At 50.4% G+C, this 69,629-nt stretch overlaps 1 protein-coding gene across 1 annotated transcript; it reads right to left on the bottom strand.

The window, feature by feature from the left end:
- Positions 1 to 5,656: 5,656 nt before the first annotated feature.
- CCSAP (centriole, cilia and spindle associated protein) lies at positions 5,657 to 35,102 on the bottom strand. The gene is made up of 5 exons (XM_071212474.1): positions 34,978 to 35,102; positions 34,136 to 34,433; positions 11,971 to 12,135; positions 10,277 to 10,569; positions 5,657 to 9,081 (listed from the first exon to the last, which is right to left on the bottom strand). The coding sequence occupies exons 2-5, from the start codon at positions 34,416 to 34,418 to the stop codon at positions 8,908 to 8,910; spliced, it is 915 nt and encodes a 304-aa protein (XP_071068575.1). The 5' UTR covers positions 34,419 to 34,433; positions 34,978 to 35,102; the 3' UTR covers positions 5,657 to 8,907.
- Between the last annotated feature and the right edge of the window lie 34,527 nt (positions 35,103 to 69,629).

Genomic DNA, 69,629 nt, shown 5'->3' on the forward strand with positions numbered 1-69,629 from the left:
CTTCACCCACATTCGCCTCCCCGCATCCGTCAGCTTGACCCCTTTTCAGTTTAGCTCGTTTGTACCGCTGATGAAAGGATCCGTTCACAAGTCACAGCATTCCTAAATGTGAAGGCACTCAACAACGGAGCTTCAAATACACGAAGCAGGGAAGCGGACTTGGCCCAGTGGTTGGGGCGTCCGTCTACCACATGGGAGGTCCACGGTTCAGACTCCGGACCTCCTTGACCCGTGTGGAGCTGGCCCATGCACAGTGCTGATGACAAGGAGTGCCCTGCCATGCAGGGGTGTCCCCCACGTAGGGGAGCCCCACGCGCAAGGAGTGCGCCCCGTAAGGAGAGCCGCCCAGCGCGAAAGAAAGTGCAGCCTGCCCAGGAATGGCGTCGCACACACGGAGAGCTGACACAACAAGATGACGCAGCAAAAAGAAACACAGATTCCCGGTGCCGTTGACAAGGATAGAAGCGGACACAGAAGAACACAGCGAATGGACACAGAGAGCAAACAATTAGGGGGGTGGGAAAGGGAGGGAAATAAAATAAAAAAATACATGAAGCACTACTTGCCTAACTAAAAAAAATACATGAAGCAAAATCTGACAGAATTAAAAGGAAAAGTAGATTTGTACTTATAGTTGGAGACTAAAGCATTCCTATCAGTAACAGAATCAGGAGATAGAAAGTCAGCAAGAGGCGGCGGACTTGGCCCAGTGGTTAGGGCGTCCGTCTACTACATGGGAGGTCCACGGTTCAAACCCCAGGCCTCCTTGACCCGTGTGGAGCTGGCCCATGCGCAGTGCTGATGCACGCAAGGAGTGCCATGCCACGCAGGGGTGTCCCCCGCGTAGGGAGCCCCATGTGCAAGGAGTGCGCCCCGTAAGGAGAGCTGCCCAGTGTGAAAGAAAGTGCAGCCTGCCCAGGAATGATGCCGCACACACGGAGAGCTGACACAACAAGATGACGCAACAAAAAGAAACACAGATTCCCGTGCCACCGACAACAACAGAAGTGGACAAACACGACGCAGCAAATAGACACAGAACAGACAACCGGGGTTGGGGGGGGAAGGGGAAATAAATAAATCTTTTAAAATTAAAAAAAAAAGTCAGCAAGAAATAAAGGAATTAAAAAAGACTAAAAAGTAATTTTTTTTAAGCCAGCAAAGCTATAAAAGCACTGAACCCCATCGATCTCGTGGCTCTGACTTCTGGAGAACACGCCACCCAGAAACAGCAGAGCGGACGTCCTGTCCTTAAAAGCCAGCAGCCCACGTCGGCCGCCATCCACTTCCAGCGACGGAGGCACGAGGTCCCGTGCGGAAAAGCGCGCCTGACGCGGAGGGGCCCCGCGTGGTGGTCGATGGAAGCGCCCGGGAGGCCCTGCCGCTTCCCGGGGCAGTCGGCCGCACCAGGTTCGGCTTTGTGACAGTGGTCTGGTGACAAGCCGCTGTCCTGCGGACCTGCTCCGGGAATCCCCGAGACCTGCAAGTTCCCACCGCGTGGCAGCTGGGACGGCCCTGCGCCTGTGTCAAGGCGGAGCGGGCGCCCCCGGAGCAGAGTCCCCCCTGGGTGGGAGCCGTGCGTGGAAACCGGGTCGGGGCCTAATTACTGAGGACAGCCGAGCCTGGGGAGCGGGGGGCGCCCCACGCAGCAGGCTCCCCCCAGGACTGCAGGAGGGCAGATCCCGAGGCGACCATGGGGTCTCATCCAGGGAAGGTTGGTGTGGCGTGAAAACTGCCGACTTAAAACGGGGTCACCGCGAGGACTCGGGGCTGCGGGGACAGGCCGGGTGGCTTCCCGTGACCGTGGAGGTGCCACGTGGGGTGGAGCTCGTCCACACTGCGGCCGCTCCGGGGCCAGCGCCGGCCGGGTCCTCATTATCCAGACACAGCTGGAAAGCGGCGTTTGCGCTTGCGACCCGGCAGAAGGCCGGGTCTGTGCTGACCCGGGGGCTCCTGTTCTGAGGCTCAGGTTCTCGGTCGTTGGAGCCAGGCGTGAGAATAGCTTATGTCATCTGTGCCAGCCTGTCGCGCTCGTGGTACGGCAGTGGATTTCCCGTTATGAGTTTGCCCTATCGAGACCTAGGCCGTATGTGGGATTTTATGGATGCTATTTCGCTAAGTAGCAAGAACAGTTTATTCTGTTTTTTCAGCATAGTAAGTGCCACGTGTTGCAGCAGGGGAAAGCCTGGATTCAAACTCAGTTCAGCCGTTTACTGTTTTATGGCCTGGGATGAATTGTTCAGTTTTTCTACTTCTGTGAAAAACAGCTTTTTGTCCACCTAAGAATGGTTTGGAGAACTAGAGATCCCTGATGGCAGAGCACCCAGCACAGAACCTGGTAAGTGACGGTGCTCAAGAAATGGGAGATGACTATTTTTATACTGTATATTCTGAGTAATTTCCATGACTAAGAACAGGGTCTTATAATTTGGTTACAAAGTCTTGGTTTTTATATGCTGTTTTCTTGATCTTTTTTCTTGTATGGTATGATCCCAGGTTGAATTTTTTTTCCCCATCATTTTCTCTTAATGAGCTTTAACTTACCTGGCAGGATTGGACACAAAATACTAGTCAGAGACCCTAAAATAATAATTCAGCTTCTTCCTTCACCATGCTTCCAAAATTTATTTTTAGAATTTTTAATTTGAAAATGCTTTATAGACAAAAACTCCCAAAATTGCCTGTATTGTAAAGCAAAACAATTTATTTGATAAATATACTCATTATTAGGAGGTACCAGGGATTGAACCTAGTATGTGGAAAGCAAGCTCTCAACCACTTAAGCTACATCCACTCCCCTACTGATTTTTTTTTTTTTAGGTTTATTTCTCATCCCTGCCCCCAGTCGTTTGCACTCACTGTCAGCTCTCTGTGTCTGTCCGTTGTGTGCTGTGTCTGATCGTCATCTTTTTAGGAGGCACCAGAAGCTGAACCCAGGACCATCCATGTAGGAGAGAGGTATCCAATCACTTGAGCTACCTCCACTCCCTGCTTTGTTGTATCTCTCATTGTGGTTCCTCAGTGTGTCTCCTTATTGCATCATCATGTTGCATCAGCTCGCCGCGCCAGCCCTTCCCCTCAGCTCGCTGTCTTGCTCATCGTCGTCAGAAGGCACTGGGAACTGAACCCAGGACCTCCTGTGTGGTGGGCACGCAATCCAACTCAAATCAATATTTTTGTGAATATGAAGTAGCAAACCAACCTGTTTTTAAAAAATCAAACAGACCTAATACCCTTTAGTGAAGTTATTAGTGAGATAAAATACCATTGTATTTTTTCATAAATTCCCATAGATACCTGAGGTTTCTAGCTGCTATTCTTTTATTATGCTCTTGTATCTTTTTTAAAAGCAGTTTTATTAAGATACATCCACATACCATACACTCTACCCAGAGTGTACAGTCAGTGGCTTTTAGCATAACCACACAGTGTTGTGCATTCATCACCACAGGTGCTGCTCTTCTATGTGTCAATTTGTCTACACCTAAATTCATAACAGTTTATTACAATTTTGCTGTCTTTTAATATCTGGTAGGGCAAATCTTCTGCACCCCACCTTGCTTGTTTTTTGCTTTTCTTGGCTATTTTCTTTTTATAGCAGGAACCAAAGAAGGAGCCTGCTAAATCCTATTTTTAAATTGTTTGAAATTTTTATTAAACTGCCTTGAATTTATTGACTAGTTTGTGCAGGAATGACATAATGTTGATTCTTTTTATCCACAGACCTAGTATATCTCCATTTAGGTTGGTCTTACCCGTAAAGTTTTAGTGTTTTCATCAAAAACGTATTACACGCTTCTGGTTGGTTTTCCTTTCCCCCCGTCACTGTCCAGGTGGCTTCCCTCTGGGATTTCTCTCCTGTGTGAAGGACCCTCTTTAACGTCTTTTCGAGCAGGTCTGCGGGTGCGAATTCCTGGTTTTCCTTCATCTGAGATGCCTAATTCACTGGCTAGAACTCCTGAGCTGAGAGGTGTTTTCTTTCGGCGCTTTAGGGAACGTGTCTCTCCTCTGGCCTCAGTGGTTTCTGACGAGGAGTCCCCCGTCATCGGGACTGGCCGCCCGAGCCCCTGCCCCCTTCCCCGCAGCTCCGGGGTGGCGTGGAGTTTGCAGCTGTCGACTGTGGGCCCTGCTCGGCTTCACGCAGCTCCTTGAGTCTCTAGGTTCATGACTTTCATCAAACTCGGGAGGTTTTTAGCCATTACTTCTTCAAATATCCCCTTTCTCGGTCATCTCCGCCCCGCTGCCGGGTCCAAGTGAGTTTTGTTCGTGTTTTCCGGCTGCTCTCCTCACAGCATCTATTTCTCTGCTGGTAAGTCTTATTAAGAGTGTGCTTGCGCGCTGGACATTTTTCCGAGAGCGTCCGTAAGGTCGCCAGGTGACCCGGCGCCTGTCCCCGCTGTGACCTCGCCGGCTCTCCCTTCCCTCGGGCCGTGGTTCTGCGTGTGCCGATTTGGATCGACTCCTAGACGCCTGCAGTGTCCCGAGACCCAGGCCTTGTCAAGTCCGGGGAGGCTGACGGCCTTGCTCGCGGGCGGCTGCTCCGGCGGGTCAAGGCCACGCGCTCCAGCCCGCCGCCGTCGTGGGCGCCAGTTCCGACGTCCGCTGCCGGCGGAGCCTCTGGGGTCCGACCTGCCCCGGGGGCCGTCTCGTGGTCAGCCCGGGCCCTGGCCGGGGTCACCCCCGGAGCTCAGGTCCTGTGGGCTGCGAGGCGCCTCGGGGTAGCCGGGGGTCCAGACAGCTCTGTGGGGGCCCTTCCCTTCTCCGTCCCCCCAGTAACCGAGCTACGTCCCGGCCAGGAGCAGAGGCCCGAGACGGACAGAACGAGGCACGCCGGCCCGGCTCCAGAGGCCGCAGCTCTTCCCAGCGGAGGTGCAGCCCTCGCGCGGGCGCTGGCTCCGGAGGCCCCGGGGGCTTTAGCACGAGAAGCGGAGCGAAAGGAGAGAGGGGGGCGTCCCCCCACCCTGGGCTGTGGGGACCCCATCCCTGCGGCGCGAGCCAGGCTGCGCTGGAGCTCTGCCCCCCGTGCCCTCTGCCCCCTGCCCCCTCCTCTACCCCCCGTGCTCCCCTCTTCTGCTCTGTGTGGAGTTCAGGTGAAGCCCCCACGTGAGCGGCGCCGTGGGTGCCCCGCCCAGAGCTGCAGGCCGCTGTTACTTTTCAGAGTCTGCGCCCCGCCCCCCCGGCCACGCCACGCATCGTCCAGGTCTCGTGTTGTGCTCGGGGGCAGCACGTGTGAACGCCATCCTGCCCACTAAGTGAAAAAAGTTACAGACTGCACAGCGCTGCCCCACGCTGGCGGACAACGCTCCGTGTATGCACCTCCATATTCAGATAACTTGGAAAAACAAAGTTACGTACAGAAGTTACCGCTGCTTTCCTCCTAAGAGTGGGGTTTTGGCGAGGAGGTGGTGTTGGAGGCGAACATCCACGGTTTACCCTATGCTTTTAAATTATTTTACCTTCGTAATTCGTAACACTAAGATGTGAGGGCAAAGACTAGGAAAAATTATAGTTCAACTCAAAGTAGCTTTTCTGGACGTTTCTAATGTACTTGGCTAAACATCTAGTGAAAAATCTGTATCAGAGTCCACATAATCATACATTTTCTACATACCACTCACATGCTGCTCAGAATTATTTCCCACAAAATAGAAGCCTCGGCCTTTAATATTAACTTTATTCACATTTTTTCAAGCAAATACAATATTAAATGTAAAAACAATCCATACTTGTTAGAAAATACAAGTCAAAATCCCTATTGCCTAGAGTCAGTCTTGCTGCTTCAGAATTAAAGTGGCTACAGTGCTCAGGAGAAACTTTTATTAGCGTGCGGAGATTTTTCTTTTTTTTTCCACTTGACACTAGCAGGTCTTCGAAGGGGCAAATCTGGGCCACAAATCCAGACCTAGCTCCTTGCGCAGGGTCTGGTATTAAGTAACTCCCTATCTGGAATTTTGTATAAAAATCCTTTTCAAATGTTGACCTTTGAAAGGACCAGGTCATATTGTCAGGATCAATCCTAACATTACTGAACTGGCCACGACACTGTAAGGCTCTCGCATGGTCGGGCGTTAGCAGTCGGATAACCGAGATCAGGCCACATAAATATTCTTAGCACCATTTTATAGCTGGTCCAATGAGATGCCAAACAGTCAACTGAACACGGAGGGGGCTTTACTTCCAACAGACACGCACTCTCAAGTGTGTGCCCAGAACGGCATTATCCACTTAAAGGGGGAGGAAAATAAAACCTGCAAATTGCACGGAATGCTTTTTTTGAAAGTTTTGAAATCCAGTAACTTAGTAACCACTTTGCTTGCTCTCTTGCTTTCCTGAAATTTAGTTCGATGAGGTAAGTAGGATGGCATTTTTAATACACTTTAAAAAATGTATAAATAAGGGGAACAGATGTAGCTCAGTGGTTGAGTGCCTGCTTCCCATGGACGAGGTCCCGGGTTCAATCCCCGGTGCCTCCTAAAAAAAAAAACTACTTAGAAATTTTATGGGGAATGAATGGATAGATATAATCAGAGATAGCAAGTATTTTGACACCTCCTAAATAAGCGCAGTCTTTTAAAAGACAGACTTCTGACTCCAGTCAACAGAATGCTAGAAGTTACTACTTCAAGTTTCTAATATTGCTCACCATGTAAAAAAGTAATACAAAAAGCATGATTATGGAAAGTGTTTTAATTAACTTAAAACTTTAAAGAGAGTCTTATATAACAATTACTTTGTTCTATATTTTAAATATCATGGGATTCTCAGTTTCAGACTTTTTCAACCCGAATGGTCATTTCAACTGTCTCACTGTCTTTCAGTTTGTCCCAAGAATTAAGAACATGATATAATCACATTAGTTTCCAGGATGAAAAGTAGGTCCATAGAATTGTTAAAACATAAAAAGTTTTGTAGGTTCAACAGGTGCAATAGCCACTGATAGAAAAAGGAACTAAAAGAAACCTGCCCAACTAAGGACTTGGCCCCTGGAGGGGACTCAAGGACTTCACTTGGCATCATCTGCTCGTGCTGCACCCAAGGACGTCAAATGTCTTGATCATTTGTCCTCCACTTGAAAAGAAGGGGGACTGGCCCGTGTTTGCCTTCTAGGTCTTTCTGCTATCCTAGAGAAAAACCGGCCCATCAAAGCCTGAGCGAAAGTCGGTTTCCTAAGATTGTCAGATGCCACGGGAACAGCTTGAGCTCGATGGCTAAAATCAAACATGCAAGACTTGAAGCAACAGTTTCCACAATGAGCTGCGCCGCCACACATTGCCACACATTGATCTTAGGAACCTGCAAAGTGTAAAGACCTTAATAACAGAAACAGCAAAATGTACCAGAATTACCGGCAAAGTTGTTTTGAACAACATGTAGAATCAAAATTTCCTTATAAATACACACCTCATTGGTTAGGAGAGCTCTCTGTAAAATAATTCACCTCGAAACTATGCAAATATAGTAAAAAGTTTCATTTAAAAAAGCTCACAATTGAGTATGAGTTTTCAAAGCTTAGTACAGTTATAAGATGATAGTTCTAAGAATTGAATAGAGTACTTTAAAGACCCATTATAAAAATATCAGGGAAATGCTCATCTAACACCAAATTTTCAATTCACACCACTGCTAACTGGCAGAAGCCAGGTACCTTCCTTATCTCTTTTAAAGAATTTGAATCCCCAGCCTTGTGGTAGATTCCTGTCTCCAGTAGACAGAGACCTTATTCTCTGATGGAAACCAGTATCTCTTAAAACCATTTTTCTATCCCTAAAGCAAACATACTACAGAGAGGGAGCACGCCATTTAACTTCTAACTTCTGTGCTTATACACACACCACGTTCTCACATTAAGTCCCACAGGGGGTGTACGCACCAGGAATCAAGCAGGAATGTATTTCAACCCAAGCGTGAGTATTTCACACCGTCAGGACTGTCACTGCTAAGCTCGGTAGAGGAAAGCCTAGAGCGGGGGTGGGCAGCATCTCCAGTACTTGATGGTCCTCCTGCATCCCCAGTGGCCAGATGGCCTTCCGACTGTGAATTCTGAATGTCCCTGCCAGTTACTGTGAAAGAGGCCAAAGTCCACAGTGGGTGGACACCGAGAGGCCGGCCTGCAGTAAGGGATGAGTTCCCCATGATGTAGGCTAAACACCCATGCAATATTTAGAGAATAATAATAACGGGCCAGTCTTTGGCTCAAAAGAAGCTTCTTCTCTAATCTATATAACACTGATGCTTTGCTCATTGGAATGTATTTGAACCATTAAATAATAAGTGCCTGGATGACCATTTAAACAGACAACATCACCCTTACCCAGCCCAGGTAAATCTTTAATATCAGGGTCTACGGCATGAAGTGCTGCTAAACTGAAATACCAACTTAAGTTTTTCAGGAATTAGCAAAGTTGATTATACATGGAGTCAGTGCTACTGTTCAAACTCATTTTTGACTTGATATTAATTCTTTCACTAAGAAAATGGCACGTAAGAAAAATGATCTGTTGCAAGACGCAATGAATGACCATATTAGCTATGGAGTTCAACTGGTTATTCAAAACAAGATGAAAATGGGCTCCACTTAAAATTATGACAGGGCACTGAATGTTAAGTATTATAGCCATTTAAAGGCATTTGGTGTCAGTATCTTAAAAGATTAAGATGCTTTAAAACCTTTATAAGAATAGCAAAGATTTAGAGAATCATCATCATATATAACTTCAAATGTCTATGGCTTCAACCGTCTCCCCTACTGCTGAGGTAGGTGGCCAAGATTCATCAAAACAACAACCCTTTGGAAATTGCCCAAGAAAAACCTTGCACAATCGGTTTCCTAAACCCGTGTCTGCTTTATGGTTTTTCTCTTCGTTTGCTCTTTGTAGATGAGGACGTCCAGCAGCTGTCTCTGTTTCCTTAAGCTCTAGCCGAGTAGCACCTCATGTACTCTGTCACCCATGGGTTATCCGGAGAAGACTGAACCTTTGTGTTTTTCTCCACGCTCACGGAGTTAGCACGTTGCCTCTGAGCAGCCAGTTTCCTCTTTTCCACCTGTCTTCTGCTCTTGGCTCGTAACGCCGACTCATGAATCTAGGAAGAGTTTAAAATAAAAGTATAATAAAGTAAATGGCTTTTGTACTGAGCCTCAAGGATCTTCACAATGAGGCTGGCCCCAGGGCTCCAGAAGCAGTCGGGCTGGCCTTTATATAAACACACACACACACACACCCGCCTTTATATATATAAACAGACACACACACACACGCCTTTATATATATAAACACACACACACACCCGCCTTTATATATATAAACACACACACACACACCTTTATATATATAAACACACACACACACACACCCACCTTTATATATATAAACACACACACACACACACCCGCCTTTATATATATAAACAGACACACACACACATGCCTTTATATATATAAATACACACACCCCACACACACGCCCCATTCTGCAGGACAGCCATCACCCCTGGATGCTGTGGCTTACTCAGGACGAGTGGTAAAGAAACTAAGCAACGGGAACTAGCACTGGACTAAATTCCAGATGTAAATTGTAAGCAGCCGATTTGCATGTTCTTGTAGAAACTGCCTCTGGAAAATTGTTGGAACTGCTTAGCATTAAGCATGGCTAGTATTCCATTAAAGAACTTTTAATGTTTTACAGCCGCGTACTAAAACCCCACGAGACTTTTCACGGTACAGATTAAGCCTGTTAAAACTGATCCCACACAAGCGTCAGGTCTTTTGTTAAACTACAGCTTTGTCGCCTCAAATTCCACTCAAAATAACACCATCTGCCAGGGTTCAGGATCAGGGGGCGCTTGGGCGGAACTCGGCTTGCACTTTGTCTGCTCCTTGCGACACGCGCTTTGCTTTGGCTGCAAACCCAGGACAGCCCCAGCTGAGCTGCCGGCAGGCCCGGCGCCGGGTGACAGACACGGGCCTGGGGAGGAAGGGGAGCTCCCGGGGGAGGACGCAGAGGTCAAGGGCAACGAGAGGGCACGTCAGCATCCGGATTTAATCAGATGAGCCGAGGGATTCTAGGCTGGACACCCAGAGCCACAGACGGGCCCCAGGCCAGGGTGCCACCCACGAGCACACGCCAGCCCTGTCCCGCGCCGTCCCCTGCGCAGCGTCTGGAACCCCCAGGACCCCTGCTGTCCAGGCAGCCCCCACCGGGACCAGGTGCCCGGCTCCGGCGCCCACCGCCACCCCCAGCGCCCCGGCCAGCGGGGCAGGCGAGGGGCAGCAGCGCACCTCCCGCGCCGAGGCCGAAGCGCAGACGTTGTGGGTCCTCTGGCCCCCCGTGGCCGCCTGCTTCTCCCCCCAGCCGTAGAGCGCAAACGGGTGCTTGTTTTCCCGGGTTTTAACGGTCGGCGTCTGGGGACCTCGCGCTGCTTTCCTGCCTCCTCTGGCAAATAAGGCACTTGGGCGCTGCGGTGGCTCCGCGCCGCGGGGGGCTCGGTCGGCAGTGCTCGGCTCCGCAGGTTGCTCAGGTTTTCCCTCTTCTTCCACTGCAGGCTTTTCTTCTACTTCTTTTGCTGACAATGCTTTTGAAAAAGATAAAATGATAGGAAAATTAAATTAGGTTGCTTAAATAGTTGAGTTGAAAATGTGTAATGCTTCATCTAGCAGGATCTTCATTCTTCACTTAAAGCCGAAGTTGGCCTAATAATTTTCAAGCAGCGTCTCCATTTTAAAATCAACAACAGGGAAGCAGACTTGGCCCAGTGGTTAGGGCGTCCGTCTACCACATGGGAGGTCCGTGGTTCAAACCCCGGGCCTCCTGACCCGTGTGGAGCTGGCCCACACGCAGTGCTGATGCGCTCAAGGAGTGCCGTGCCACGCAGGGGTGCCCCCAATAGGGGAGCCCCACGCGCAAGGAGTGCGCTCCATAAGGAGAACCACCCAGTGTGAAAGAAAGTGCAGCCTGCCCAGGAATGGCGCCGCACACACGGAGAGCTGACGCAGCAAGGTGATGCAACAAAAAGAGGCACAAATTCTCGGTGCTGCTGATAAGGATAGAAGCGGTCACAGAAGAACACACAGCGAACAGACACAGAGAGCAGACAACTGGGGGTGGGGAAGGGGAGAGAAATTTAAAAAATAAAAAAATAAAATCAACAACAACTACGCCTTGATGGAAGCAGCGCTCTGTGCAGCCGCGCAGTGGACTGAGGCACACGTAGGGCACCCCAGCTTCCTCCCGGCCCCGGGACAAGCTGGTCACCCCAGCCCAGCTGAGGAAGACCCAGTGTGCGCCTGCACCTGCAGGGCAGCAGGCCACCCGTGGCGCCCGGTGGCCCACGGTTGCTGAACACGGTCCTGCGGCCCCCGTGGGCCACTCACTTACTTACAAAAGCGCTCCCGGGCGACCTCAACTCTAGAGGCCCTTGTCACGAGGTTTCCATAGTTACCGGCCTAGAAGCACAGGTGTTCTCGCACAGCGCAGACGTGGAGGGGGGCTTCCCACGCTGCCCCGGGGGGGCCCGGGCCCCCGTTCCCTCAGCAGAGCCGGGGAAGCCGGCCTGGCAGCTGCCCTGCGCGGGGGGCGCATCCAGCGTTGGGGACAGACTCAAACACAGCACAGCCTGCAGCCACCTTAGGATTCTGCGTGCGTTATCTTTCCAGCACTGCGCGGCCTGTTTAATCTCAGGCCGAACTTTACCTTTGAGTAGGAGCTCCTTGGGCATCTGGGCTCGAGTTCAGCTGTGTCGGCTGTTTAGGCCTCAAGGAGTCCCCTTGCTTGAGATGCTCCCGAGTTTGGGCCCAGGTAGGGACCTTGTAGATGGCTCCCACAGCGCCTCGTCCCCTCCTGAGGACATGGCCCTTGCCCCTTACTCCTCCTCCTTTCTGTCTTTTCCTGTGTATTTCCCTGGTCCCTTTACCGTACAGTGGAAAACCGTGCAGACCACCTGTCATCTCTCCCGTCAGAAAGGACCGTCCCGTACTGGACGTCTTAAGGTGAACGAAACCCACAGCCACCCCCGAGGCCCAGTCCATACAGGCCTCCGAGCCCAGCCCCTCGGGTATCCGGGGACGAGCTGGGATTGTGGGGACCTGAACCCACTCGTCGCCCACGGCTCCTGAGTGGCGTCTGCGTTCCCCCCTCTTCCCTGGAGGGGGACAGGCAGGAGCAGGATCGGTGCCGGGACAAGACGGAGTGAAAAGACGGCGTCCTCTTCTCCCTCCCCAGGGCCGAGCCCACACCGTCCCAGGAAACCGTCCCGAGACGCGATGATGATTCAGTTTGAAGGACAAGCTGGAGATAGGAAGTGAACAGGAAAGAGAATTCCAGGAAGAGGGAATGGCCTGTTCAAGGGCCTGGAGGTGAGAAAGAAGAGGGAATTTGTGAATAGTTCAAAGCGAGGAATGCACGCAACGTGGGCAGGTAGGAGGGGGGGATAAAGACTTCCTACGCCACAAAGGAATTTTTTTTTCTCCTGAAAATAATGAACCATTGAAGGATTTTAAGCTGAAAAATGACGTGGTCCTGCTTGCCTTTTAGGAGTAAGGCCCCTGGTTCAATGTGAAAGACAAGTTGATGCAGAGGCCAGACAGCAACAAGTTTCAAGTGATCCCGGCACATAAGCCCTCATACAGTCTAGGCAGCGGCAGGAGAGTGGAGAGGCGGGACAGCGCCGCGCCCACGGGGCATGGAGGTAGTCAGGAGCACCGAGAGCGCCCGGCCCACACGCTGATCTGGGTGAATTCGTGGACTCCTCGCAGACGAACCGAGGCGGTACCTCAGACTCCTCACCAAGGCCCCTCGAGCGTGGACGGCCCAGCCACCTGGACTGGGCTGACGGAAGGCAGAGCTCACAGGGCTGCCATGGACGATCGTGCTCTCTTCTGATAAAAGGCCCACACGCTGACGCCTTGGGCTCGAGGATCCTGGGCAACCACGCGGGCCGGCAGCCGCACCCTTGATCTGGAGCTACTCGGCCCGAGAACACCGGTATTTAATGAGGGGGCAGAGAACCGAGGCCCCAAGAGGGGGACAGGATAGCAAGAGAGTGGGAACAATTGGTTCCGCAAAGATGGCATCAGAGTAGGCAGGCGGGGCTCAACTCTCACAAAAACAGTGAAGAAAAGGACAAAAGCTGCCCAGGGGACCCGCACTGGGAGTCAGCTGGCCAGAACAGTGCTGCGCAGCTCCCAGGAGGGCCAGAACACCAAGCGCGGGTGACCAGACCCCCGCAGCAGCCAGACGGGCCCCCATCCCCGTCCTCAAGCCATAAGGCCTGGAGAGACCCCTGGCTCACTGCAGCCGACGGAGAGGGGAACAGACGTTTTCCTCCCTGTCGGCTGTTACAAGGAAAGAGGGAGGGTGCGTTGGAGGGCTGAGACTAGTTTCTTTTGGGTGAATAAGGCCAGCAGAGCCTAGTTTGGATCTCAGCTCTAGCCAGACCAGAAACATGGGAAAGCAAAGGTTGAAAGAAACACCTTCAAGGAAAGGTTCACCAACGGGCGCCACCTGATGGCCAGCCAGGAAATTGCAAGGAGAAAATCCTGGGAGAAAATCTGTACCCTTACTGAGTGCCTGGCTCAATTTTGGTATATAAAGCTGGGCAATTTTAAAGACTCAGAATAAGTTGAACCAAAAAGCAAAGAAGAGCTGTGGAGGGGAAAAGAAAGTGCAAGAGAGAAATTGACCATCAGAGTAAATTCACTAACATATCCAAATGCCTAGACATCAGCAAAAAAAATCACAAACCATACTGGGAAACAGGAAGAGATGGCCCAGCCAAAGGAACAAACCAAATATCCTGACGATATACAAGATTTAAAACTAATCAATGATAATCACATAAATCTTCTAAATCAATTCAGAGAATTAAAGGAAGGATATGACTAAAGAGATAAAGGATATTGAGACAATACTGGATGAGCATAAAGAACAATTTGAAAGCCTGCAAATAAATTAACAGACTTTATGGGAATGAAATATATATGGATGAGGTTAAAAATATGAGAAAGAGCAGATGTAGCTCAGTGGTTGAGTGCCTGCTTCCCATGTACAGGTCCTGGGTTCATTCGCTGTTACCTGCTAAAACAAAAAAAAAACAACCCTATGGGACACCACAAAGGAAGTGCTGAGAGGGAAATTTATAGCCCTCAATGTTTATATTAAAAGGGGGGGGGCGAAAATTGAAGCTCTAACTGCATACCTGGAGGAACTAGAAAAAGAACAGCAAACTAATACCAAACCAAGCGAAAGGAAAGTCATGGTAAAGATCACAGCAAAATACATGAAATTGAGAACAAAAAAACCATAGCATCAACAAAGCCAAAAAAACAGAGAAGATGCAAATAAAATCAGAAATGGGAGAGGGAATATTACCACTGACCCTGCAGAAATGAGAGATCATGAGGATACTATGAACCGTAGGCCAAAAAACTAGACAATGTACACAAAATGGACAAACAACTAGAAACACGAGAACAACCTACACTGACCCTAGAAGAAACAGAAGACCTCAACAAACCAATCACAAGTGAAGAGATTGAAACAGTCACCAAAAACCTCCCAAAGGCATTTGCAGGACTTGGAGTTGTCCTGAATAATACTGCAGGGACAGATGCAGGACCTTATACATCCTCCCATAACCCACTGAATGGACTGGGAGAGAGTGTAAACTACAATGTAAACTATAGTCCATGCTGTGTAGCACTGCCCCAAAATGTATTCATCAAATGCAATGAATATACCACACTGATGAAAGAAGTTGATGATGTAGAAAAAGTGGGGGATGTGGGGGGTAGGGTATATGGGAGCCTCCTATATATATATATATATTTTTTTTTTTAGATTTATTTTTTATTTCTTTCTCTCACCCCCAACCCTGTTGTCTGCTCTCTGTGTCCATTCAATGTGTGTTCTTCTGTGTCCACTTGCATTCTTGTCAGCAGCACCAGGAATCTGTGTCTCTTTTTGTTGTGTCATCTTGCTGCGTCAGCTCTCCATGTGTGCAGCACCACTCCTGGGCAGGCTGTGCTTTTTTTTGCACAGGGCGGCTCCCCTACACGGGAGACACCCCTGCGTGGCACGGCACTCCTTTCACACATCAGCACTGCGCATGGGCCAGCTCACCAGACAGGTCAGGAGGCCCTGGGTTTGAGCCCTGGACCTTCCATATAGTAGGCAGATGCTCTATCAGTTGAGCCAAATCCACTTCCCTCCTATATTTTTCAATGTAACATTTTATGTGATCTATGTATCTTTTAAAAATAAATAAAAATATATATATATTTTAAAAACCCTCCCAAACATGAAAAGACCAGGACCAGTTCTTCACATGTGAATTCTACCAATCCTTCAAAGACGAGCTAACACAAATCTTGCTCAAGCTCTTACAAAAAATTGTACAGGAAAGAACGCTACCAAACTCATTCTATGAAGTCAACTTCACCCTAATGGCAAAACTTAGAAAAATCACATGTTCCTCTCAATCAATGCAGAAAAGGCATTATACAAAAATAATAGCATCCTTTCTTGATAAAAACCCTCCAACAGATAGGAATAGAAGGAAGCTTTCTGGGTATGGTAAGGTGCATATATGGGAAACCTCCAGCTAGCACTGTACTCAACGGTGAAAGACTGAGGGCTTTCCCACTGAGATCAGGAGCAGGATAAGGATGCCCACTGTCGCCAGTATTATTCAAGACTGTGCTGGAAAGTCTACCTAGAGCAATTAGGCTAGATAAAGAAATAAAAGGCACCCAAATAAGAAAGGAAGAAGTAAAACTTTCACTATTCATTGATGATATGCTCCTCTATCTAGGAAATCCTGAAAAAGCCACAGCAAAGCTCCTGGAACTAACAGATAAGTTCAGCAAAGTGGCAGGATACAGGATTAGCAAAAATCCATAGCGTTTCTGTACAGTACTGATGAGCAATCTCAGGAGGAAATCAGAAAAAAAAATCCATTTATAATAGCAACTAAAAGAATCAAATATTTAGGAATAAACTTAACCAAGGAAACAAATGACCTGTATTCATAAAACTACAAAACATTGCTAAAAGAAAGTAAAAAAGACTTAAATGGAAGGACATTCCATGATCATGGACTGGAAGACTAAATATCATTAAGATGTCAATTGTAGAAAATGACCTTGAATAAAAGGGTCAACTCGGACCAGCAGAATATCTCAATCTACATATAATTCCAGGAGTTAAAACTGCTTTTTGACCTGAATCAAACGGGGAAATGGAAAGGACAAATGAGTTTATATGGCTATGAGTCTCCAAAAAGAGCTGGGAGGTTATCAGAGGGGTTGCCCTTATGCACACCTCAGCCGAGTCCCAGAGACAGATAAAGTAGATACAACCCCGGGTATTGGTTCTTCTGAGGGCTGCAGAGACCCACAGGTTCTATGGTCATGGCAGATGGAGTTCAGTGCCATGTCAGTTGGCCCTTCTTTGGAGTTTGTGTTTCTGTGTGATGGAGCTGAACTCAGATGTGATCTTTGTTCACAAGCCTCTCCTGTTACTTTTACTGGAACTGTAGTTGGTGCTGGGGTTTAGTGGATACCCAGGGGACCTGAATCTCTGGACTGTCCATGTGATAGCCAGGCCCTGAGCCTCAACAGACTTCAGCTCCTACACTCTGGTTTATTGGACTTACCCCACTCAGCTAACATGGAGGTGAAGAAGGTCAACCACCACACCAGGGAGCCAAGAGTGCCTACACCTGAAAGCAGGAGGATTGCATCCAGCATCCATGTGGAATCTAAGCCCCCTCTTGACATAGATGTGCAATGGACACAACCAATCCAAGGTCCACACGATAGAGGAATAGAGTATGGATTAGAGTGGTCTTATTGATATTCTATTCATGAACTATTGTGATTAGTAATCGAAGAAAATGTGGCATTGGTGTGGAAAAAGTGGCCATGGTGACTGCTGGGGGTAGGGAGTGGGAGGAAGAGATGTGATGTGGGGGCATTTTTGGGGGTTGGAGTTGTCCTTGGTGGTACTGCAGGGACAGTTACCAGACATTGTATGTCCTCCCATGGCCCACTGGGTAGAACATGGGAGAGTGTGGGCTATGGTGTGGACCATTGACCATGAGATGCAGCGGTGCTCAGAGATGTATTCACCAAGTGCAATGAATGTCCCATGATGATGGAGGAGGTTGTTGTTATGGGGGGAGGAGTGGGATGAGGGGGTTGGGGAGTGTATGGCGGCCTCATATTTTTTTAATGTAATATTAAAAAAAAAACAAAGAAAAAAAAAAAATCACATACACACAAAAGATGTCAATTGTACCCAGACTGATTTACAGATTCAATGCAATCCCAATAAAAATCTAATCTTTTTGGAAAAGGAAAAGCCAATTATCAAATTTATTTGGAAGGGTAAGGAGTGCAAAATAGCCAAAAATGTCTTTAAAAGGAAGAACAAAGTTGGAGGACTCTCACTTCCTGACTTTAAAGCATGTTACTTAGCTACAGTGGTAAAAACAGCATGGTACTGCATAAAGACAGACATTGGCCAGTGGAACTGAATCCCAAACTCAGAAATAGACCCTCACGTCCACGGTCAAGTGGTTTCCACAAGGCTGCCAAGCCCTCCAGGTGCCCAGAGTCATCTACTCAACAAATGATGCTGGGTAATTGGATATTCATATCGAGAAGAAAGAAAGAGGACTCCTGCCTCACACCTAACACAAAAATTAACTCAAAATGGATCAAGGACCTAAACATAAAAGGTACAGCCATAAAACTTTTGAAGAAAATGTAGGAAAACATCTTAAAGATCTTGTGATAGATAGTAATTTTTTAAACCTTACACCCAAATCACAAGAAACAAAAGAACAGATAAATGGGAGCTCCTGAAAAGTAAACACTTTCATACCTCAAAGAACTTTGTGGCAGCCAACTCGATGGGAGAAAATATTTAGAAATCACATGTCCAATAAGGGTTTAATGTCCATGATACATAGAGAGATGCTACGAGTCAACAGTAAAAAGACTTAACGTGGGAAGCAGATGTGGCAAAGAAACAAGGAAGATGAACAGACACAGCAAATACAAAACAATAAGAAGGTGGGAAGAAATAAATAAAAATAAATCTTTAAAAACAAAAAACAGAGACAAATGACCTGATCAAAAAGACAGAGAACTAAAAGTGTTGGGGAGGATGTGGAGAGAGAGGAACACTTGAACACTTAGTCACTGTTGGTGGAATGCAGGATGTACAGCCACTGTGGAGACTGTTGGCAGTTCCTAAGGAAGTTGAATATAGACTTGCCATGTGACCCTGCGATACCACTCCTGGGCACACGCCCAGAAGACCTGAGAGCAGTGACACGAACAGACATCTGCACACCAATGTCCATAGCGGCTTTATTCATGATTGCCAAAAGATGCAAACAACCCAGGTGTCCATCAACAGATGGATGTTGTCATGTGATGGAATATTATGCAGCTGTAAGAAGAAATGAAGTCGTGAAGCATATGACAACCTGGATGAACCTGGAGGACATTACGTTGAGTGAAGCAAGCCAGACACAAAAGGACAAATATGGTATGACTGCACTATTATGAACTAAATTTATTGTGTAATCTCATGGAGTTATTAATAACTGGAATATAGGTCCCCAGAAAATAGAATGAAGCTAGAGAATGGAAAGCTAAGGGTTTATCTGCAGAACTGGTAAAAAGGTTATTTGTAAATCTTTGGAAATGGATAGCGTCGGTGAAAGCACAGCACAGTGTTTGTAACTAGCAGAGCTGTTCTATGGGTATGGCAGGGGTTGAAAGGGAAAGTCTAGGGACATGTCTATCACTAGAAGGAAAGCTGAAAAATGTAACATGGGACCGTAGAGCATAGCAAAATCTACACTTTAGATGGATTGATGTTTTCATATGTATCAATTAAATTGATTTGTTATTTTTTAAAAAAGAGTGGGGAAAATTAGCAGAGAGCCTGGTATCAGAGAAGCTGAGCAGAGTTTCAGAAAAGGATAGAGCAGTTAGCAGTGCCAAGTTTTACAGAGAAGTCAAGTAAGACGGTGAGTGAAAGAGACCTCGAGTTAGTCAGAGCAATAACTGGGTGCTGGAGTGGGGAGACTATCTCCGTAAGCCCCTCCTTTACACATCAGGGAGGCTAAGGGGGGCTAAGAAACTGGACCAGCATCCTACAGCTGGTCAGTCACTTCCAGGGAAGACGGCGAGTTAGGGAGCTACGGGACACAGGCTTCCTCAAAACCAGCCAGCAGACAGGCAGAAGCTGTCAGGCTCTCGGGGCTTCACAGGTCAGAGAACGGAACAGCGTCCGGGAAAGAGCGGGACAGGGGAAACGCAAAGCTGTGGCAAAAAATCACCTGAGTGAGTCAACATATCAACACACAGGATGCAGTGAAGGCAGTGCTGAGAGGGAAATTTATAGCCCCTGACACCTACATTTAAAAAGAAGACAGAGCTCAAGTCAAAGACTTACCTGTATACCTGGAGGAACTAGGAAAAAAGAGCAGCAGACTAATCTCAAAGCAAGCAGAAATACGTGAAATTGAGAATAAAAAGACAAAAGAGAGAGAATAAGCAAAACCAAAAGTTGGTTCTTCGAGAAGAGCTAAAAAATTGACAAACCCTTAGCTAGTCTGACAATGATAGAGAGAAAATAAATAAACAAAATGTGAAATGAGAGGGGAGACCTCACTGCTGACCCCATAGAAATAAAAAGGATTGTAGGAAGATAACTATGAACACCTGTATGCCAAAAAATTAGAAAGTGTAGATTAAACGGGCAAATTCCTAGAAACACAGGAACAACCTACACCGACTAGAAGAAACAGAAGACTTCAACAAACCAAGTGCAAGGAAAGGGGTTGAGTCAGTCGTCAAAAACCTCCCAACAAAGAAAAAGCCAGGACCAGATGGCTTCACAGGTGAGTTTTACCAATCATCCAAAAAAAAAATTAATACCAATCCTTCTCAAACTCTTCCAAAAAATTGAAGAAGAGGAAACACTACCTAACTCATTCTATGAAGCCAACATACCCTAATACCAAAGCCAGATAAAGATACCATAATAAAGACAGGATATATAAAAACCAAAGGTCAAAATGGCCAAAGTAAGTGCTGCTTGCTTTATAGAATATTAATGGATTAAACTCTCCAATCAAAAGACACAGATTGGCAGAATGGATTTTAAAAACAAACAAAAAAAACCATGATCCTACTATATGTTTATTTTATTTATTTACTTACTTTTCCCACTTCCCCTCCTCCCGCCCTGCTGTTTTTGCTGGCTGTGTTGTCTTCTCATTTTCTCTCCTCAAGGATTCACTGGGATTCGATCTTAGAGACCTCCGATGTGGAGAAAGGTTCCCTGCCAATTGTGCCACCTCACTTCCTGGTTTCTGCTGCACATCACCTTGACTCTCCCCTTGTCTCTCTTTAATGCATCATCATGTTGTTGCATGACTCACTTGCACAGGGCACTGGCTTACTGCGCAGGCACACTTTCTCTTCTTTTTCACCAGGAGGCCCCAGCGATCGAACCCAGGTCCTCCCATATGGTAGGCAGAAGCTCTATTACTTGAGCCACATCCACTTCCCTATGTGTTGTTTATAAGAGAATCACCTTAGACCCAAAGACACAAATAGGTTGAAAGTGAAAAAATGAAAAAAGATAACAATGGATATATTAACATAAGAGAGCTGGGGTAACTACACTAATTGTAGCAGTTTGATATTGTTATGAATTCCAGAAATAGATATTAGATTATGTTTGTAATCTGGTCTGTACCTGGGCACAATTAAGTTATGAATTGGGCTTTGATTGGGCCACATCATTAGGGCATTGAATCCCTGCCCCTTGCATGGCATGGCAAAGGACAGAGTTGGAGGGTTCTTATGTTGGAGTTTGATGCTGAAGTCTTAAGCTGGAGCCCTGGGAAGTCAGCACGCAGAGGAAAGAGAAGCCAGCTCCAGGAAGGAAGGAAACTTGAACCCAGAGAAAAGCAAGCCCCAGGAACGTAGGAACCCAGGAAGCCTGAACCCTGGCAGACGTCGGCAGCCATCTTGCTCCAAATAGACTTTGGTGAGGGAAGTAACTTATGCTTCATGGCCTGGTACCTCTAAGCTCCCGCCCCAAATAAATACCCTTTATAAAAACCAACCAATTTCTGGTATTTTGCATCAGCACTCCTTTGGCTAAGTGATGCACTAATTTATTGGAAAAATAGACTTTAAGTCAAAAGCTGTTTCAAGAGACAAAGAATGACACTAAATATTAATAAAAGAAGAAGAAATAACAATCTTAAATATTAATCCACTTAACCATGGTGCCCCAAAATATGAGGCAAACACTGGCAAAACTGAAAGGAGAACACAGATACCTCTGCAACAGTATTTGGAGATTTCGGTAGACCCCTTTCACCACTGGATAGAACATCTAGACAAGATCAATAAGGAAATAGAGAACTTGAATAATATGATAAATGCACTAGACTTAAGAGACAGATACAGAACATTGTATCTCAAAACTGTAGGATACACATTCCTCAAAAGATTGCAATTTAGGGAGCAGACGTAGCTCAGTGGCTGAGTACCTGCCTTCCACATACAAGGTCCCAGGTTCAATCCCTGGTACCTCCTAAAAAAAATAAATAGATTGCAATTATACAAAGCACCTTTGATCCTACTAAAATGAAGAAATCAAGGTATAAACCCCACAAGGATAAAGACCAAGGGAAAATATGCATTAGGTAAAAAGTTTCAGTAAAATTTTGGAAGATGGAAAGTAGACAAAGAAGTGGAACTGACCTCACAGAATTGAATTAGGTGAATCCTAATTGCCTGCAGAGAAAGACTCACAGGATACAAGCTGAGCCCCAAAAGAATCAGAAGCTGAGACATCTGACACCTTGGATTGCTAGTGTGGTAGATTGTATTTCCAAAATTGAGCACTGTGATGGTGAAGCTCACGTGTCAACTGGACTAGGTTTTGGTGTCCTGTTGTCTGGGTGAGCAAACACTGGCCTGCTTGCTCCTGTGAGGGCCCCTCATGGACTTAAGTCACAGTGAGTTGACTGTGTCTACAGCTGATGACATCCACAGTCAGCTGAGCTGGTCACCTGCAACCATGGGAGGCTCTCCTCCAGTCGCTGGAGGCCTTAAAGGGAGCAGCTGTGCTTTCAGCAGCCAGAAGGGAGAGTGTCCACCTCTACTTTGCCCTGGGGGAGTCATCAGGAGCCTTCATCTGGCCTCCCGGCTCATGGCCTGCCCCACAGAACTTGGACTTCCCCATTCCCATGGTGGCATGAGCCAATTCCTACTCTTACAAAATCTCATAAATACACATATATGTATATTCCTATATATATCTCCTGTCGGTTCTGTTTCCCTAGAGAACCCTGATTCAAACACCAATAAACACACCACGTGATCTTACAGTTTACATTAACTGCCTCCGCCGAGGGGCTGGTGGTTCCTCCCCTGGAATTTGGGCACGTTTATCACTTCCTTGGCCAACAGCATGGGGTGAAAGGGGTGCTGTCGGACTCCTGAGGAGGTCATCAGAGGCCAAGCAGCGGTCATCAGAGGCCAAGCAGCGTCTGCCCCGCGCTCACCCGCGGGAGGCAGCTCCCAGCCGCGAGGAAGGCGGGGCCGCGTGAAGCCACACCCGCAAGTCCAGCCGAGGCCAGACCTCCCAAGGCAGGCGCTAGGCCACCCCACGGCGTCCTGTGCAAATTCCTGACGCACGGACACCTTGCCCAGTATTAAATGAGTACCATAGTTTGAAGCCCCTGCTGCCAGGGTAATTCTCTTCTGCAGCAATAGATCCTTCTGGCATATTGTTTCCTCCCGTCCACAAGCCAGGAGATCGTTCTGCCCCACCCCAGAGAAGAGGTGGGTCCCTCCCTGGAGAGGGTGAGGAACTCCAGGCACAGAAGTCGGGGTGCCGCCTGGCTGGAGGGAAGTGAAGTGCAGGACGTCCTCCCCAGGAGGCCTCCTCCAGGTCCCTGCCCTGCCCCCTTCCCAGGGTGCCGGCAGCCGGGCTCCTGCCTTCCCAGCAGGAGGTGGATCCTGAGGCTTGGGGTCCCCCAAAGAAAGTGCTGAGTCCTCACCCAGTCACCCCACTGACCTGCCAGCCACAAGCCCTGGTAAGTTCCTTCAAGCTGCCCTGCAGTACCAACACACGGGCTAAGAGCCGACATCCGCGTCCATCCTCGAATAAGAGACCTCAAAATAGAAAGACAAGGCAGGAGGGTCACCAGCTCTCCCTCTCCAGGGGCATTTCTGGCTCTCTTGGATTGAAAGAAATCCAAGAACAGGATGCTATTTTCTTAAATCGGAAGAGCTGGGACAAAAAAAAAAGTGACCTCTTATTAAATTAAAATAAGGATGAAGTTAAAAGTTGAATAGAAGGTTTAGAAAATAAAATCAAAGAGTCTTTTCAGTAAATAGAACAAAAATTCCCATACTGAAAATATTTTCAATAAAAAGGAGCTGTAATCAAGGCGATTACACCATCTGTCTAAGAATAATTATAGAAAGGAAAACTAAAGGGAGCAGAGGAAGTTATTTTTAAGCAGTACTAGAAAATACCACTGGACTGCAGAAAAGTTTCTAGATAGAGGAGGCTCAGCAGGGTGCCAGTCCAATGAATGAAAACAGGCGCACACAGCCACAGCACGGAATTTTAGAACAGCTCAGGTAAACAGTGGAAATCTAAAAGCTTAAAGAAAAAAGACACACAAAGCAGGTGGCAGCAGGTATACAGAGGTTTGGAATGACGTCCAACAAATTAACCATCACGCTTGCATAGCAAGGGTATAGACAGCCTTTAGCCTTCTTCACAGCGCTTTGAGTATCTATCTAATAAGAAACAAATGTTTATTATTTGATTTTTTAAATCTTTCAGAAGAGACTTATTCACTCCTAGGTACATACCCAAGAGAAATGAAAACATAGAAACTTGTACGCAGATGGTCATTGCAACGTTATTTTCAATAGCCAAATGCTGGAAACCACCCACATGTCCATCCAAGATATATGAATCAAAGCACCCGTACAATGCAGTGTGATTCGGCCTTAAAAAGGGATGAACTTCTGATACGTGCTAAAGCCTGGAGGAGCCTCCAGAAGTGATGCTGAGAGGAAGAGCCAGGCACGAAAGCCCACCTGGTGTACGGTTCCATTCCATGAACTATCCAGAAGAGGCAACGCCACAGAAAGCAGATTAGTGAAGGCCAAAGGGTACGGGGTTTCCTTCCGCGACGACGAGAAGGTTCTAAAACTGACTATGGTGGTGGCTGTACATAGCTGAAATATACTAAACTAAAACCCACTGAACTGTACACTTTAAGTGGGTGAACTGTATGGTATATGAATTGTATCTCAAGCCGTTTTTAAAAGGGGAGAAGGTAGGTGTCAGAATGGCATAGTACTTTTCAACAAGATAAAAAAAAACAACAACTAGGGTTCAATGTAGTAATATCTTCAAACACAGTCTTCTAATCTGGAATTCTTTACTTCACTAAAATATCACCAAAGTCTTAGGATATATATAATACAGGCATATTTAGGCATGCAAGGTCATAAAATTTTTACTTCCTATGTAACATTTCTCACAAATGTAGAGAGGATGTGTTCCAACAAAAAGAAGGAATAAGTCAAGCAAAATGAAGACTTGAGATTTATAAAACAAGTAAAGGAGGTAAGTGTAAGGAATACTCAGGTAAAAGCTGGAGAGAAACCTCAGCTTGACAGCTGTGTGTTGGATTTGGAGAGCAAAAAGCCTTGAGTGTAACAGGAGTACCAAGGTTTACAAAAAAAGTAAAAAATCTCCAAGGAAAATTAAATGAATAGGATACCTAATGTGTTTGACAAAGGAGAAACGTTTTACAGTATTATCAGATGATTTCAGGCTAAATAGTGATAGGTGTATAAAAAAAATAAGCAAACAGAAAAGTGAAGCATGCATTGATTACCTTCAGGAAAAACACAAATCTTAACAAAGAAATGTAATCAGAATATACGACAAGACTCACCAGCAAGTAATATTTACAAACCCATAATAATTCAAACAATAGTGAATAAACAAAAGCATCATAACTGTATCGTGGGGATACAGGAGAGAGAAAGTGGCGGCTAGTGTGTGTTTGGGGGTAAGCGGGGGGTGGCAGAAAGCTAAGATCCTGAGCTAAACCTTCGTCTCCCGTAATGGGAACTCAATATCTAATGTTTGAAAACAAGAAGCAATAGGTAAGTCTACATGAGAAGAGGGTGGTCAATGCTGAAAGAATTCAAGCTAAAAAGAGTTGCAAGAATCACCCTAGGGAGCAGGGAGAATGGGAGAGGATTACTTTATTCATCAGAAGCAAATTCTTAAATCTGCACATGTATAGCTCTGCGTAGAAAATAAAATTTAACTTAAAAAATGACTGTAATGTAAGTAATTTGAGACAGTATGAAACACTGTGCCCTGCTCGTTGGCTGTAGAAAGGAATCAGCGTCAACAAGCACCTCCCCCCACACAACTTCCAACTTTTTAGTACCCATCCCGTAAACGTGAATGAAAAGCCAAGAAGCATTAGGCATCGAGAAAAGTCTAAGAGGAAATACAGCTAATAAACAAAAAGAAATAACGGGATAAGGAAAGGAGACATATATTGAAGAAACAAGAAGAAAACAAAAATGCTTCTTTTAAAATCCTAAGTTAAGATACTGTTACATGTATCAAGAACAGGATACTTTGTTTTTTTTTAGGGAGTGAAATTAAAGGAAGAGAGGAAGGGAGGAAGAAAGTCCCAGAAAACATGTCAAGACCTCCTAATTTGAAAAAATATCAGATACCACAAATGAGAAATGTAATAGTAGAGTTGGAAGATAAGGTTGAGAATATCACCCAGAAAAAAATAGAACAAAAAGACAGAAATTGGGGGAAAAAATTAGAAAATTAGATGTGTTCATGAGGTCTAATACCCAACTAAGAAGTTCAGAGAGGAACAGAGAAAACATAGAAATGAGAAAACAACTCAAGAAAACTTCCCACAACTAAAAACCATGCGTTGGCCCGCAAGGACACATCAAGTGCCCAGCACCTGGGTCAAGGTAAAATTTCAGAACACAGGGTCGAAGAGATGATCCTAAAAGCATCCAGAGTGGACTGGGGGCGGGGGGTGGGGTGGGTACATGCTACATTCAGGACCAAGTATCAGAATGAAGCCCCAAGGGTTCTAGTGGACCAAGACGGCAGCGTAAGGTGCTCCAGGACGCCATTCCTCACCGAAAATTTGAATGAGCAAAACCTGTCAAGAGCCTCCTTCATGAATGAACAATACAAGAATTTCAATAAAGAGACAAATTTCAAAAGGAACGAAATAAATACTGGCGCTGAAGAGAACAATAACAGAAATGAAAAGTTCCCTAGAGGGTTTCAACAGCAGATTGGAACGTCAGAAGAAAGAATGGACTCAAAGACAAGACGGTTGAAATGATTCAGGCTGAAGGGAAGAAAGAAGAAAATTATAAAAAGTGAAAATAGCCTAAGAGACCGTAAGACACCATCAGGCATACCAGGAGGAGAAGAGAGAGTGGCAGAAGGAATATCCAAAGAAACAATGAGGAGTGGGTGTAACTCAGTGGCTGAGCACCTGCTTCGCATGAAGGGAGGGAGGGAGGAAAGACACAACAAAAGAGAATCTAGATGTTAAGACAGAGGGAAGAGGGTGTGGCTCGACAGACAGAGCTCCCGCCTACCAGATAGGTGGCGAGCTGGCCCACGTGGAGGGCTGCTGTGTGCAAGGAGTGCAGCCCGCCCAGGAATGGTGCCGCCCACATACAGAGCTGATACAGCAAGATGACGCAACAAAAACAGACACAGAGAAGAAACAATAAGAGACCTAACGACCTAGGGAGCTTAGGTGACAAGAGAATGATCGCCTCCGAAAGGTCCCAGCATCGGTTCCCAGAGCCGCCTGATGAGAATACAGGCAGACACAGAAGAACACACAGTGAACGGACACAGAGAACAGACAACGGTGGGGAGGGGGGGAGAAATTAAAAAAAAAAAAAAAATAGAGGGAAGCAGATGCGGCTCAAGCAATTGGGCTCCCGTCAACCTATGGGAGACCCCAGTTTGATCCCCAGGGCCTCCTGGTGAAGGCGAGCTGGCCTGTGCCGCCACGGAGAGCTGGGAGCAGACAGCAAGTGCAAAACAACAAGCGGGGGACAGGAAGAAATATAACAAAAAAAAAGAGACCATGTGTGTGGCTGTGGGGGGAGGGTTATATGGGAATTCCCTACATTTTCAGTGTAATTTTTCTATAAATCTAAACATTTCTAAAAATAAAGTTTATTAATACAAAAGAAAGAGCTGAGGTAGCTAGCTGTACTAATATGAGATAAAACAGACTTAAAAATAACTTACGAGGGACAAAGGTCAGTATATACTGATAAAGGGGTCAATTCAACAAGATGACATAACAATTATAAATATATATACTTCTAATGGCAGAGCCCCAAAACATATGAAACAAATCCTGACAGATTTCAGGGAGAAGAAAATGGCTTTCCATCAATAGGAGACTTCGATGCACCACTTTCAATAATGTGTAGAACATCCAAGAAGAGAAGCAATAAGGACACAGGCTAGAATGATGCTATAAAACCATCTAGACTTTACAGTCTAGATGCATAAAAAACTTCACCCTTAAGCAGTAAAATGCATATTCTTTTCTAGTGTACATGGATCACAGGATAAACCATAGGACAGGTCACAAAACAAAGCTGGATAAATTAAAAGTATTGATATTATACAATGTATCCTCTCCAACCACAATGGAATGGAGGTAGAGATCAACAGAGAGAGAGAACTGGAAAATACACAAATACATGGAAATTAGACAGCAAACTTTCAAAGAATGGGTCAAATAAATCACAAGGGAAATTAGAAAATATCATGAGGCAAATGAAAACGAAAATACAACATTCCAAAACTTATAGGATGCAGCAAAGACAGTGCTGAGAGGGAAATCAATAGTGCTAAATGCTTACATTAGGAAAATAAAGCTTTCAAATTGGCAATCCAGCTTCAGAATTGGAGGATCTAAAAAAACAAGAGCAAACCAAACTCAAAGTAAGTAGAAGGAAGGAAATAAAAATTAGAATGGAGGTAAATGAAATAGAGATTAAAAACAATAGAGAAAATTAAAAACAAAAGATGATTCTTTGAAAAGATTAATAAAATCAACAAACCAATAGCTAGATTGACAATAAGAAGATGCAAATAACTGAAATCATAAACGACAAGGTGGCCTTACTACTGACCCCACAAAAATAAAAAGAATTATAAGAGGATATTACAGGGAAGCGGTTGTGGTTCAACTGATAGAGCATCTGCCTACCACATGGAGGGCCCAGGGCTCAAACCACCTAGAAAGCTAGGAAGAGCTATCAGTATGACAGCAACATGATAAAGAGCATACCTAAAAATCCCACAACCAACATCATACACAGCGGTGAAGGACCGAAAGTTTTCTAAGGTCAGGAAAACCAGGCAAGGAGGCCCACTGTCACCACTGCTAATGAACATTGCACCAGAAGTTCTTGCCAGAGCAATTTAAACAAGAAAAATAAAAGGCATCCAAATTGGAAAGGAAGAAGTAAAACTTTCCCTATTAACAAATGACATGATCCTATATACAGAAAATCCTGAAAACTACAACAAAGCTACTAGAGATAATAAATGTAACAAGTGGCAGGGCACAAGATTAGCACACAAATCAGTGTTTCTATACACTAATATGAACAATCTGAAGAGGAAATCAAGAAAAAAATTCCATGTTTAATAGCAAGTAAAATAATCAAATATCTAGGAATAAAACTAAGGATGTAAAGGACTTATATACAGAAAACTACAAAACATGCTAAAAGAAATCAAAGGAGACCTAAATAAATGGAAGGATATTCTGTATTCACGAATAGGATGGCTTAATATTGTTAAGATACCAATTCTACTCAAAGTGATTTACAGATTCAACACAGTCCCAAACAAAATTCTAACAGTCTTCTTTGAAGAAATGGAAAAGTCAGCCATCAGATTTATATGGAAGGATAAGGGGCCCTTATCACTTTCAATAGACAAACCCATCTCGAAAAAATAGTTGGAGGTCTCACACTTTCTGATTTTAAAACTTATTACAAAGCCACAGTAATCAAAACAGCATGGTATTGGCACAAAGATAGACATGTTGACCAATAGGATCAAATTGAAAGTTCAGAAATAAATCCTCACATCTACGGCCAACTTATTGCTGACACAGGTGCCAAGCCCACTGCATTGGAAAATAAAAGTGTCTCCCACAGAGGGGCTGGGAAGCTGCAAGTCCACATGCAAATGAATGGAGGGCCCCGACTTCACGCCAGATAAAAAAATCAGCTCAAAATGGATCCAAGCCCTAAACATAAGAACAAAAGCTACAAGACTAGAAGAAAACATGGGGAAGCCTCGTTAGGACCTCGTATGAGGCAATGGTTTCTCAGACTTTACACAAAAACATGAGCAACAACAACAAAAAAAGAAGATAAATGGAGTCTCATCAACACTAAAAACTTTTGTGCACCAAAGGACTTTATTATGAAAGTGAAAAGACAACCTACAGAATGGAAGAAAGTATTTGGAAATCACATAGCCTCAAAGGGTTTAATTTCCAGAATATATAAAGAAATGCTACAATGCAACAGCGAAAAGACAATCATTCCCGTTTTAAAATGGGCAAAAGCTTGAATAGACATTTCTCCAAATGGCCAAAAATCACATGAAGAAATGCTCAGCATCATTAGCCATTAGGAAATGCAAATCAACACCAGAATGAGATACCATTTCACACCTCTAACAATGTGAATGAACCTGGAGGACATTATGTTGAATGAAACAAGCCAGACACAAAATGACAAAGTGTATGATTGCATTACTATGACCCAAATACATTGTGTAACATATGATTCAAAAAAAATTTGTATATGTGTCCACTACATTTAATTGAGAATTGTATGTTTTTATTCAATTGTATTTTATTTTTATTTTTAAATTATTTATATTTTCAGTTATTAAAGGTACAAAATAAAGTTTAAAAAAATGTGAATAGCTACCACTAAAAAAATAAACAAAATTACAAGTGGAGAAACAGAAACACTTGTTCATTTTTGGTTAGTAGGTATGACAAATGGTGCAGCCGCTGCGGAAAAGGTTCTCCAGAAAATGAAGTATAGAATTATCATATGACCCAGAAATCCCACTTCTAGGTATAATACCCAGAAGAAGTAGCAGCAGGAATTCAAACAAATATTTGTACACCAATGTTCACAGAAGCATTATTCACCATTGCTAAAAGATGAAAGCGACCAAGTATCCATCAACCTATGAACAGAAAAACAAAATGTGGTATATATACACAAGGAATATTATAAAGGAATGAAGTTCTGATACATGCCAACAAGGCTGAACCTTGAAGGCATCATGTTGAATAAAATAAGCCAGACACAAAAGGAAAAGTGTTTTATGGTATGTTGATATGAAATAATATCAGCAAAATGATAGAGTCAAAAAGTAGAGTGAGGGTTACTGAGGGCCAGGGTGGGGGCAGGGAACGGGGAATTAATTCTTGATTGGTGCAGATTTCTGTTTGGGGTAACCAAAAATTTGTGGTATTGGATGGTATGATGATGGCAGACCATTGTGGAAGTACTTAATATCACTTAATATTTGAATGTAGCTAAAATGGTAAATTTTAGGTGATACAGGTGTTACTAGAATAAAAATTTTAAAAACAAACATAGGTCTATTCAACACCTGAACCCTAATGTAAAAGATGTCTATAATAGCACAATTATAGTAATATTTTATCATCAACTGTAACAAAAGTTTCACACTAATGCAAAGTGTTAATAGGGAAAACATTGGAGGGGAAGTATATGGGAACTCTTATTTTCTGCAAGATTTTTCTTGCATCTCTAATAGAAAAAAATTCAGAATCAGAATGATGTGGGACTTTAACAACATCAGAAGCTATAATACCGTAGAGCAATGCCTCCTAAATTTTGAGAAAATTATTTCCCACCTAGAATTCCATACCCAGCCACAAACTCACTGAACTGTGAGGGTAGAATAAAGGTATATTTTTTTGATATTCAACGTCTCAGAAAATTAAGCTCACATACTTTCTCAGGAGCTGTACCAAGAAGAGTCAATCAAAAAGAAGGTGCTGTGAGAGCCACAAAACCCAGGGATCCCCCAAGAAAAGGGCAGCGAGCCCACCCCTGTGGGTCAGCAGCTCCAGGAGGGGTGGCTCCATGGAGAGGAGACTGAGTGCCGGACCTGATGGGTGTGTAGTGAGGAGGAAGGAATACAGAATCCTAGTAAACAACACAGATCAGCCTTGGAGAGCACCTCCCAGGGGCCCGATGTTAGAGGAACCAATTTTCAATCAACCAAAGCACTAAAACTGCACTGAGAAGACCTGGGGGTAAGAAACGTGCCTGGGTTAGGGGAGTGGTAAAAAACAGCTAAAGTCAAAAGATAATGCCAAGGGGAGTGGAGGTGGCTCAGGCACGGGGCTCCCTCCTGCCACACTGGAGGACCCCGGGTTCCAATTCGAGGCCTCCTAAAGAAGACAGCAAGCTGGCACAACAGGCAGATGTGGAGAGCTAACAAAACAAGATGACGCAACAAGAGATGCGGGGAGGAAAAGCCATAATGAGAGACAGGACAAACCAGGTGGCTCAGGCGTTTAGGTACCTACCCCCACCCCCCCCACATCAGAGGTCTCCATTCGCTCCCGGCGCCTCCTAAAGAAACAGACACAGCAAGTGGAAACAACGGGGTGGGGAGAAAAGAAACATAATAAATCTTTTTTAAAAAGATGCTAAGAAACAAAAGAAATAACAATAAAAACCTTATTATAGGCAACAGGTACATGGAAACATGAGCGTGAGTTTGGGGGGGAGCAGCCGTATTTCAAAATAGCCAGAACCATACGGCTCTGCTACATACACGGTTTCGGTAAAAAGAACTACATTTTTGCACTTAACAGAACTCAAAAGTGTGCTCATCCCTCTGGTATATAAAACCATCCACATGAAAACAAGGATTTCAATCCTGTCCAGCACAAGCATCAGCAGGGACAGGGGGCAGGGGGCGGGGGGCCGGGGGCGGGGGGCAGGGGGCAGGGGCCCGGGGCGGGGGGCGGGGGGCCGGGGGGCCGGGGGCAGGGGGCAGGGGGCAGGGGGCAGGGGCCCGGGGCCGGGGGCAGGGGGCAGGGGGCAGGGGCCGGGGCGGGGCAGGGGGCCGGGGCCCCGGGCCGGGGGCAGGGGGCAGGGGGCAGGGGCCCGGGGGCAGGGGGCAGGGGGCAGGGGCCGGGGCGGGGCAGGGGGCCGGGGCAGGGGCCGGGGCGGGGCAGGGGCCGGGGCGGGGCAGGGGCCGGGGCGGGGCCGGGGGCAGGGGCCCGGGGCCGGGGGCAGGGGCCGGGGCAGGGGGCAGGGGCGGGGAAGGGGGCAGGGGCGGGGAAGGGGGCAGGGGCCGGGGCGGGGAAGGGGGCAGGGGCCGGGGCAGGGGGCAGGGGCGGGGCAGGGGGGCCGGGGGCAGGGGGCAGGGGGCAGGGGCCGGGGCGGGGAAGGGGGCAGGGGCCGGGGGCAGGGGGCAGGGGCCGGGGCGGGGAAGGGGGCAGGGGGCCGGGGCAGGGGGCAGGGGCGGGGCAGGGGGGCCGGGGGCAGGGGGCAGGGGGCAGGGGCCGGGGCGGGGAAGGGGGCAGGGGCCGGGGGCAGGGGGCAGGGGGCAGGGGGCAGGGGCCGGGGGCAGGGGGCAGGGGGCAGGGGCCGGGGGCAGGGGGCAGGGGGCAGGGGGCAGGGGCCGGGGCGGGGAAGGGGGCAGGGGGCAGGGGCCCGGGGCCCGGGGCCGGGGGCGGGGGCGGGGCGCGGGGGGCAGGGGCAGGGCCGGCGCGGTCCCGGGACCCGCAGTCCTGGGAGCACAGAAGCGCCTTTCTCCTCCGGAAGCCGCCGCCAGAGAACAGAGCGGAGAAAGGCCTGCCCTCAGCCCGGGGAGGAGCCACCGTCTCTAGGGACACCAGAGCCAGCTCAGGCCCGCCCCTGCCACCCGGCTACCTCAACGCTGCACTCGGGTGCTGACAGACCTTCACAAACGAGGACAGCAGGGCGGGGGGGGGGGGCAGTCTGACACCCACAGCGCCCTCAGCGCCCTCAGCGCCCTCGGTGCCCCAGGAGGCGCCGTCCCCGGTCCCGAGGCTTGGAGTTGTAGCAGGTGCACAGGAGATGGGTGGGACTCACGAGCCACAGGACAAGGGGAAGGCAGGTGCCCGGGGTGGGGGGTGGAGAGGGGGCGGCCCTGCCCGGGGGGAGGGGGGCAGCTTCGCTGGGCCTGGACCCGGGGGCCCCTGCTCGCCTCCGGTCCTCTGCTCCAGCCTCCCGGGCAGCGGGAGAAGCTGCGCGGTTCCCCGTCGGGGTAAATAAACGAAAGGCGGCTGCGCCTTATTCACCCCGCGTCCCCGTCTTCACCTACAAAACGGAGACGAACGTTCTAGATTCCACCTCCAGGGACCGCGGGAAAGTCAAATGAGAAAATCCATGTCCTGAGGTCACCACTGGATTTCTGCCGAGCCCCGCGGGCGGTGCAGTTACTCCCACCGGGGCGGCCCGGGGCTGGAGGCCCAGCCGAGGCAGGCGCCCACCGCGCCCACCGCCCCGCGGGAGCCGGGCGCAGGAGAGGCTGGTCTCCGAGTGCACAGGGGTCCAGGGGCCGCGCGGGCAGGCCGGGGGCCCGGGCGCAAGGCCGTGGCCCCGCTCCCAGGTCCCGAGGCCGAGCGCGCGGCTCTCCACCTCTCGGGGTGGAGATTGTGATGGAAGCTGCGGGCTGGGGGGCGTCGGGGGCCCCAGGACCCTCCAGGGCCCACCCGGCCGGGCAAGGAGCCGGGGCTCAGGCGGGGGCGCCGAGCAGGCTCCTCTGGAAGGAGGCGGGCGGGGAGGAGGCCGGGGCGAGCACCTCCCTCCCGGGGGCGGGGCGGGCCCCGGGCGCCCTCGCGGGGCTGGACGCGGTCGGGATCGGGGCGGCTGGCCCGGGGCTCCGGGGGAGGGCGTGTTACGTACCTGGGGGGCCCGCGGCGGCCGCGGCCGGGTCCTGGGGCCCCGCGGCCTCGGCCCCCCGCGCCGCGCCGCTCCCCGGCCTCTGCGGGGCCTCGGGCGCGGCGGGGCCGGGCGGGGGCGCGGCGGGGCCCGGGTCGGCCCAGAGCCAGGGCCGGTGCGCCTGCTCGAGCAGCCGGCGGCCCAGGCGGTAGAGCAGCAGCTCGCGGTAGCAGGGCGCGTGCACGTCCCAGCGCGGCGCGCGGAAGCGCTTCATGTACTCGCTCTTGACGTCGCTCCCGGGGGCCATGGCCCGCGCCGCCGCCTGCGACACGCAGACACGGAACGGAGGCCCCGCCCGCCCGCTCCCGCCGCCGCGTTTAAATCCCGCAGTCCCGCCCAGAGGGCGGGCCCGGGGGGAGGAGGGAGGAGGGAGAGGAGGGAGGAGGGAGGGAGGAGGGAGGAGGCCCCCACCCCGCCCGCGGACCGCGCGGGGCCCGCGGCCTGGAAAGCGGCGGGAGGGCGGGGGAGGAGCTGGCGGGGCCCGCGGGGCTAGGGGCGGAGGGGAGCCCGCGGGTCAGCCCTGGGGTCCGCGGCTGGGGCCAGAGGGGGCGCGGGAGGCCGGGGCGCGGGGAGGGATGGGACGCGGGGAAGTGGGGTGCGGGGAGGGATGGGGCGCGGGGAGGGATGGGGCGCGGGAGGCCGGGGCGCGGGGAGGGATGGGACGCGGGGAAGTGGGGTGCGGGGAGGGATGGGGCGCGGGGAGGGGGAGTGCGGGGAGGCCGGGGCGCGGGGAAGTGGGGTGCGGGGAGGCGGGGCGCGGGGAGGTGGGGTGCGGGGAGGGAGCGCGGGGGCTGCGCAGGTCTTACCTCCCGCTCCTCCGCCCGCCGCCTCCGGGCCCTGCGCCCTCCACGCCCGAGGCCGCGACGCGCGTGGGAGCCGCAGCTGAGCTGGCCCCGCGCCCGCTTCCCGAGCAAGATGTCGCCGGCGGCGGCAGCTGTCCCCGCTGCGCCTCACACCCGCAAGCGCCGCCTCGTCCCTCTGGGAACAAACGCCGCCCGCCGCACCCCCAGCCCCTCCGCCCCGCGCCGTGGGGGCGGCAGCTCGCGTGCCGAGGCGCGGGGCCCGCGGGTGCAGAGCAGGCTCAGGGCGGGGGTCCCGGGGGCGCTGTCCCCCAGCGCCCCCATCCCACGGCAGGGGGCGTCTGTCAGGGCCGGGGTATCAGTCCCGAGTGGGCTGCGGCCCCCCACGACCTCTTCCCGCCACCCACCCCGAGCCTGCCCTGCACCCCGCGTCCTGTGGGGACGCAGCACCTGCTGCGCTGGCGTGGACCCCTCTTCATGCCTCAGGCAACTCCTCTAGCCCCCCCCACCCCCCCACGCAGTTTCAAAAATGTCTGGAAACTGCTGCGACCCTCGAGCGCAGAGCCGGTGGCGGAAGTTACAATGTTCCCTCCTTGCGGTTACAGTGTCCAGCGCGGCCCGCGCGGCGCCTGGACAAGCCGGGATCGCGGAGGCGAGCAGCCGTGGGAAGCGGCTCGTGCGTGGCGGGGCAAAGCAGCCGCGCCCGAGCGCCCGAGCGCCCGCGCGCCGCCGTCCCCCGGGGCGCCCCCGCGGCCCGAAGCCCCGCCCCCAGCGTGCCGGACACCCCCTGGAGCGACAGCCCAGAGCGGACACTGACCCGCCGCACCGGCCCTTAGCAGCCCGGGGCGCTGCGGCCGGTGCTGTCGCGCGCTTTCCTGGAATCGCCCCGAGCCCCGAGCCCCGAGCCCCGGGTCCCGGGTCCCGGGCCTCACCTTCCCTGGAGGAGGCCAGGGGCCCGCGCGCGCGTTGCGGGCAGGGCTGGCTCCCGAGGCCTGCGAGGCGGGAACCTAGTGCCTATTTGATAACCTGGGGTGGCAGGGAAAGGCGGCGCTGCCCGTTTCAGCGAGGGTTACACAAGGGAGAGGATGACCTCTCGGGAGGCTGGGGACCCCTGACCTCGGGAGGGTGGGCTCCTCTCCCAGGAGGCTGGGGTCCTCACTCAGGAGGCGGCTCCTCTGCCAGCCTCCCTTGGCCTGGCCCACGCGTGGCTGGGAGAGCCGCGGGGAGGTGGAGAGGCCTCGCGAACGGGCTGGCGCGGCGCCTCCTCCCGTCTCATCTCATCCGTTCCGGGAGCCTAGGGTGCCTTCCTTGCGTGGCCCTGTTGCTAAGAGGGTGGGAGAGAAGGCGGGATGGCCTCCTGCTGCAGTTCAGGGCTCAAAGCAGTCAAGGCCAGCCCAGTCAAGGCCAGCCCAGGCTCAAGGGGCGGGAAAGGAAAGAAACTTCAACTGGACCGCGGATCGAACCCGCGACCTCGTATGTGGGGAGCAGGCGCTCAACCACAGAGCTAATGGGCCCCCTCTGCCTCTGCTCCAGAAGCCGCAAAGCCACCTTATACGGAGGCGTGCACGCTGGTGGAGGAATTCTTGGCCATGTTTTGCAACCTACAATGCAACCACCAATATACATACATACATACATACATACATATATATATGTAAGGTATGTCATTTTTTAAGTCTTTTCAATTTGCTAATTGCTTTATTTTTTTTTTTTTACACTTTTTTATTAAAGTTAATGGATCACAAAGAACATTGCATTTAAAAAAACATAAAAAACATGAGGGTCCCATATATCCTGCTCCCCACCCCGACCCCATCATTTTTTTATTGTATTTTTTTGAAGATATATACATCACACACGAAAAATGTTACATTAAAAAATATCAGGGCGGCGGACTTGGCCCAGTGGTTAGGGCGTCTGTCTATCCCATGGGAGGTCTGCGGTTCAAACCCCAGGCCTCCTTGACCCGTGTGGAGCTGGCCCATGCTTTGCAGTGCTGATGCGCTCAAGGAGTGCCATGCCACGCAGGGGTGTCCCCCACATAGGGGAGCCCCACGCACAAGGAGTGCGCCCCGTAAGGAGAGCCGCCCAGTGCAAAAAAAGTGCAGCCTGCCCAGGAATGGCGCCGCGCACACGGAGAGCTGACACAGCAAGATGACGTAACAAAAGGAAACACAGATTCCCAGTGCCGCTGACAACAACAGAAGTGGACAAAGAAAGAACACACAGCAAATAGACACAGAGAACAGACAACTGGGGTGGGGCGGGGCGGGGCGGGGGGGGGGGGGAGAAGGGGAGAGAAATAAATAAAAATAAATCTTTAAAAAATAAAAATAAAAAACATAAGGGGTTCCCATATACCCCCCACCCCACTCCTCCCACACCAACATCCTCCCCCGTCATTGTGGCACACTCATCACACTCGGTGAACACACTCTGCTGCACCACGTGGATGATAGTTTACCCTGTAGTTCACACTCAGTAGGTTAAGGCAGGCTATATAAAGTCCAGCATCTGACCCTGCAATGTCGTTTAGGACAACTCAAAATCCCAAAAGTGCCCCCACATCACACCTCTTCTTCCCTCTCCCTGCCCTCAGCAACTACTGAGGTCACTTTCTCCACCTCAATGCTACAATTTTTTCTATTACTAGTCAAAATAGTTTTATGGAAGAATATCAATAAATCCACTCTAATCCATATTTTATTCCTCCATTCTGTGGACCCTAGGATAGTGAGGTCCACTCCACCTCTCGATCAAGAAGGGGCTTAGATTCCACATGGATGATGGATGCAATTCCTCTGCTTGCAGTTGTAGGCACTCTTGGCTCCCTGGTGTGGTGGTTGACCATCCTCACCTCCCTGTTAGCTGACCTGGGTAAGTCCAATGAACCAGAGAGTAGGAGTCACAACTCTGCTGAGGCTCAGGCCCCAGCTGGCACATGGGCAGTCCAGAGATTCAAGTCCCCTGAGTATGCACCATCCCTAGTGCCAATCACAGGTTCAGTAAAAGTGTCAAGAGGCATGTGTAGGAAGGTCACACCTGAGTCCAGCTCCATCATATTCAGGAGCACAAATTCCAAAGTAGGTCCCATTGACATGGCACAGAACTCCAAATCTAACTTCCAATGACCATATACCCTGTGGATCTCCATAGCCTTCAGGAGAACCAGCACCTAGGGATGTATCTACTTTGGCTCTCTCTGGGGTTCTGCTGAGGTGTGCATAAGCACGAGCCCACTGATGACCTCCCAACTCTTTTTGGAAGACTTTTAGCCATATAAACTCATTTGTCTTTGCCATTTTCCCCTTTTATTCAAGGTCAAAAAACAGTTTTCAACACTTGATCCAATATGTAGGCTGAGATATTCTTCTGGTCTGAGTTGACCCTTTTATTCAAGGTCTTGCTAGTTACATCACCAGTTAGTGATTGGTAGTAATCCCTCAGTGCCAGGGAGGCTCATTCCTGGGAGTCATGTCCCACACTGGGGAGAAGGTAATGCATTTACATGCTGAGTTTGGCTTAGAGAGTGGCCACATTTGAGCAACATGGAGGCTCTCAGGAGGTAACTCTTAGGCACCCTGCAGCTCTAGGCCTAGTTCATATTTCAGGCACACAGGCTTCTAAGCACAGTCATCAGTATCAACGGCTAATTATTGGACCATCCTTCCTTGTTGGTCTTTGCCGTTGCACTTGGGGGATTGTTTTTGTTCCACTGGGGAATGTGACGGAGCTCCCCTGGGTAGGAACTCAGCACTCAACTCCCTCAGGTGACGTTTGTGACTGTAGCTACTATAAAAATAACCAACATATATCAGAACATTTTTAAGTCCCCTATATACATGCCCTGGAGAACTCCCTCCCCCATGTGCCCCCCATGCCATTTTTTAATAATTAAAAAACTAGGATTAAAAATGATTCGTTAATTTTTTCCACTTTTCCATATTTTCCAAAACTGAAATGTATCTTCCAAATTTTTAAGTGTTATTAGTCAAGATTCATCCACTTGGAAGTGACAAAATCTCAATTCAAAAATTCAAACCAGCTGAAACAGCAAAGGTATTTACTGGCTCAGAGCCTGGTCCAGGGATTCAGTCTGTGTCCCTGGACTCCGCCGTCTTCTCCCCTCTTAGCCCTGCTTCCCCCAGGCCTCCTCTTCCCCAGTGCAGATGGCTTCCTCTCTGCAGCTGGGAAAAGCCATCACCCTAGCAGACACCCACCAGGAAGGAGAACTTGATATTCCAATCAGAGGGGAACCTTCTTTGGTCGTCTTCGCTTCTTTGCTTCTTTAGCTTGGTGTTGCAGGTGCTCGGGGTGGGGTGATATGATTGGCCAAGCTTGGGCCGCATGCCCGTCAGTGGCTGGGGACAGGGTGGGTGCTGAGATTGACAGCCCACCAGAGCCATGTGGAATGGGGAAGAGTGGCTCCCCAGAGAGAAGGATAGTGGGACAGACAAAAACAGCATATGTCCACCCCAAGTATTTGCAAATGCAAATACCAGCTTTCTGCATTTAAGAATTGCTCACTAAAAAGAGGGCACAATCGTTATCTATATGATATCTAAGTATATAATACATAACTATATTAAATCAATAAATAGCTTTTTGTGTTAAAATAAGAGCAGGGGGAAGCGGACTTGGCCCAGTGGTTAGGGCATCCGTCTACCACATGGGAGGTCCACAGTTCAAACCCCGGGCCTCCTTGACCCGTGTGGAGCTGGCCCACGCGCAGTGCTGATGCGTGCAAGGAGTGCAGTGCCACACAGGGGTGTCCCCAGAGTAGGGGAGCCCCACGTGCCAGGAGTGTGCCCCATAAGGAGAGCCACCCAGCACAAAAGAAAGTTCAGCCTGCCCAGGAATGGCACTTGCACACGCTGAGAGCTGACACAACAAGATGATGCAACAAAAAAAGACACAGATTCCCGGTGCGGCTGACAACAACAGAAGAGGACAAAGAAGACGACACAGCAAATAGACACAGAGAACAGATAACCAGGGTGGGGGGGAGGAAGGGGAGAGAAATAAATAAATAAATAAATCCTTTTTAAAAAATAAGAGCAGGATGGGAGAGACCTAATTTGACAGCACTTGGGGGGAAGAAGCCTCTGGGATCTAGTTGACCATAAGTCACAGCCGCTGAGCAGTCACAGGCAGTAGCTGTTGAGTTGTTGTACTATCTCAGAGGAGGTGAAAATCCGATACTCCACTGTTCACACAGCACCGAAGCAGAGTGTGGACTTCTGCACATCTGTAGGTAGAATTAGTATCAATGAGCAAATATTCCAAGGTCTAACTTGGAAATTATAGAGGCTTGGGGCTGGTTTCTAAGGCAAAAGGGAAATTTTAGGAAAGGCTGAAGGAACTCGCAGAAAAAAAGGAAAAAATGGGCAGGATCCAAGGGGGTGCAATGGGAAGGGAGCTCTGCCCCTCAGCATTGGCAGAAGCTGCCCGCAGTGGGAGGCAGCCCTGAGAATTGCTTCCTGAGGGTATCACCCCACAAGAGAGACGGGCTGCCAATAGAAGGGAGAGGTGTTGTATTAGTCAGCCAAAGGAGTGCTGTCCCAAATGCCAGAAATTGGCTGGTTTTTATATATGGTATGTATTTGGGGTAGGAGCTTACAGATACCAGGCTGTAAAGCATAAGTTACTTCCCTCACCAAAGTCTATTTCCACGTGTTGGAGCAAGATGGCTGCCGACGTCTGCCAGGGCTCAGGCTTCCTGCTTCCTCCCTTCCAGGGTCTTGCTTCTTTCTGGTCTCAGGATTCCTCCCTTTGTGGGGCTGGCTTCTCTTTCCTCTGTGTGCTGACTTCCCAGGGCTCCAGCTTAAGGCTTCAGCATCAAACTCCAACATCAAAACTCCAACATTAAAACCCCTCAGCTCTGTCCTTTGCCTTTTATCCTTTGCCCACGAAGGGGCGGGGACTCAACGCCCTAATGACATGGCCCAGTCAAAGCCCCAATCATAACTCAGTCATGACCAGGTACAGACCAGATTACAAACATAATCCAATATCTATTTTTGGAATTTATCAATAATATCCAACTGCAGGGAAACGGACTTGGTCCAGTGGTTAGGGCGTCCGTCTACCACATGGGAGGTCCACAGTTCAAACCCCGGGCCTCCTGACCCGTGTGGAGCTGGCCCACGCGCAGTGCTGATGCGCACAAGGAGTGCCGTGCACGCAGGGGTGTCCCCCGCGTAGGGGAGCCCCACGCGCAAGGAGTGCACCTGTAAGGAGAGCCGCCCAGTGCGAAAGAAAGTGCAGCCTGCCGAGGAATGGCGCCGCACACACTTCCCATGTCGGTGATGACAACAGAAGCGGACAAAGAAACAAGACTCAGCAAATAGACACAGAGAACAGACAACGGGGGGGGGGGGGGGAATTAAATAAATAAATAAACAAATCTTTAAAAAAATAATAATAATAATGATATCCAACTGCGACAGGCGTGCTGCCGACTTCCTAATAAGGAAACCTTCAAGAACAGGTGGGCAGCTGTGCAAGGACGTGTGCCATGCGTTCTCTCCTTCAGTGAGCTGCCCACGCTGGACCCCCGGGAGCCCTTCCACGTGGACCCTTGGCCCATCACTCCCTCAGGGTCCCCCCAGCCATCTCAATAAGCAGCTCCTGAGCCTGGAGAAGTCTTCTCAGGAACTCCTCGACTTCACTCCACGCTTTCCTCATCCCAGCACGTTAGTCAGCCAAAGGGGGGCCCATGCGAAGCCCCAGGAACCTGCTGGCTTTTATCGTGGGGGGTCATCTGGGGTAAAAGCTTACAGTTCCAAGGTCATGAAAGGTCCAGCTCAGGATGCCCGGGGGCGCCACGTGGGGAAGCAAGATGGCCCGGGTCTCTGCCTGGTCTCTCCATCCCCTTGGTCCTGGGGCCCCGCTCGAAGGCCTCATGCTTAAGTGACCCCGCAGCCCCCTCTCCTGGCACGGGGCTGGGTTCTTCCCAGGCCTCTGCGTTCAGGCTCCCCTGTCCTATTCTCCTCCCAATCTCAGCTGTGAACTCTCAGGCAAAAGCCTCTCCTTTCTGTCACATGGCAGGACAAAAACTGATAGAGCTCTCTCTCCCTGCGTGTCTTCGTGAGTGTCCATTTAGCTGAAACCCAGCAAGGGGACGGGACTGGACCTGAGCCACGCCTTGCTGATGCATTGAACCAAAAGCTCTAAAAGTAGGTGCAGCAGGCAATCTAACCAAAGGGCCGCTCAGCGCAACGTAACAGAACCAGAGGGCATCGTGCCCGGAGGAACAGACCACTTTACGAGCATAGTCTCTTTTGGGAATTCATAAATACTCTCACACTGCCGCACGGCTCTGAGAAGGCCTCTCTCCAGCTCTGTCCGCTGTCCTGGCTCCTCCCTGGCAGTGCTCCCCGGCCCTGCGCTCCTTCCCAGGGCTCTGCCGTGCTGGGGAGCCTCTCTCGTCAACAGACACACTCGGGAGCCCTCTATCCCCCCACTCCCTTTCTGCACCCTCCTCCTGGGGTGGAAGCTGGAAATAGCTGGTGCTTCTCCCAGCCTGCCTTGCGGCTGGGGTACACTCTGCTAATGAGAGGACCCACCCCAGGCTTTGCAGCTGCAGAACGGAGGGGGGCGTTCCTGGGGCACGGTGGCCACAGTCCTGCAGGAGCGCCAGTGCAGGGCTCCAGGGCAGAGGTGCCAGCTGCAGCACCCAGCACCCCACGGGAGCCCCACCGCAGCGCCCAGCACCCCACGAGAGCCCCGCTTCCCGAGCGTTCCCACCAGAGCCCCTACTCCGATTTTCCAGCCCTTGCAGAATTCCAGAAGCCACCCAGACAGCTTAAATACAGTTCTCTCCTCCCAAACAGACAGAGTCGATTTCTGAGTTGCAGTTAAGCACTTAGTTGAAACACACTGCACCCCCTTCCGCCCTGGCTAGCTCCCCAGCGCCCCTCCTTTGTAAACCAGGCGCCCCTCCTCCCTCTGCTCCCCTGCACAGGTGACAGCAGGGCAGAGGCTTCTCACCTCTCCACCCACGCGCCCTGGGGCACCTGCCGCGCCCGCTCTGGCTTGTCCCCGCCACGCTTCTCCTGCATTCCCAGGTTCTTACCTGGCATTTTCTTTCTTCCAGACGCAAGTCAACACTGCGGAGTCCCTTTGAGAAGGCCGTCCGCCCAGCTCGCCGACGAGGCCCGGCCAGTCCTGCCTCTCAGGGATGTCCCCAGTGCCCCCTGTGGTTGGGGCTGACCAGCCTCGGTGTCCCCAGTGTGGACACAGCCACCGGCAGAATCCCCTTCACGGCCCTGGAGAGCCAGGACCGGGTGCACACCGAGGGTCAGCAGCGAGGCCAGGCCGCAGGGGCCCCCCAGGCCGCAGGGGCTCCCCAGGCCGCAGGCACAGGGGGCCTGGGCGCAGTGAGCCCTGAAAACTGCCAGGCTGCTGCAGGCCCTTCAGGAGAGGAAAGCCAGAGAAGCCTCCAAAAACTAAAAGAAAATTTAATTTAAAAGCCGCCTCAGCGGGGAGCGGGTGCAGCTCAGTGGTTGAGCGTCTGCCTCGCATGTGTGAGGTCCTGGGTTCAGGTACCTCCTAAAAAAAAACTATTACAAAATGAAGTAAAATGAATGTTGCCACTAAAAACCACCTCAGCCGTCGCTCAGTGCTTTTCGGCTGCCCTCGTTCCTGAACAGTCGGGAGCTGCCGCGTGCAGACCTGCGCGTGGAGAGCAATTCCACGGTCAAGGTGCGGGCAGGTTCCGCGAACGCCTTGGGCAGGCGCAAGGCCAGGCGGCCGGAGGGGCCCGGGTGCGCTGAGCCCCTTTGTGCTGGCTCCTTCCCCCCCAGGCCGGGGAGATGCCCCCGGGGCTCCTGGGCCCACTGAGCGGCACCAGCGCTGGCCCCAGCCCCGGGCCTCCCAGGGAAGAGCCGCCAAGTCCCCCCCTAAGAGGCCAGGAGGGGATCAAGCAGCCACCTCCAGCTGCGCCCCTCCCCAAAGCCCTGGGGTGCCCCCCCTGCGCCCCCTCTGCCCTCCCTCCACCCCCACTGCCTTTCACCTCCTAGAGCCGTCCCTGCGCAGCTTGGGGTCCCCTGCTCTGCCTCGGTCTCCCCCCTTCCCTCCCTCTCCTTCCTCTCTCCCTCCCCTCCCTCCTCCCCTCCTCCCCTCCCTTCCTCTGCCTCCCTCTTCCACTCCTCCCTCTCTCTCCTCCCTCCCCCTCCCTCCTTCTTGCTCTCCCTTCCTCTCTCTCCCTCCCACCTCTTTCAGGAACAGCCTCTCTCCCCTCTCCCCTTCTCCCCCTCCTCCTTTCCCCCCTTCTCTGCCTCACAGGACAGTGCCTGCCTCCCCCACAATTCTCTTCGGCAAGCCCCTCTCTTGGGCTCATCTACCCAGGAAGCAGGTCTCTCCCAAAGGGCCCGGCTGCTGCAGCTAATACCCATCGTTCCTAGAGAGCAGTGCGGTACCCCAGCACTTAGTCACAATGCCACATCCCACGTGCCTTTCATCTGGCTGCAACGGGCAACGCCCGCTTCGAAGGGCTGCCCAGGCTGGGTCAGTGCCCCCGGCTGGGCCGAGCCCCGCGTGCCTCTTTGCAGCGTTTCGGAGGAAATTCTCGGCGCTCTGCCAGGTCCCCATCAGGCTACCGCTTCGAGCAGGCTTCATTTCCCTGAGAGGTCGCCTGTTCACGAAGCAGCCCCCCTCCTGCCGCCCCCCGGGGCTAGAGCCTCCAACTCCATTAGCCTAATGGAGAAGCAGTCTGCTATTCCTTCAGGTATTCCAGTTCTAAATGTGCCCTTGCATTCCGGCAAAACCATCAGGAAAGAGCACACTTCACGGCGTTGCTCGGATCCCTCAGAGAACGGCCTTTTCTGAGTTGCATTTGGCTCCAAGGAGGCAGGCTACAAAATCAGCCAATCTAAACTCTAGTCCATCTATACAAGGAAGTGGGGTTTTTATACTTAAAATTTTTTATATCAATGTTACAACTCACTCAGATAAAAGCTACAATAAAATAAATCCACTTTAGTCAGCAGTTACTCTCCCCCTTCTTTTTTTATTCTTTTTTTTTAAGATACATAGATCATACAAAATGTTATATTAAAAAATATAAGAGGGAAGAGGACATGACTCAACTGATAGAGCATCCGTCTACCATATGAGGGGTCCAGGATTCAAACCCAGGGCCTCCTGACCCATGTGGTGAGCTGGCCCACACACACACGGCTGCCGCGTGCAAGGAGTGCCCTGCCACACAGGGGTGTTCCCCGCGTAGGGGAGCCCCACACACAAGGAGTATGTCCCGCAAGGAGAGCCGTCCGGTGTGAAAAAAGCGCAACCCACACAGGAGTGGTGCCACACACATGGAGAGCTGATACAGCAAGATGACGCAACAAAAAAGAGACATAGTTTCCCAGTGCTGCCAGATAATGCAAATGGGCACAGAAGAACATACAGCAAATGGACACAGAAAGCAAAAAACCGGGGGGGGGGGGGGGGGTGGAGAGAGGGGCGGGGAGAAATAAATAAAATAAATCTTTAAAAAATATATATATAAGAGATTCCCATATACCCCACTCCCCACCTCGCCCGCACTCCTCCCACATCTACAACCTCTTTCATCATTGTGGCACATTCATTGCATTTGATTAATACATTTTGGAGCACTTTTACCCCACATGGATTATAGTTTACATTGTAGTTTACACTCTCCCACCAGTCCATTCAGTGGGTTATGGCAAGATATATAACGTCCTGCATCTGTCCCTGCAATATCATTCAGGACAACTCCAAGTCCCAAAAATGCCCCCTTATCACACCACTTCTTCCCTCTCCTTGCCCTCAGCAATTCCTGTGGCCACTTCTCCACATCAATGATACAATTTCTTCCATTGCTAGAGTCATGATAGTTCTGCAGTAGAATACCAGTAAGTCCACTCTAATCCACATTTTATTCCTCCATCCTGAGGACCCTGGGATGGTGATGTCCATTCCACCTCTAAAGAGAAAGGGGTCTTCAATCCCACATAGCTGATGGATGGGATTCTCCTGCTTGCAGATGCAGACTCTCTTGGTTCCCTGGTGTGGTGGTTGACCATCCTCACCTCCCTGTTAGCTGACCTGGATAAATCCAATGAACCAGAGATTAGGTGTTGTAACTCTGCTGAGGCTCAGAGCCCAGTTAGCACATGGACAGTCCAGAGATTCAAGTCTCCTGAGCATACACAAACCCCAGTACCAACCACAGGTTCAGTAAAAGTGACAGAAGAGTCATATGTAGAAAGGCACATCTGAGTCCAACTCCATCATTCTCAGGAGCACAAATTCCACAGTAAGGCCCAATGGCAAGGCACTGAACTCCAGAGCCATCTGTCATGACTGTAGGACCTGGGTGTCTCCATAGTCCTCAGGAGTACCACTACCTGGGATTGTACCTACTTTGGCTGTCTCTGGGATCCTGCTGAGATGTGCATAAGTGCGACTCCTCTGATGACCTCCCAACTCATTTTGAAGTCTCTTAGCCATATCAATTCATTTGTCTTTACCATTTCCTCCTTTTATTCAAGATCTTTTTCTAATTGCATCACTAGCTGGTGCTTGGTTGGAATCCCTTGGCGCCAGGGAGGCTCATCCCCGGGACTTATGTCCCACACTTGGGGGAAGGTAATGCATTTACATGCTGAGTTTGACTCAGAGAGTGGCCACATTTGAGCAACATGGAGGCTCTCAGGAGGTAACTCCTAGGCACCATGCTGCTCTATGCTGAGTTGGAATTTCAAGCACACAGGCTCATAAGCATAGTCATCAGTATCAAGGGCCCATCATTAGACCATCCTTCTTCACTGATCTTTGCCCTTGCACTTGTGGGATTGTTTTTGCTCCATAGGGGAGTGCAAGAGTTTCCCAGAATGAGAACTCAGCACTTCCTTGTCATGTGATATCTCCCCACTATGATATTACCCAGTGAACATCCGAACATATCTATACATCTATATACCCCATATGCATGCCCTGCAGAACTCCCTCCCACCCATGCATCCTCCATCAATGACACCCCATACTAGGTCCCAGGGAAGGGAAGAGACTTTCCCAAGAACATAAACTCATTGATGGAACTGAGAATAGAATCTACCCCTTCCAATTTCTCATTCACACAGGGAGAAAATACATGATGTTCTGGAGAGCCCACCTGATATATAAGCCTTAAGATGATTCAGGAGAATGTGACTGTCCATAATTCACATATTTGACATATGATTTAGCCTGCCAGGAAGTTAAAATGGCAACAAGAGTTAGACACGAGGCCTCTGAAACCAGTGCCCACTGCCATCCTCATTGCAGGTAGTGATGCTGGAACAATACATTCATTTTATCAATGTATTCTGCGATGTTGAAGTGCAGTTATTGTAATAATCTCGCTGTCTCTGCAGTGGAATGTTAGTCACAAGCAAGTCATTAGCTCTTTCCTTCTCCTGTTCAGAGCTTCGACTTCTGAAAATGGAAAGAGGTATACATAATGTAGGAGGACAGTGACGAAGTGAGTCATGGAGCATTTCCTGGAGGCCTGGGGAGGCAGGTTTCACCTCAGTTTCAAGACATACTTTCTTACCATTTAAAAAAGACCAGAAATGTGACCAGCTGCTCCCGCAGACAGATGGGGATTCAGGGCTTCTGTGGGGACTGGATTAAACCAGTGGAGGAACTTAGCAGTGAGGGGCAAGGAATCTGCTGTCAGGCAGGCTGGGCTGCCCTGCCCCCACACGCCTCAGTTTCCAAAACTGAAGAGTAGGAATAGTGACAGTATGACACCATAGGGCGTGTGGGATTACACGAGGTAATGCCCTTGGGAGCCTCCCTCTGCGCCGGCATGTGACAAGCACTTGGTAAGTGCCACCGCGGTTTAGTTTTATTTGATGCCATTCTTTATAAAAAACAAAGGAAGCCTTTCATTACAGGAAATCTGACCAGGGAAGCCTCAATTAGTGAGGCAGATTGAAAAAGTTCATTTAGGTGAAAGTAAGAATGTCACTTTCTAAAAAGTAGAGGCGTTTTTTCCTATCTAAACATAGAGAAATCTGCACGAGGGGCATCTCTCTGTCCATCTCCTCTGGAGAACAATGTCCCAGTGAGAAGGGTACAGAGGTCTCTCTGTGATAACTTCTGACAACTGCATAGGAGTCTGCAATTATCTCACAACACAAAGCTTCGTTACACACAGATACGATGTGTTTATATATATATCTCCCCGTGAGCGTTTCCTACGAGGTGAATTAGGCAGGATCAATGACAGCCAGCTTCTACGACGACACACTTCAGAATCGCAGCATCTTGAACCAATAGACGGTTCTACTCTCTCACTCAGATGAAGGGGGGCTCCTCCAACCAGGGGTCAGAGCCCCGGGGTCCCTTCCTGCTGTGCTGCCATCCCTCGCAGTGCTCTGGAGGTAACGGAGAAGGGAAGAGAAGGATGAAGAGATGCTCCAGATCCCAACGGCCCTGGCCAGGATGGCGCACACGTCCTTTCTGCTCCCAGTTGCAACCTACTGCAGAGGATGCTGGGAAATGGGGGGCTGCGCAGGATGTTTCCTGTATGTCTGCCAGGGCCAGTCACCTGGACCTTCGCCCCAGACTTCCAGCCTCCCGAGACCCGTTCTGGCACTGCCTCCAGCCTGTCCTTAGAGCCCACCCTGTGACCCCTGCACTGGGGTCTTCTCCTGGACTCTTTTTTTTTTTTTAAGGTTTTAAAATTTTATTTATCACCACCCCCCTCATTGTTTGCACTTGCTGTCTGCCTGTCTTCTCTTTAGGAGGCACCAGGAACCGAACCTGGGACCTCCCACATGGGAGAGAGGCGCTCGATTGCTTGAGCCACCTCAGCTCCCTGCTTTGTTGTGTCTCTCATTGTGTTTTCTCTTTTGTGTCACCTTCTTGCATCATCTTGTGCGTCTGCTCGCTGCAAAAGCTCATCATGCCAGCTCGCTCTCTGGCATGTCTTTACCAGGAAGCACCGGGAACCGAACCTGGGACCTCCCGTGAGGTAGGTGGGAGCTCAATTGCTTGTGTCGCACCTGCTTCCCCCTTTCCTGGACTCTTTTTGACACACGCTTGCATTTTAGGAATTATCTTATGAAATTATAGTTGTTCACCAAGTTCTGACCAGACTCTGAGATCTTTGAGGCAGGAAGCAGACACATTCCTTTAAAACTCACATTAGGGAAGCGGATTTGGCCCAATGGATAGAGCGTCCGCCTACCACCTGGGAGGTCCAGGGATCAAACCCCGGGCCTCCTGACCCATATGGTGAGTTGGCCCATGTGCAGTGCTGAAGCACACAAGGAGCGCCCTGCCACACAGGGGTGTCCCCTGCGTAGGGGAGCCCCACGCACAAGGAGTGCGTCCCGTAAGGAGAGCCGCCCAGGAGTGTGCTGCATACACGGAGAGCTGAGGCAGCAAGATGACACAACAAAGAGAGACACGGATTCTAGGTGCCACTGACAAGAATACAGGTGGACACAGAAGAACACGCAGTGAATGGACACAGAGAGCAGACAACTGGGGTGGGGGGGGAGGGGGGAAGGGAGAGAAATAAATAAAAAATTAAAAAACTAAAACTCACATCAGCACAACCCAACAGCAGATGGACGATGGCGACCGAGCCCCTGAGGCATGCCGGGCCCTGGTCCAGACACCGAGGGTGTGACCTGAACAAAACGGCCGGAGGGGAGTCGCCGTCCAGCGGCGGGGCCAGGACACAGGTAAGAAGACAGGACCAGGGCTGCGCTGAGGAAAACAGAGGGAAGGGCGCTTCTGAAGCGCGGACGTTGGAAAAGAAACTGAATGGAGCTGACCCTGAGGAAACGTGGCCCAGGCAGAGGTGAGGAGGAAAAGCAGGGGAGAGACGGGCAGTGCGGCCCTAGTGGGCCTGGCCTGTTTCCTGCTCCCGCCGGACGGTGAGGTCTGGAAACAGGAGCCAAGCGTGAACTTCATTTAAAAGTTCTTCATCCTAACCCCGTGGACACATTGAAGCCTTTGTATAAGCCACGGCCTTATATGATGCTGTGTGTTAAATATACCCAATCCTTTCCATTGGGAAGAGAAAAGCAGAATGAAAGAAGCAGGAAGGAAGACGTAGCAGGGAAAAATAACTTGTGAAATAATTTAATCACAGAGTTTTTAAAGAGCTACTCTTCTGGATATTTATACAATGTATAATACAAACTAAAATGCATTTGGGTACAGCTAAGACCACAATTAATGAACCTAGCAATGCTTTCATAGATTACATTATGCACAATAGGCTATAGAAATAGACATTCTTTCATTTGTGTACATTTATAGCCAGACCAGGTCTTAAAGGTGCATGGCAAAGATCTTCAATTTATTGGGCTCTCCCTTTGAAAAAGTCCTGATTTTTGGTAACTTTTTCCATTTCCTATTTAAGATTCTGAAAATGCAGAGGAAGAAATTACTTTAAAATTGCTAGTCAGTAAGAATTTCCCTTCTCAATAAATGCACTTTCTTAATAAGTGGGGTCTAAATTCATGAGGCTTTTTTAGGGACTTGGACCACAGAACTTAGAAGAAATTTTAGAAGCCTCTTCTCTTCTCCAGACGGAAATCTCCGTAAACTTCCTGACCGACAGCCATCAAGGTGCTCGGTCTTGACAAGACACCTCTTCTGTCATGGAAGAGATCTAATCATCAGAATGTTCTTCCTGGTGAAGTTTTCTCCGTTGCCCTCCTTGTCAGCCCACCCACTGACGTATTTATCTTCTAGGGCGGCATTGTACACATCTACTCCTTTTGATCACCTTGTAGCTTTTCAACAATTAGGAGATGGTTATAACTGATCACTAAGTCGTTCCTACAACTGCAAGTGGCCCAAAGGCTCATGGCTCAAGTTCTTTCTTACAATGACCTAGACGTGATCTCAACGTGGATATTCCAAAAACGCGGTCGAGCTCTGGGTACGTTTTTCAGCAGCACTGTGGTCTATTTAAGTTGCCATTTCTTTTTCGCATGAACAGCCAAAATACATTCTCCCTTAAAAATAAAATCTAAGGAAGCGGATGTGACTCAAGCAGTTGGACACCCACCTACCACACAGGAGGTCCTGGGTTCAGTTCCTGGGGCCTCCTAAAGAGGACAAGCAAGACATCAAGCTGACATGATGGGCTGGCACAGCAAGATGACCCAAAGAGATGATACAACAAATGGACACAACAATGAAACACAAAGAGGAAGCACATGTGACTGGGCACCTCCCTCCCACATGGGAGGTCGCAGTTTGTTTCCCAGTGACTCCTAAAAAAGAAGACGAGCAAACACAGAGAGCACACAACGAACAGACAGCAAGTGCAAACAATGAGGGGAGGGGAGAGAAATAAATAAATAAAATATTTTAAAATACAATAATAAAATAAAAATCTAAATCCAAGACTTGACATTCATTCATCCTGGCTGACACGTCACTCGTGAAGCCCAGCCTTCCAGACCATCAAGCTTCTATTTTGAGTCTGGTCATCTATATATTAGCTTTCCCTATCGGTTCTGTGTCATCTATAAATTTAGCAAGCATATTTTCTAATTCCGAATTCTAAGACACAAGAACAGCTCACTCTACTCTTCACAATCTGTTTTTTGAATGTTCATGCAACTGATCTGCCCCTTGTCTAATGCAGCCCACCAGCCCAATTTCCCTATTTTTCACCTAAGGATTTTATGTCAAATGCCTGGTGAATTTTTTTAAAAAGATTTATTTTATTTATTCCTCCCCCTCTGCCCCGTCCTCCCGTTGTCTGCTCTCTGTGTCCATTTGCTGTGTGTTCTTCTGTGTCTGCTTGTATTCTCATTGGGCAGCTCCAGGAACCCATCCTGGGACCTTCCAGAGTGGGAGAGAGGTGATTACTCTCTTGTGCCACCTCAACGACCTGTTCTGCTACATCTTCTTATTTTCTCTCTTCTGTGTCTCAACTTGTTGCGTCATCTTGCTGCACCAGCTCTCAGCATCGGCCGGCACTCCTGCGTGGGGCAGCTTTCCCACGTTGGGCTGCATTCCCACGCAGGGGGGGCACTCCTATGCAGGGCAGCATTCCAGCGTGGGCAGGTGCTCTGTGTGGGCCAGCTTGCCCTCACCTGGAGGCCCTGGGCATCGAATCCTGGGCCCCCTATTGGTAGACAGGAGCACAGTTGGTCAAGCTACATCTGTTTCCCACCTGGTGAATTTTAAAATGCATCCGTGGGAGTCCCCCTGAAGCTCCAACTGGCAGCTCCTGCTAAACAAGGAATGATGAAGCTTGGCATGACGAGATTTTTCTGAAGTGGCACTGACTCCCTGTGATCTCCTACCCTCTTGATACTGAGCATAGATCATCTGTTCAACATTCAATCTCAGGAGTTCTCTGAGAATCAACATGAAGCAGAGCTACAGTTTCTTAGGATTTTTTAGAAAATGAATAAATGCCTGATTAATTCCAACCTTTGATACTTCCACCATTTTCTATGGCTCCTTAAAAATTGCCAAAGGGAATTCCAAATCACACCCAGGAGCAACTTCAGAATTTCCAGTTGTAGATCATCTGGGTCTAGAGTTAAACTCAGCTGCAGCACCTTGGCCCACACTGAGTTATGCTATTATCTTGAAGGAATAAAAATCCACAGTGAGGGAAGTGGATATGACTCAAGCAATTAGGATCCTGCCTGTCACACGGGATGTCCCTGGTGCAATTCCTGGTGCCTCCTAAAGAAGACAGCAAGCTGGTGTGATGGGCAGGCAAAGGAAGCTGACACAAGGTGACACAATAAGAGATACAAGAAGAAAAACATAATGAGAGACTCAACAAAGCAGGAAATGGAGGCGGCTCAAGCAATTAGGCACCTCCCTCCCACATCCAAGGTCCAGGGTTCAGTTCCCAGTGCCTCTAAAGACACAAGAAAGATGAACAGACACAGCAAGTGTAAACAACAAGGGGATGGGGAGAGATAAATAAATAAAATAAATCTTTTAAAAAACTAAAAGAAATCATTTTTTTTAAAATGCAGTAAGGAGAGGGAAACTCCAATTACCATCACATAACGTGAAAACTTCTTTGGGGGCATAAGTTGACAAAGAAGGCCCAGAGCTGGCCCTTCCTTCTCCAGCCCAGTGCGTGCTATGGGTCCAGGTATTTCCAGCCTACCCACTGGGACCTCGGGCTGTGCTTTCCGGCCACCCCGGGCCCTCGGCTCGTGGATTGCCCTGCGCAGCGCACCCACTGTGGATTCCAAGGTAGGTGGCACCAGGGCGGGGCTCACACTAGGACGTGTCTCCCTCCCCCATGTCTAGTTCTGGGCTCTCTACCTCCAAGGCAGGGCCCCTCATTTAGCACGTCTATAAATATCCCCTGGATGGAAAGGGCTGCAGAGATGAGGAAAGGGAGAGTTGAAAGAAATTTTTTCCTTCAACTTTTTATTCTGAAATAATTTCAAACTTGCAACACAGTTGCAAATATAATACAAAACCCGTATAAAGGAACTACAACATACCCCCTCCTCCAAAAAACGTCTTGCCACATTTGCTGTGTCCTTCTATCTATGTATCGATGTATATTTCTCTATCTCTAACTAGCTCTCTCTCCATCATCCATCTATCGTTTATCCGTTCTTTTTTTTAATATTAAATTTCTTTTTCAGCAGCTGGTTTGCACGAAATAAAAGGATCAAAGCAAGTCCATGACTGAACCAGGGTTTTCAGGTCAATTTCCTTCGGGAGTTAGATTCGGGGTTTCTGATAACAGCGGCTCAGCTAACGCTGGACTAGAAAATCTCTTAGAGGATGGGAGGTGGCGTCAAGGATTGAGAGGCTCAAGAGAATCCAAGACGTGGTTCCTGCGGGGGCTGATGGCCACACTTCTGAGAAGCTGGAGGACGGCTCTCTGACCTGCCCGGGCTGAGGCAGGAGACGCGCCCCCTCTAGATGCCCCCTCGTGGTCTGAGTCCCACTGGCCAGCGGCTGAAGGCCCCGCCGGCCTCTCCTGAGGAGGAGGAGAGGACCTCACTTGGGGATTTATTTGAGGAGTGGTCCTCAGAATTGAGCCGAGAGCACAAACCCAGAAGGACTTCCAGGCACAACTCCCAAGGCCCCAGGGGCTGCGGGCTGGACCGTGAAGCACCCACCTGGCACCCCCTTGCCCAGGGGCTTGGGCTTGACTGTGAAGCACCCTCCTGGCCAGGTCTGGGATGCGGAGATGCTCACAGCCCTGGCCGGGGCCTGGAGAACTGCTGCTGCCGCAAGGCCTGGCGTGAGCGCTGGTCAGTCATCGCTGACCACACCGTGCGTAGTTCTGGCCCCTGGTGGCCCAGCGCTGGCCAGCAGGGCGGGGACGAGGGCCTAGCAGACACCCAGCGGCACGTCAGACCTGGGGCAGGAGCTTCTGGCTGTGCCGCGGCCAGAGCGGGGGCCCGGCGGGGCCAGGCAGGGGGGCCACCTCGGCCCCCAGGAGGCAAGGGCCCCTGTGGCTCTGCCACACGCCCCTTCCTTACCGAGGGGCACGTGGGAGTGGCTGGGGCGAGGCAGGGCGGTGATGAGACGTGAGATCGGGGTGGGGGCGCGGCCGGGGGCCACCTCCCGGGGAGCCCGCGCACCTGCAGATAGCGCTGCTCCTAAGCAGGTGCCGCATGGCCTCCTCAGCCCGCGTCACCAAGCAGAGCCCGGCTGCAGGCGGGCCCCGAGTGGAGCACGGAGGGCAAGCGGGGAGCGGGCTTCCGTCCCCGGGCTGAGCCCCCACCCCTCCTCATCCGACCGTTACGATTGCAGACAGCAGGTCTCCTCACACCTGGGTTCCCAAACACCCCAGGAGCCCGAGAATACCTCCCTCTGCAAGGGGGTTTCTCCTCTGGGAGTCAGGAGAAGGTCTGAAATCGACAGAGCAGGTGACAGCATGGCTGTGTGACGACACGAGGGCCACCGCGTGCGCACTCTGAATGGACTGAACAAGGCAGCGCAGTAACAGGGAGACCCGGGCGGGAGACGGCTGCGGCCGACAGGACAAACGTGAGTGTTTTCTCCTGAGCAGTAAATATGGAATACTGATACCAGCTGTTAGTAGCTGGGTGGGCTGGGGGAAATGCACCAAACGTAAGATACGGGCTGTAGCTAGTAGGAATGTTTTGATGAAGCTCTTTCATAGTTTGGAACAATCGTTTCACAACCAAGCAAGGTGTTGGTGGAGGGGAGGTGTAGTTTATGGTGACGTGCGTGTTTTCTTTGTAAGTTCACAGCTTTGACCATACATTTACTGCTTTCTATGTTCACTCATGCATGATATATTCAATAAATTAAAAAACCTTCCCCTCCACTCAGCCCAGAACCTGACAGCTCTGGCTTCTAATCAGAGGAACCCGATCCCCCAAAGCGCCTGGTCCCCCCGCCTCCCCGCCCCAGCTCTGGCCCTCGCTTTGCTTGGGATCATGGGAATAAAGATGGGACTGACACAGCCCCCAGCTTTGGGGCCAGGTCCTTGAGCCAAGCGTCAAGGCTCACCCTGCAGCCAGGCTCTGGACGGCGACTAAACGTGGGTCTTTGGGGAGCGGATTTGGCTCAACAGATAGAGCGTCTGCCTGCCACATGGGCGGTCCAGGGTTCAAACCCAGGGCCTCCTGACCCGTGTGATGAGCTGGCCCATGTGCAGTGCTGCCATGTGCAAGGAGTGCCGTGCCATGCAGGGGCGCCCCCTGCGTAGGGGAGCCCCATGCACTAGGAGTGCGCCCCGCAAGGAGAGCCGCCCAGCACAAAAAATGTGCAGCCTGCCTAGGAATGGTGCCGCACACACACTGAGAGTTGATGTAGCAAGATGACGCAACAGAAGGAGACAGATCCTGGGTGCCACTGACAAGAATACAGCAGACATAGAAGAACACACAGCGAATGCACACAGAGAGCAGATGGGGGTGGGGAGGCGGCGGAGAGAGAAATAAAATTTAAAAATAATAATCTAAAAAAATAAAATAAACGCAGGTCATGCACAGGGCTTGACCAAACCCAGACCATTTCCAGCCCAGGGGTCAGCTGCGGGTCCCCGCTGCCACCAGTGTCCCTCAGATGGCCACAGTGCATCATGCCGTGAGCACGCCCTGTGAGCCCAGCCCAGGACGTGCAGGTGGACAAGGAAGTCAGCTTGAAATACACGATATCTGCCTAAAAGTAGGAGAGCGGCTAAGCCAGCTGGCCAAGAAGAGAGTGTTATTTCCTATACTTGGGATTTTTGTGACACCGGAAGGCTTTCAGAACTTGTAATTTATGATTTCTCCTTCTAATATTTTATTTTGAGCCTAATTTTTTTAAATGTTGTATTCTTTTTCTTGAAAGAAGCCCTCCAAAACTGTACAAGCGTCAGGCCATGAAACCTGGATGGATCTACCCGTTTGCATGCCTACTATGTGCAGACGCTCCCCAGGCACTGGACACAGCAGTGAGCCTACTATGTGCCAGGTGCTCTCCAGGCACTGGACACAGCAGTGAGCCTACTATGTGCAGGCGCTCTCCAGGCACTGGACACAGCAGTGAGTCTACTACGTGCAGGCGCTCTCCAGGCACTGGACACAGCAGTGAGCCTACTATGTGCCAGGCACTCTCTAGGCACTGGACACAGCAGTGAGCCTACTATGTGCAGGCACTCTCCAGGCACTGGACACAGCAGTGAGCCTCCAGGATGGGGCACGGCGAGCAGCAGGCGCTCAGCACAGCCCTGGCTCCGCCCCAGCCGACTCCTAGCTCCCTGGACAGGCCTCCAGACACCCCCCGCCCCTGCTGATGTGGAAGGAGCCAGCTCTGGCCGGAGGCCCCTCTGCAGGGTGGAAAGATGGGGGTGGGGGGCTATCTCCAGGCCAGCGAGGAGCACCAGGTACATCCCGCAGCCACATGCAAAGCCCAGGGCCGAGACATTCCACTGAGATGACCTTTCCCCTTTGCCTTTTCTGTTTTTGCAAACGCTGCACTTCAAACCACACTGAGGGGGGAGCGGTTGTGGCTCAGTGGTTGGGCGCCTGCTTCCCACATATGAGGTCCTGGGTTCAATCCCCAGTGCCTCCTCAAAAAACAACAATAACGAAAACCCACAGTGATCTCTGGGTGTTAATTGCCCATGTCCTAGAATGAACTAGTGCAAGCAGCCCCCTTTTCTACTGGAAGTTCAGATCAAGTGGGGCAAATGGAAGCATGACAATGACCCCAAAGACCAGAGTGTGGGGATGGGAAGAGGGCAGGGAGTAAGATCCAGAAAAGGAAGGGCAAGGGGTTTCGGAGAAGCTCTCTCATGCTCCCCAGTTGCCCCAAGTCTGGGCCTTCCTCTCCAGAGAGAAGAGGGGGTTCTGCCTCACCCAGCCAGGCCCTCCCGGGGCGGAGGGAGAGGCACCTGCAGACAGAGGGCCACCTGCCACTCCACCTGCTCCAGCATCCATAGCCTGCTCGTGATATCGACTTCTAAAAACCATTATAACAAAAATAATGTTCATTGTAGAAGACTGGAAAAATGCAGGGAAATAAGTTACATTAGAAGAAAGCACTCATCATTGCCCTGTTTGGATACATTTCCTTGCTGTCTTTATTTCAATGTATTCTGATACATATTTTAAAAAGTGAAATTGAGAACATACTGATTTTATAGTTTAATGTACTGCTTTGAATTTAATAATATACCATGGGGAGCAGAGAAGGCTCAAGCCATTGGGTGCCTCCCTTTCACATGGGAGGTCCTGGGTTCGGTTCCCAGTGCCTCCTGAAAAGAAGATTCGCACATAACGAGCAGGCACAGACAGCAGACAGCGAGCGTAAACAATGGGGGGGGGGGCAAATAAATAAAATAAATCATTATAATATATATATATAATATCATGATCGCTTTCCCCAAATCATTTCAAAATCTTGGAGAATATAATTCAGTGACTGTGCCTAGTCCATCATCTGTAATGTAACAGAGCTCGTTAAACTGGGTTCTTCTCACCAGAAGGCTCGTTTCTCCCCCTTTGGGGCTATTATACGTAATGCTGTGATTAGCGTCCTTGAATAAACTTCTTTATCCTGTCTCGCCAATTGCTTCCTTTAGATTCCTAGAAGTAAAATGACAGAACAAGACCTCTCTCTTGGTTTTAATTTTCCAAATCGTGTTCCAGGAAAGTCACACTGATTTCCGTGTCCTCCAGCAGTGCCAGGCAGGGCTTGTGCCACCGTCCACTCCTGAGGACGCAGCTCTGGGTTTGATTCTTAAATATTCGCCAACTTGCTAAGTGACATCTCATCATTGCGCAAAGTTTCCCTCCTTTGATTCCTAACAGCGATGAATTTTTTCATGACTATATTTCTTATTTTACCTTCTTTGTACTAATGTATATTGCTAACCTTAAATTATTAGTTCATGTCCTTTGCCCAGTTTTCTATCTGGGCCTCTTTAAAATCAATTTGATGTTTTCTTTAGGTATTGGCATATTAGCTATTCATCGCTCCTATCTGCGGCAAGTATTTTTCCTAGCCAGTTGTCTGAAAATGACCCTCGCCTCAGACAGGGGAGGAAGGCAAACCTGCCTCTCAGTGGAGTAGATTTATCCAGAATGAGACATCTTTCTCCAAATGCGGCTTGAAGGGTGCTGGGAGAACTGGCCCACGGCGGGCACTTCAAGTTTGCAAGAATCTTCCCACAGGCTCATCCTCAGGGCCTGCCCGTGCCGGCCCGCAGTCTTGGGAAAATGCTCCCCTTGAACGAGCTCAGGAGGTGCAGCCCAGTTCCCCCCCCCCCTTTCCCTGACCCCCACCTGCTCTGCGCCCCACCCTGCTCCCACACTGCTCCCAGCCCGCATCCTGGGCCGTTTCCTCTGAAACTCACGCTCCCCTGAGGCTCGCTGCAGGCCCTGCTCTCCTGGCACCCTCCCTCCACTGCCCGCCCGGCACCTGCTCACTGCCCCCTTGCCGCGAGTGGCTCCAGCCGTGAGCTCCTGGCGAGGGGCTGGAGTGCCCATGACCGGGAGGCGCTCAGAAAGCCTGCACGGCCGGCTCCCGGAAAGGTGCTTTGCCAAGGGTGAACCCGTTCACACGTGAAGGGAGGCCCGGCCACTCCGGGCAGGGGTCGCCCACGTTAAAAAGTAGGCAGGGACATTGTATGTCCTCCCATGGCCCACTGGGTGGACTGTGGGAGAGTGTAGGCTATGATGTGGACCATGGACCATGAGGTGCAGCGGTGCTCAGAGATGTAGTCACCAAATGCAATGAATGTCTCATGATGATGCAGGAGATTGTTGTTATGGGGGGAGGAGTGGGGTGAGGGGGGTGGAGGGTATATGGGGACCTCATATTTTTTTAATGTAATATTAAAAAAATAAAGACAAAAAAAATTGCAATATTGCTACTAAAAAAAAAAAAAGTAAGCAGGAGAAGCGGCCGTGGCTCCATCAGTTGGGGCCCCGTCTACCATATGGGAGGCCCTGGGTTCGAGTCCTGGGGCCTCCTTGTGAAGGCAAAGCTGGTCTGCGCACCATGGAAAGCTGGTGCAGCAAGATGATGCAACAAAGGGAGACAAGCAGACCCAGAGGAACACGCAGCGAATGGACACAGAGAGCAGCCAGCAAGCAAGCTGCAAGGGGGAGAATAAATAAAAAATAAAAATAAATCTTAAAAAGAAAAAAAGCGGGCGGGAAGCCTCTGCAGGTGCCCGCCCAGCAGGCAGGTGGACACAGGCCTCCTGGAAGAGACACGCACCCGCGGCAACCTTTCTCGCTTGGCAAGATGGGGGACTGTGACGGAAGGCGCCGGTTTTCTCATCACCCTCTGCCAGGCTGCAGCAGCGCTGGGGGACGTTGAGGGGCCTGTGCCATCGCCCCCGAGGCCGCGTGGGCACCTTCAGACCCCACCTGACCCGGCACTCGGGGGTTCGGCGCTGGGTGCTGCCCGCTGTGCCTGCCGCTCTTCTCTGCTGGGTGGATCGGGGGTGCCTGGGTGGCCCCAAGTCCTGCCGCCGAGGCCTGTGCTGCCCACAGCCCTGGGTGCCCGCCGCCCTGCCCACCCCCAGGCCAGGAGCTGGAGGAAGGGGAGCGTCACGGGAAAGTCATGGGGGACCCCCACCCCTCTCCTCCGGCCACTCCCCACCCCCCCGAGTTTTTCCCCCTCAAGCCACGGAACCGGGGTTCCAGGCAGAGGCGGGTTAGAGAGACGGTCTCACCTCACCTAGAGAAACCACCGGGACGGGCAGAAGCGGCTGGAGAGAATCCCCCAGGGTTTAGGGCACCAGGGGAAGGCTGGGCCCGCCCAGGGGAGAGGGGGCAGAGAAAAGAACTGTGGGGGCAAAGGTATGGGTCAGAAGCGGGAGCTGCAGCTGCTGGCACCCCCCGCCCACGAGCAGAGCCTGGGGGTGGGGCGGGGGCCCAGGAACCCCCAGCTGAAACTGGAGAGAACAGGGAGAGAAAAGAACGGGAAACATCGAGCAGGGGCTCAGGGAGCTGAACGAGCACACGAAACTCAACAACTTTCGTGTCTTGGGAGTTCCAGAAGAGAAGGGGAAAGGCACAGAAAGACTATCTGAGGTTATGACGGCTGAACGTTTCTCAACTCTCGTGAAAGAAATGAATTTATACGTCCAAGAAGAGCAGTGTCCCCAATCAGGAGACCTGCTCCAAGACACACACTGCTCAGAATGTCAAACATCGGGAAGTGGACGTGGCTCAACTGATAGAGCATCCGTCTACCATATGGAGAGTCCAGGGTTCAAGCCCAGGGCCTCCTGCCCCGTGTGGAGCTGGCCCACATGCAGTGCTGATGCGCACAGGGAGTGCCCTGCCACGCAGGGGTGTCCCACACGCAAGGAGTGCACCCTGCAAGGAGAGCCGCCTAGCGGGAAAAAAGCACAGCCTGCCCAGGAGTGGTGCCGCACACATGGAGAGCTGACACAGCAAGATGACACAACAAAAAGAGATGCAGTTTCCCAGTGCTGCTGGATAATGCAAGTGGACACAGAAGAACACACAGTGAATGGACACAGAGAGCAGACATCAGGGGGCAGGGGGAGGAGAGGGAAAGAAATAAAACAAATCTTTAAAAAAAAAAAGAATGTCAAACATCAAAGATAAGAGAAAATTCTCCGAGCAGCAAGGGAGAAGCAAACCATCACATACAAGGGATGCCCAGTAAGGCTTAGTGCAGATTTCTCATCTGAAAACACGGAGGTGAGGACTTAGCATGAATTTCTCAGCAGAACCATGGAGCCTCTTCCGTATCTGGTTTAAGCAAATGACCATCACTCTGTAATGAGGTTTGTTAGTACGCTCCTCTTTTAGCATTTTTGTTCTATAAATGCCTTTGTATTGCGTGTCTGCACACATGTGATGTGCTTATCGCAGCTGGTTATTCCTAATTTTGTCATCCGTAAACCAAGATACCTGTTTTGTTCCAGATGAAGGTAAGAGTCTGCAAAGTCAAGCTTGACAGCAGGATAAATATTTGCTATTTATGAAATTGACCAAAAGTCTTTCTTATTTAATAGTTCCATACAATGGGTCAGTTTAAAATAAAGAGATATTTGAGAGCTAAAACATCTAGTAAAATATCGCTCTTTTAAGAGGACTCTCAGGAAACATTTTTTCCTCTCGTCATTTGGATGCAGGCATCTTTTAGAAGCTCCACATAAAATTAATATATATTTAAATATTAATCAAGTTACCCCTTCTGGGTTTATATTGGTTATCTTTAGAAATTAATAATATGAAAATATATACTAATTTTGATACATAGTGGGGTTTTTTTTTTAAAGATTTATTTATTTCTCTCCTCTTCCTCCCCCGCCCCAGTTGTCTGTTCTCTGTGTCTATTTGCTGCGTCTTCTTTGTCCGCTTCTGTTGTTGTCAGCAGTACGGGAATCTGTGTCTCTTTTTGTTGTGTGATCTTGTTGCGTCAATTCTCCATGTGTGCGGTGCCATTCCTGGGCAGGCTGCGCTTTCTTTCCCGCTGGGCGGCTCTCCTTACGGGGCACACTCCTTGCACGTGGGGCTCCTCTACGCGGGGGACACCCCTGTGTGGCACGGCACTCCTTGCGCCCATCAGCTCTGCGCATGGGCCAGCTCCACACAGGTCAAGGAGGCCCGGGGTTTGAACCGTGGACCTCCCATGTGGTAGACGGACACCCCAACCACTGGGCCAAGTCTGCCGCCCATAGTGGGTTCTTAATACTTGTTGACTGACAAAGTGGCAGAACAATAGTTTATTATGATGAACGCCCTTTCCTCCTCGTTCCATAAAAGTGCATGAAACAGGTTGGGACAGATATAAGAGTCCTCAGAGTATTAACATGGTTTTGAAAAGGACATTTTCCAGAATCTTGGCAGTAGGTGATCCTGAAACCCTTCTGAACAGCCCTCAATCATCCTAACAAACAAAAACTGGTTGGAATACAAACAAAAAATATAAACCTGGCTGTTGTTATGACTGAAATTGTCACTGCTGCTCAAGGGAAGTTGAAGCAAGAAGCCTGATTTCTTCCTTTAGGTTATATTTCAGTAAAGTACTTGGCAGCATCATACGATGAACAGTTTGTTTGGGGAGAATATATGATAAAATGCAGTAGTGATGTCAAAATAGCACTTATGAATTAAAAAACCAGAAAAAATTAAAATGAAGCTCAAGTGTATGAACCCCTCTAATTAGAATCCACTCAAAAGGGAGGAAATAAGATTTTAAAGAAGTTATTTGGGTCTAATGAGTTAAGGAGAAATGTTTTCTAAAGACACAATTCTTTTATATCAGAAATCTCATTTTAGATTTCTGCCCAGTTCCAGTTTTTTTGTTCATATTTTGCTTTATATTTTATTTCATTTTCAAATTTTTATCAGCATACTACAAGTACATCATAAAAATCGAATCCAGTAGTGCTCAAAGGTTATGATGAAAGGTAGCCTCTCTAACCGAGCCTGCCCTCCAGATTTTTATCCCCTTCCTCAAAAGCAAGCTCTTCCAACAGTTCTAGTTTATTTTTTAGAGTTACCACCAGAATTCTACTATCATTATACTTTGTTTATTCTTCTTAAAACTTTATATATTGATTCTATAATTAGACAGTAAGTTCACATATTAAAAATTCCAAAGGTAGAAAAGAGTGTAGAGAAGTGTCCCAACTCCCATTTCCCAGCTACCAGTTTCCTTTCCAGTTTTATAAAGAAATAAAGATTCTATTTAGAAGTTTTCAGCTCTGTAAAAATACTAAACTTGAAATTCACCAGAATAACTTTAAAACATAGAAATCCAAGGATTTTAATTTAGAAGATATCTAAGTATGGTCATATGTGGCATTTTGTATTTGAAATTATAGACTGTTTCATACAAATAGATTTTGATCTCGTTATTTGTTTCAACAGTGTTTTTAGACTCAAAGTGTTTTCAATTTAGTACGACAGTGTGCTTACTATCATTTGAATATAAAAGAAAGGTTGAAAAAAAGAAAGAATTGAGAATCCAGAAATAAACTCTCACCTTTCCAACCAGTTGGTTTTTTTTTTTAAGATTTTATTTGTCACTACCTTTGTTGTTTTTTTGCACTTGCTGTCTTGCTCTGTGTCCATTCGCTGTGTGTTCTCTGTATCTGCTTGTTTTCTCTTCTCGTCTTCTCTTTAGGAAGCACAGGGAACCTTTCCCGGAACTGAGAGGAACTCAGTCATCTGAGCCACCTAAGCTCCCTGGTTTGTTGTGTCTCTCACTGGCTCCCCTCTTGGTCTCTTTTTGTTGTGCCAGCTCGCCATGCAGGCCAGCATGCTGTGCAGGCCAGCTCGCTTTCACCAGGAGGGCCCGGGAAATGAACCCAGGACCTCCCATGTGATAGACGGGAGCCCAGTCACTTGAGCCACTCCTGTTTCCCAACCAAGAAACTGCTTTTTGACAAGCCTACCAAGTCCATGTTAATGGGACAAAACAGTTTCTTCAACAAATGATGCTGAGAGAACTGGATATCCATAACCAAAAGAATATCACTCCCTATTTAAGAATAACTCAAAATGTAATAAAGATCTAAAAATAAAAGCCAGGACCATAAAACTACTAGAAGAAAATGTAGGGAAACATCTTCAAGATCTTATGGTAGGTGGTGGTTTCTTGGGTCTAACACCCAGAGCCCAAGCAACGAAAGAAAAAAATAGGTAAGTGGTATAAACTCTTCTGCACCTCAAAGAACCTTGTCAAAAGGGTGAAAAGGGAGCCAACTCAATGGAAGAAAACATTTGTAAATCACATATCCGGTAAGGTTTAATATCCAGGATATATAAGGAGATGTTACAACTCAACAATAAAAAGACAAACGACCCAATTAAAAAATGGGTGAAAGATTTGAAAAAACGTTTGTTCAAAGAAGAAATACAAATGGGGAAAAAACACATGAAAAATTTTCCAGCATAACTAGCAATTAGGGAAATGCAAATCAAAACTACAATGAGGTATCATTTCACATCTATCAGGATGGCCGCTATTGAAAAGACGGGGGAGCAGATTGGCTCAAGCCACTGAGCCCCTGCTTCCCACCTGGAAGGGCACAGGGTTCAGTCCCTGGTGCCTTCTAAAAACAAAATAAAAGACAACAAGCCACCATATGAAAAAACCAACTCAGGGGAGCGGATGTGGCTCAGTGGTTGAGGGCCGACTTCCCACATATGAGGTCCCAGGTTCAATCCCTGCCCTGGTACCTCAAAAACCGAACAACAGCAAAAGAACTACAAGTTTTAGAGAGGATGAGGAGAGACAGGAATGCTTATTCATTGTTGGTGGGAATGTAGAATGGGACAGCCATTGAGGAGGACTGTTTGGCAGTTCCTAAAGAATTTGAATATAGACTTGTCACGTGACCCTGCAATACCGCTAGTGGATAAATACCCAGAAGAACTGAGAGCAGTGACACGAACAGACATGTGCACACTGATGTTCATAGCCGTGTTATTCACAATTGCCAAAAGATGAAAACCATCCAGGTGTCCATCACCCGATGAATAAACAAACTGTGGCATATCCACATGGTGGAATAGTAAGCAGCTGTAAGAGTCATGAAGCATGCAACAACATGGATGAGCTGGACGACATCATGTTGAGTGAAACAAGCCAGACACAAAAGGACAAATACTGTACGATTGTCCTACTATGAACTAAATATATTGTGTAAAGTCACAGAGTTAATAACTAGAATACAGGTCACCAGAAAATTAAAAGAGGGTAAAGAATGGAAAGCTGAGGGTTAATCTGCAAAAATCGGTAAAAAAGTTGTTTGTAAATCTTTCGAAATGAATAGAAAAGATGAAAGCACATCATAGTCTTTGCAACTAGCAGAGCTGTTGTATGGGTATGATGGTTGAAAGGGGAAGTCATGTATATCACTAGAAGGAAAGCTAAAAAATGTAACATGGGACTGTATGGCATAGCAAAACCTCATGTGAAATATCAATATGAATAATATTGCATATATAAGGCTGTTTTTCTTTGAAACTAAATATATGTTAATGTTACAAGGAAAAGATAAAAAACAAAGAAAATGTTACAAGGTTAATATCAGACAAAACATACACACATTATACTAAGTGAATTAAACCAGATACAAAGTACTACATAATGTATGACTCCATTTACATAAAGTGTAAATATAAATCAATTTATAAAGCTGAAATTAAATTAGTAGTTATGTAGGACTGGGGAAGGATAGAGGGATTGAGAGGGGACGGCTAAGGGGTGTGGAGTTTTCCTTTTTGGAGTAATGAAATTGTTCTAAAATCTTTTGTGGTGATGAATGCACAGCACTGTGATTATACTAAAAACCACTTATTGTGTGCTTTGGATAGATTCTACGGTATGTGGCTATATCTCAAAAAAACTGCTTTAATCACCCCCACCCCCCAAAAAAAAGGTATGGCTACCTTCCGAGGCGTCTTAATACCAAGATGGAAATCGCCAAGGTGGCAGCCACCCCAGGAGGCAGCGCTCCTCTCCAGGAGTCAGGAGGCCTGGATGTGGGTGCAGAGGCCACGCACACAGGAGCCATGGAGCCCGCTCTGCCGTGGCAGGCGCTGGGACCTGGGCTCCCTGGGCAGCTGTTCACAAACGTTAGCCAGACTGAGCGTTCCCTGGAGCGTGCTAAAACCAGATCCCAGATATCGGCCCCAGATTCAGGTTCAGCAGGGCTGGGCTGGAGCCCAGGAATCTGCGTTTTCTGAGGACCCCACACGGAGAAACACTCCACTGGGTTGAGCAGCTTGACCTGGGATCTAGAGCCTGGCTACTCGGAACGGGAGTCACGAAATGCAGAGTCTCAGGCCACGCCAGCCCTACCGAGTCAGAACCTGCATTTTCATGGGATCGCCAGGTGATTCCTAGGCATGATAAAGTCGGAGCCCACGCATCCAACCATGGAGGGGATAAGAGTAAAAGGTAAGAGAGATCCTGTGGGAGGCAGAGGGAAACCGAGTCACGGGGGAGGTCGGGGGCGCCTGGAGGTGTGCGGTGCTGATTGGCGGGGCGGGAAATCCTGTTCTCTTTGGGTGCCTGCCTCGTCCTCAAGAACGAGCACAGGCCACACTCCACGAGCACAAAGCCCGTGGCTCTGAAACGCGTGAAATTCCCAGGGAGGATGAAAAGGAAAACACAGGCTGATTCTGTTTTTCCTTTCAAAGACCACTTGTCTTTGTGCTAGACCACAGGTCAGCTGCAGTCCCCCCATGAAGCTGCACCCGAATCCTCCCCCCTCAACCCAGGCTCCCGAGTACCAGCCCCCTCCTAATTTCTACGAAGTCCCTCGTTGTGTCCACGTGGTCCCCTAGCAGCGCCTGCCTCCGTGCCTTCTGGGAACAGAAGGAAAAGGGGCGAGAACAGGGCCCAGTGGAAGCTCAGCTGAGGCTGTGCCCAGGTGGGGGAGAGGGGCCGCAGGTGAGCCACAGGTGGGCCGCAGGTGAGCCACAGGTGGGCCGCAGGTGGGCCGCAGGTGGGCCACAGGTGAGCCGCAGGTGGGCCGCAGGTGGGCCGCAGGTGGGCCACAGGTGGGCCGCAGGTGGGTTGCAGGTGAGCCGCAGGTGGGCCGCAGGTGAGCGGCAGGTGAACCACAGGTGGGCCGCAGGTGGGCCGCAGGTGAGCCACAGGTGAGCCACAGGTGAGCCACAGTTGGGCCACAGGTGGGCCACAGGTGGGCTGCAGGTGGGTCGCAGGTGGGCCTCAGGGGTCCTGGGCTCTGGCTGAGGGGCCCGGCCCTCCCGTGGGCACAGGCGAGTCCAACCCACAGACAAGGGCAAATGCAGAGTCAACTCAGGTAAGGCTTGGACTGGACGTGGGGCAGGGCTGGGGTGCGTTAAGTGGGGGGCTGCCGCGGAGAAGGCCGGGGTCCCCTGCACAACCCCAGCCTCGCTGCTGAGGGGAGCAGAGTCACTTCACCCCACCTGCTCGGCAGGTAAGTGGTGGGAGAAGGCGGCAGGCAAGGCTGGAGGAGTCGCTCTGTACGTGGCAGGCGTGGTCTTTCTCCTCTGGAACTTGGGGGGCATTTTTGGTAAAAGAGAGAAGGACCGTGGGCGAATGAGAACAAGGCCGCCCTGGCTCAGGGAGAGCTTCGTGGAGGGGCACCCCAAGCTGCGTCTCCCCCCAAGAGCGGCCACTGTTTCTTCACCGCCAGCCCAGCTCCCGGAGGACGCTGCGTCCTCACCCCTGCCGCGTCCAGCCTCCTGAGGACGCTGCGTCCTCACCCCTGCCGCATCCAGCCTCCTGAGGACGCTGTGTCCTCACCCCTGCCACGTCCAGCCCCCCGAGGATGCTGCGTCCTCACCCCTGCCGCGTCCAGTCCCCCGAGGACTCTGCGTCCTCACCCCTGCCGCGTCCAGCCCCCGAGGATGCTGCGTCCTCACCCCTGCCGCCTCCAGCCCCCGGCTAACCCTGTGTCCTCACCCCTGCCGCGTCCAGATCCCCCGAGGACGCTGCATCCTCACCCCTGCCGCGTCCAGCCCCCCGAGGACGCTGCGTCCTCACCCCTGCCGCGTCCTTCTCTTCCCACCTATCGGCTTCAGCCCCTCCGGCAGCGTCTCTGGGAGGATCCCCAGCGCACTGGGAGGACATCGGGGCTTCCGGCCGCCCTGCGCTCCCAGCTGGACCCTGCCCGCGCCCAGCGGCTGCCTCGGAGGCTGCGAGTCGGAGTGGGCGAGCGCTGCGGACCCTGACCTTGACCTTGACCCTGTCCCTGGCCCTGCCCGGCCAGGACAGTCCCCAGGCCTGGCCGCTCCCCTCCCGGGGCCACAGCTCTCGTTGATTTCCGCTCTCAGGGGCACTCCCGGCCACCCACCCTGAGAGGAGCCCCGGCCCTTCCCAGCCGGCCGCGCCCGCCCACCCACGCCCCGCACTGGGCCTAGGCCCCCCCCGCAGCGTCACAGAGGACAGCACACAAGCCTGGGCACCCAGGGGGCTCCTGCCCTGGCCGGGAAGGGCCCCTCTTATATTCCTGTGGAAAATGCCAGATGCTGAGGTGGGAGGGGGCGGGCAGAGTGGAGAGCGGGGGAAGGGGTGCTCTTAGTGCCTCCTGGGGAGCATCTGGGGGCACCCCCAGGGCTGCAGGCTCAGCTCTGCCCCCGCCGCCCCCACCCCCCCACGCCACTCCCTTACCAGCTCAGCGGAGCCAGGGCCTTGAACCCGAGGCCTCGGGGCTGACGTGGGAGGAGATGGTGGGCCTCAGCTGGTGGACCCAGGTCCCCTCCTGACAGGGCAGGCGCAGCCCCCCAGAGCCCTCCTCACCGCCCCCCTGCTGCTGGACCAGAGGCACTGCCCCCCCCCCCCGCCCTCCAGCAGGGCTTGAATGCCCCACCCTGGCTGCCACAGCACCCCTGTCCTCCCACTCAAGAAGGCTCCGGGGACACCAGTGAGGATGGCCTGACTAGAAAGTTCTAGAATCTCCACCCACGTCATCGCCTGTGCTTCAGATTCTTCACGATCACGGCAGCCAAGTCTGCTCAGCGCGCCTGGTCAGGACCTGCTGCGCCGCCCGTGGGGGAGTCCTTCTCACTCCCCCACCCCTGCCCAGGGCAGGTGGAGAGACCGGCCATGCCTGGGCAGGGGGCGGTGGGCAGAGGGCGGGCAGGGGACGGGCAGGGGCGGTGGGCAGAGGGTGGGCAGGGGGCGGGCAGGGGCGGTGGGCCAGGAGCAGGAGGGACAAGAGTGGGCAGGGGAGCCAGGACGAGTCCCAGGGCTGAGGCTTGACACCTGGGGCACTGCCCATTGCCGGCGGCAGAGCGGGTCAGGAGTGCCCCAAACCCCCTTCTCTGAGGGAGCTCTGGGGGTCACTGCCTCCCCCCGCAGTGGACAACGAGGAATCAGACTAAATGGTGTTTGAGGCCGAGTCAGCTTTAGGGTCCTCCAGCTCTGGACGGAGAATAAACATGGACGATGCCTCCCACGCAAGGCCGAGGGGCCGTTCCCAAGAAGAATAAAGGACCCATGGGAAGGAGACGTGGCTCAACTGATAGCGCCTCTGCCTGCCATATGGAGGGTCCAGGGTTCGATTCCCAGGGCCTCCTGACCAGTGTGGAGCTGGTCCACGCGCAATGTTGCCATGCGCAAGGAGTGCCGTGCCACGCAGAGGTGCCCCCTATGTAGGGGAGCCCCACATGCAAGGAGCACACCCTGCAAGGAGAGCCGCCCCCCGCGAAGAAAGCGCAGCCCGCCCAGGAGTGGCACCGCACACACGAAGAGCTAACACAGCA

This window comes from Dasypus novemcinctus, chromosome 28, assembly GCF_030445035.2.
Source record: "Dasypus novemcinctus isolate mDasNov1 chromosome 28, mDasNov1.1.hap2, whole genome shotgun sequence".
Lineage (NCBI taxonomy): Eukaryota > Metazoa > Chordata > Mammalia > Cingulata > Dasypodidae > Dasypus > Dasypus novemcinctus.

Coding starts and splice junctions, on each gene's coding strand:
- CCSAP (XM_071212474.1), bottom strand. CDS start 34,418: ATGGCCCCCGGGAGCGACGTCAAGAGCGAGTACATGAAGCGCTTCCGC. Junction 12,136..34,135: donor GGCCGCCGCGGGCCCCCCAG/GTACGTAACACG, acceptor GTCCCCCTCCAG/GGAAGAGGGGGGAACGCAGA. Junction 10,570..11,970: donor CGTTCACCTTAAGACGTCCA/GTACGGGACGGT, acceptor CTTTTTCAAAAG/CATTGTCAGCAAAAGAAGTA.